The 71,134-nt window shown below is 45.9% G+C and overlaps 1 protein-coding gene and 1 non-coding gene across 3 annotated transcripts; one reads left to right on the top strand and one right to left on the bottom strand.

Moving 5' to 3' along the window:
* Positions 1 to 9,737: 9,737 nt before the first annotated feature.
* Positions 9,738 to 9,839, bottom strand: LOC118528302 (U6 spliceosomal RNA). Its single transcript, XR_004913557.1, has one exon. It is a non-coding gene; the product is annotated as a U6 spliceosomal RNA (small nuclear RNA).
* A 2,926-nt stretch (positions 9,840 to 12,765) lies between these two features.
* SH3TC2 (SH3 domain and tetratricopeptide repeats 2) lies at positions 12,766 to 63,240 on the top strand. 2 transcript variants are annotated; one of them, XM_036080598.2, is made up of 17 exons: positions 12,766 to 12,849; positions 22,293 to 22,391; positions 25,810 to 25,937; positions 29,069 to 29,174; positions 30,831 to 30,974; positions 32,041 to 32,242; positions 33,267 to 33,340; positions 35,716 to 35,911; positions 42,919 to 43,052; positions 45,536 to 45,577; positions 45,702 to 47,399; positions 47,506 to 47,686; positions 55,056 to 55,206; positions 57,287 to 57,409; positions 58,579 to 58,729; positions 60,525 to 60,721; positions 62,346 to 63,240. In XM_036080598.2, the coding sequence occupies exons 1-17, from the start codon at positions 12,798 to 12,800 to the stop codon at positions 62,535 to 62,537; spliced, it is 3,870 nt and encodes a 1,289-aa protein (XP_035936491.1). In that variant the 5' UTR covers positions 12,766 to 12,797; the 3' UTR covers positions 62,538 to 63,240. The 2 variants fall into 2 exon arrangements, with proteins under 2 accessions (XP_035936491.1, XP_035936495.1); XM_036080602.2 differs by lacking the exons at positions 32,041 to 32,242; positions 33,267 to 33,340.
* The last annotated feature ends 7,894 nt before the right edge of the window (positions 63,241 to 71,134 follow it).

The following is a 71,134-nucleotide window of genomic DNA, read 5'->3' as shown; positions in this document are numbered from 1 at the left end:
AATTCTATTACAATGATCTATCCTTATATTAGTACCTCACTATCTTGATTACCATTGTTTTACCAGTAACTTCTGAAATCAAGAAGTGTAAAATTGAGACCTTTACCCTTTGTTTTCAAGACTCTTTTGGCTATTCTGGGTTCCTAAGTCTCCATATGAATTTTAGTGTCAGCTTGTCAATTTCTAGAAAAGAAGCTGCTGGGATTTTGATAGAGATTACGTTGAATCTGTAGATTAATTTTGGGAGTCTTGCCATCTTAACAAAATTAAGTCTTCCAAATTCGTGAACATGAGATGTTTTTCTTTCATTGAGATCTTTAACTTCTTTAAATGATGTTTTGTAGTTCCCAGAGTATAAGTTTCCCACTTCTTTTTTTTTTTTAAAGATTTTATTTATTTTTTGACAGAGAGAGAGACAGTGAGAGCGGGAACACAAGCAGGGGGAGTGGGAGAGGGAGAAGCAGGCTTCCTGCTGAGCAGGGAGCCCGGCATGGGGCTCGATCCCAGGACCCTAGGATCATGACCTGAGCCGAAGGCAGACACTTAACGACTGAGCCACCCAGGAACCCCAAGTTTTGCACTTCTTTTGTTAAATAGATTTCTAAGTACTTTATTATTTTTGATGCTATTGTGAATTGAATTGTTTTCTTAATTTCATTTTTGGATTGTTCATTGCTAATGCAGAGAAAAAAATTGATTTTTTTTTTTTTTTAGTAGGCTCCATGCCCAGTAGGGGATCAAACTCATGACTGTACTCACCATCATACTCACAATGGTGAGATCAAGACCTGAGCCAAGATCAAGAGTCAGACACTTAGCTGACTGAACCACCCAGGCGCCCCCCCAAATTTATTTATTTTTGTATATTGTTCTCATATCTTGCAATCTTGCTAAACTCCTCTATTAGTTCTAATGGTTTTAAAAAATTGGATTCCTTATGATTTTCTACATATAAGATCATATCACCTGAGAGTAGAGAGAGTTTTAATTCTTCCTTTCCAACCTGAATGCTTTTCGTTTCATTTTTTTCCCCCCCCAGTTGCCTTTAAATCTTCTGATCTTCCAACCTCATTCATCACCTGGGAGGTGAAAAGGCAGTCCCGTGCCAGTTCCGTATCCTCAGGTGCTCTCTCTCCCTCTGCCGTCCCCTCGCCTTCTGGGCTGTAAACACTGGCCTTGAAGCTGAGTGGACTAATAGGCACAGGTGAAAGCAGGAAGGAGAAGGAGGTAGTGGGGAGGAAGGCGGGACATGGGCGCCCCAAACGCCGGGTAGAAGCAGGGCTGGTAGGGCCTGCTTGCGGGTGCACTCTCCTGACTGCCCACGGCTCGGCTCGGGAACCCAAAGACGATTGCCACAAAGAGGCAAGGTGCCGGGCTCCGCAGGGTAGTGTGTCCTGGCTAGGTCAGTCTCAGGGAGCACTGCCACGTCCCAGGATCCACGTTTTGGCCAGCATTAGGAGCCAAAAACCCCAGCCAGAGCCCTTGCGACGGGTTCATGAATCCTGGTCCTGGTCCACAGTCTTGAATTCCAAGAAGAGCAAAACGAAATAGGAGAATCTGATATCGGTGATGCGGGATCCCAGGGTGGTTAGGTGGGCTGGGGGAGCCTGGGGGCGTGGCCGCTCGCTGCTGCCACCTGCTGGACCCGCCCGGTGCGTGTCTAGGCTCCGCTGTGCCTGGACTTCTTCCTGGTTCTTGGGCTGTGATGCAGAGATGGAAGATCCTTTGTGTCTTGGGGCCAACAAGGGGGTGCTTGAGCGCTTGTTGCCCTTACCTCAGTGCTGAGGTCAATGGGCTAGATAATAATAGGAAAATAAATCCATCATTGGGAGGGGCTTGGTGTGGTCTAGTCTTGAGCAGCGTCTCTGTCTTCCTCAAATGTAAAAGGTGGTGGCTGGACAAGTGGATGGAGACATTAGGAGATTCCCAAGCCTATTATCTTATGTCCTGGCATTTTCTGTCGCTTTACCTATCCCCCTTCCACTTCCATTGCTAATTAATTTGTTGCTTATTTGTTATCTTTCTCCTCTAATGGAATGTTAGCTCCATGAAAGAATATACTGTGTCTGTTGACTCTACCACTGTGCTACTCTCCCCATCCTGACCTAGATCCCAACCTAGTGCCTGCCCATAGCTGGTGCTTAAGATGTTTTGAATGAAATCCTCAGGTCATCTCCAGGATTTCTTCCACTCTCCATACTCCAGGACTATATAAATGTAGATTGCATTATTCTTTGCCAAATGCAAAAATTAGGCAGACTCAGTGGTGCCCCACTCAAGAGCCCAGCTCCGGATTCAGTCTGCTGGGTTCTGAATCCCGACTCTACCACTTGCTAGCTATGCGACCTTTGGAAATTTACTCAGCTTCCCAGACCCCCAAATTCTTCATCTTTAGATGGAGATAATGACATGACCTGCCTCTCCGGGTGGTTGTGTGTGTTAAATGAGTAAATCCATTAAAATACTAGTGTGGTGCATCCATATGAAGCTGTCCGTGTAGTTAACTAGCATTATCATTATTCACTTACACCTACCCATGTGACAAGCCCATCATCTCTCTTCTCATGCAGGCCTGCCGGACCTTCCCACAGTTTGTTCCTGTCAGCCTTTCCCTGCCTGGGAATGTGCAGGGAGCTCTGTTGCCATGGGGATTGCAGGGTGTGGTCCTTCCTCTGGGCCAATTACAATGATGCTAAATGAAGCTGGTCTGTGTCTCCGGTTTCCATCTCCTTGCAGAGAAGTACTGAGGTAGGGACCTGGCGGAGGAGAGCCAGCCTCCTTCTCAGTCCCCATCCCTTCTCTTGCAAATGCAATAAGCATTTCACCCTGCCCCTTCCTTTCACAGGCTTGTGAGGATCTGAATGAAAGGGCTTTCAAAGCAGCATAACTTCATAGAGGAAGGCGACCTGGTCTTGAATTCTTTCCCTTTATTCCAGGCTGTGATGAATTTGCCTCTCTTTGACCAAATATTTCCCCCAGTTGTGTGCACTCAGTTTAAAGAAACATACGCAGTGCTTCCCAGCGCTTCGAATTAACAAAATGCTTTCAGGGATCTTTCTACTTTTCTCTTCGCAGCCACTTTGTAAAGACCTTAAGTCAGGAGTTCCCTTCCCATCTGATGGCTGATGAACCCTACCCTGGAACCTGCCACTCAACCTCTCAGCCTCACGCTGAGGCAGATGCAGCATCTGGCTTGAATGTGGGGCCCCTCACCTCGGTCTAGACTCTTTTTCACCTTGCTCAGCTGGATACTGGTGGATTAGGCTTTTAGGAGAGACCATCAAACGCTGGACCGTCTAAAAGACCTGAATAATTTCTATTGGGAAAACAGTCTCTCTGCATCATTATGAGGATGTGAAGAAAGGGGTTAATAGAAATAAAAACTACCCCCACGAGGATGATCACAACAATTGGCCACCAGGAAGGTACAGGAGGAAGGCACGGGGCTCTGCTGGGAAAGTGGTCAGAGGAGCAGTATCTTGGCTCACTCCTCTCAGGGAATGGAATCAAGATCTGGGGAAGCAGAGGATCCCTTTGTTTAGAAGTTTGTTTTGAACTTTGTTTAGATTCCAGGAAGCGAGACTAACAAGTTTCACCCAGAAACAGGAAAATGTTAGCCATCCAGTGGCTAACCCATCAGGACTCACTTGTTCTGACTTCGTCCCGGGGAAAGAGGAGCCCTTTCTGGGCCAGCTTTACCCATGGCTGTTGCCGGGGCTGCCCTCATGAAGCCGCTCTTTCCCACAAGAGTTCCCGTCTTTTTAACTTGAGGCTCCAGCCACGAGTCAAGTGAAACAGGCCAAGTCAGAATCATCATTCTCACAATGTGGGCTAAGTCCAGGGCCAAGAGTGAGGCAGGGAGGCAATTAAAATATATGATAATATATATAATATGATCCTCTAGAGGAATAAATATATTATATATATAAACCATGTATATAGAATCTATGTATATATAATCTTCCTTGCCGAAATGGGATCACATAGGCGTGTGTCTAGGATGCAGAGCCCGAGTTCAGAAGGATACTGCAGCTTGCCTGTGGTTGCCTTCAGGGAGGGGAGTGGGCTTTGGTTAGGAGCCAGGTGGTTTAAAAGTGGACACACCTTTTTATTCAACATGCAGCCTGAACTTTTGCTTACATATGTGACCGTCGCTGTGATGACACCGTTTTAAACAGAGTACCTGGCCTTCCTGCAGGACAGTACTCCCTGCCATGCTCTGCACGGGCTCCTCTTCACCCTCCACCACTACAGACGTGGTCTCTGAAATTCCCCTCGGCAGCCCCCAACTTTCAGCTCACCCACTCCCTGAAATCTCCCCAAGCTGCTGGACAGTCTCCTTAGGATCTTGTGACATGGTTTGTCTGATCGCCTATATGTCCATCCCCCCTGGGCCTCCTCATCGAGCCTGACTCCGAGGTGGCCCCTTTCAGTCACAATCTCACCAGCCCCCCAGATTCTCGCACCCTAGTGCCCTCTGACACCACTGCTTTGCCAACTCTGAACTGCTGTATGCTGTCCCTGCTCCATTTCGAGGCTCCTGGAGGAGAGACATAAACCCCCACGGCTGGGCCCCTGCAAACTTTTAACAGCCAGCACCCCCTGTCCTTCACTGGGACCAGCGACCCGTCCATTCCTTTCGGATCAGCTTCTTATTATGCTACCCCCATGGACGCCCTTGTTCTCCTCCTCCCTGGTTACATTGTGGCCTTCAGCCATGAGCTGCTCCAAACGCACACCTCATTCCTCCATACTCTCAACGCCTTCACACGGCCCATCTCAGAGGATCCCTGTCTCCAAGACAGGCTCTGTGCCCACCCTCCAGGCCATCCCAGTTCTCCTCCTTCTGGACTCTTCTACACCAGTGTGCTTCTTGCTGTGTCTTTAGTCTATTCCTCTCTAGTTCATATTGGTATGACACAAAGCTCTATTCTGGGCTTCGCTTGATTTAATAGTTTCTTTTCCCCCAGTGCCTGAGGAAACAGAGGGCATGCGTGGTGAACGTTGTGGAGTCTGCCTGGAACCCCAGCTATCACGACTGGCCCACTCCTTCCCCCAGCTGCTGGAAGCTTTCAAGGTCGACAGCTCTCAGCTGATCCCTCTCTGGGGCTTGCCTGGAACAGAAGAGTGCCCTCTCCAGTCCGTGCTCCCTTCCCGGGCAGCTGCCCTCAATGACTGGCCATTGCAAGGTTGTAGCCTGTCCAGTGACTGGTGGTTATCAGGTGCCCCTGGCCCAGGATGACTCTGCAGGGCCCGCCGAGCCCTGGGCTCCCTTTGGGAACGAGCTGAGGACTCTCTTGAGTCTGTGTTGCAGCCCATTCCGTCCCGTCTTCCCCGCCCCCACCCCTAGGGATCCTGTGAGCACAAGCCCATAGGCTTCCTGCCTGCCAGTGTTCCTCTCAGAGTCTGCTTCTTGGGAACTGACCTGCTGCAGCAGCCTTTTCAGACTGGGGGAGGAATCTTGAACAGGGATGGAAACGATCAGTGTTCAGATTGATCTCATCTGTGTGGAACATAGAGGCCAGTCTGAGAAAATTAAGCTTCTTGGGTCAGTATAAACTTTTGGTTTAGGTAGCTTAAAACAAATTCAGTTGTACAAATACAAGTTGTGAGAGATTTGGTCAGGCATGTATTTGAAAAAAGAACTAAGAGCTTCCTTAATTTTTTAGTTCCTTCCTTCCTTCCTTCCTTCCTTCCTTCCTTCCTTCCTTCCTTCCTTCCTTCCTTCCCATAAGAGTGCCTATTCTATGTCAGGCACTGTGTTGCATGGTGGGAACAGGGCAGCAGAAACGTGAGGGGGGAGATGATAAATAAACACCCAGACTTAGGACTATAATCACTCAAGTAAATAAGCAGGGAGCAGAAATAAGAATAAAAGGAGGTACCTCTCAGAGTGGGTGATACTGAAAACAAGGCTGACCCGAGGTCCGCACCGTGTGCAGTGGGACAGACGCTGGGGCAGTCAGAGGTGAGGGACTGAGGGGTCTGCAGGGCGTGCTCACTGAAGCCTCCAGACACTGAGGGAGCAGCAGCGGGGGAGTTCTGATGGCCTCGGCTCTGTGTGGTCCAAGCCCCAGTGCATGGGCACCACCTGCAAGCTCCCACTAGGACTTCTCACCCCTGAGGAGACCCGGGATTAGGATCTGCATTTCACCCGTTCCCGGGTCTCTCCATTTCCTATGGCTGCTGCAACAAATGCACACTTAGTGGCTTCAAACAACACAGCTTTATCATCTCGGAGTTCCAGGTGTCAGAAGTCCCAGGTGGTTTGCACTGGGCTAAAATCAAGGTGTTGGCGGGGCCGTGTTCCTCTTGGAAGTTCTAGAGGAGAATCTGCTCTGCGCCTTTTCCAGCTTTTAGAGGCTTCCCCCCATTCCTTGCCTTGGGGCCCCATCTTCCATCTAAAACCAGCATTGAGACAGCATCTTCAGATCACTTTCTCTGATTCTGACCGCTGGCTTCTAGTCTCCTTGTCGTGTCTTCTTCTGACTCTGACCTTCCCACCTCCCTTGTGGTTACATGTAGATGATCCAAATAATGTCCCTTTCTCAAATTCCTTCACTTAATCCTATCAACAAAATCCCTTTAGCCAGGTAAGGTAACATATTCACAGGCTCTGGGGATATGGACATCTCTGGGGGGCGTTATTGTGCCTATCATGCCAGATAATTAATATCCATATTAAAGTTTGAGAAGCATTGGCCCATTGTATTTAGATGGTTTTCCTTTCCTACTTTCCCAGGATGTTCACATATTGTTGAAACCTTTTAAATTAAGTGCATGGATGATAAATTTGTTTTACTCGTTTGCTTGACCTCTATACATATGTGGTTCTGTGGAGGTTAAGATAATTCTGATTTTTATTACTAGACAGGTGTTGCTTGAGGGAGGGTTTGGGGTTGGGATCCTGTGTATTGTGTCTGGCTTATATCCTCCTGGCTCTCTTAAGTGGTGAAGCCTACTGTATGTGCTGGTGCTGGCTGGAATGTTTGAGAAAGCTATTTCTGTCAATTACTAGCCGTAAGACCTTGGAGAAGTCACGTGATCACTCTCACACAACACTTTCATTGCTTACAAAATGGCAGGTCCAACTCCTATGTTACTAATATAGGTGTGAGGATATAGTAAGATGGAGGATTTCATCAACAGGGAACTCTTAAATAATTATGTCATTTTTTTGTTATCTGTGGATGCTAAACCTTGAGGATGAGAGGGACCCTCTCACATTCTTTTCTTTTTTCTGTTTTTTAAAGATCTACTTATTTATCTGAGAGAGCGAGAGAGAACACAGTGGGGAGGGGCAGAGGGAGAGTTAGAGAGAGAATCTCAAGCAGACTCCATGCTGAGCATGGAGCCCAACTTGGGGCTTGATCCCATGACCCTGAGATCACGACTTGAGCTGAAACCAAGAGTCCATGACCCAACCGACTGGGCCACCCAGTTGCCCCCTCACATTCTTTTCATTGAGAGAGGCAGAGTCCCTGCATGTGGTCCCCCCTTGTGGTTAAGGTTTTTAATTGACTTTGGCATAGATCAGGGATGCCTGGGTGGCTCAGCTGGTTAAGCCTCTGCCTCTGGCTCAGGTCATGATCCTAGGGTCCTGGGATCTAGTCCCACATTGGGCTCCTTGCTCAGTGAGCAGCCTGCATCTCCCTCTGCCTGCCACTCCCCCTGCTTGTGCATTCTCTCTCTCTCTCACAAATAAATAAATAAATAAATAAAATCTTAAAAAAAAAAACAAAAAAACTTTGGCATAGATCAGAAGAAAAGGAGAACTAGATGGACATCTAGACCCCTGAAATCTACACCTGGGCCTGTCCCTCATCCCTGCAAAAGAAACCCCTGGGGCATTATTTGCTGAAATCTGGATGCACATCAGAATTACATGGGATGGGTCTAATCAGAGATTCTGTTTCACTGGGGCTGGGTAAGATCTAGGCATCTGAATCTTGATAAATCTCTCCAATGGATAGAATGTGAGCTATCTCCTGACTCCTGTAGGCTGATGTAAGCTTGGGATCCATTAGCAGAAGAACAATATGTGAAACGAAGGAGGGGACAGTGCCTCAGAGCTGTGTACAGAACACACAGCTCTGTTGGGCAGTTGGATGGAGATCTGGGGACCCCACTTCCAGAGGAACTTGAGCAAGGTCATCACGTGAACAAGACCTGAATGGATGGGGACACAAAGTGACTTTTCATAAGGAAAGCACCAAAGAGGAAATGGTTGACTTTCTGAAGGCCACCCAATGAAATTTATCAATGAAAACACCTAGAAAAGAGACATACATTTCCTTTTGCTTGAAACCGATTTACAAAATCACAAAAGCCAAATACCATAGCGATGAAAATAGTTGAGCATGAAGTTTCATTTTTCTTTCTTAAGTAAACTGTTTGCAAAACTCATGTCTATCAAAAACATTGACCAGTCGAGAATTAAGGAGAGAAATGCAGCTAGGGTGGCTGGGCTGGATGCCTTTGTCTGAGGTAGTGAAAGGTATCTTCCTGATTATCTGAGGACAGGCAGACCCGATTTTACTTGGATGCATTTCCTTGTAAGCTTTCTGATTGGAACTGAGATTTTTGTCTCTGTGGCTGATAGGCACATTCTACTCACCAAGGATGTCTCTTCTTCCTCAGAGTCCGGATGCATGGACAATATGCCAAAAACTAGCATAACAGTGATCACACATGCGCGTGTGCATGGGCGCACGTGTGCAAGAATTGCACAAGTAAAAAACCAACCCCTATAAACTCCTTTTAAATCCTGACAATCATTTTGTGAGGTAGAACTTTTTTTGTGATCTCGATGTGACTATTACCATCATTGTTATTTGCAAAGGAGAGACTATACCAAATAGCATCCAACTTGGAAATGGCAGAGCCAGGAATTGAACTTTGGTCTTCTGACCACAAATCTAATGCCCAAACAGAACTCCAAGAGGTAAAAACACAGCATTGTGGAGTTTCTTGGGGCTGTCCTAATAAACTGCCCAAACTGGGGGGCTTCAAACAACAGAAATACATTGTCTCATAGTTCTGGGGGCTGGAAGTCCCAAATCAAGGTGTCTGCATGGCTCTGCTCCCTCTGAAAAACCTGCAGGGAGAAGCATCCCTTGCCTCTTCCTGACTTCTGGTGGTTTGCTGGCAATCCCAGGCACTCCTTGGCTTGTGGATTCGTAACTCTACTCCCCTCATTGTTGCTGGGGTTTTTGCTTGTGTGTCTGTCCTCACAGGGTGTTCTTTTTATAAGGACACCAGTCATATTGGATTGGGGCCCTCCCTACTCCACTAGGAACCTAACTTAAATAATTATATCTGCAACAATCCTATTTTCAAATAGAGTCACATTCTGAGGTACTGGGGGTTAAGTCTTCAATATATCATTTTTGGAGGGGACAGAATTCCACCCATGACATAGTCTTGCATTTTTCCCCTTGAATTATAGTTCCCCAGTGCATATCTTATTATCCCAACTAGATTGTGAATTTCCCAAGAAAAAAAAATTCCGTTTTACATCTGAAGGGTCCAACTGGCTGCTTTTGGGCTGGATTTGGCCTAGAGGCATTTTTGTCTGCTCTGAAGCATTAGCCTACACAGTGCTTTGGGAGATTTTCTGAATTAGTCTGTGAGTATTCATTTTTTTGATTATTTTTCTTATTGAAGTATAATTATCATAAAGTGATATATTAGTTTCCAGTGAATGATATACTGATTCAACAGTTCTATACAATGCTCAAAACGGTGGATGCTTCACGAATTTGCATGTCATCCTTGCACAGAGACCATGCTAATCTCTGTACCATTCCAGTTTTAGTATATGTGCTGCTGAAACGAGCCTAGTTTGTGACCATTAAAAAGTTTGGGAACTTCAAGTTAAAATCTTGATGTCTGATTTCTATGACAAACCAGAATGTCTGGTTATTTACCAGAGGAACATGGCAGCATAGTTCTCATTGCCTGAAGCCTAGCAGGGGGTTCTTAGGTGGGGCAGTGCCCTCCTTGTACCACAGATATATTTATACCTATTGATTCTGCTTCTCTGGAGAACCTCGATTAATATACTCTTCATTCAGAAATATGTCTAACACCTAAGCCCCTCTTGAGACCTCCATTGCTGTCACTCTGGCGCAGGCCATCATTATCTCTCTTCTGGATGTTATAATTGTGGCATTCCTGGAGTCCCAGCTATAGCCTATTTTTCTTTTTTTTTTAATAAGATTTATTTATTTTAGAGAAAGAGAGAGCATGTGCGAGTGAACAGGGGGAAGGGGCAGAAGGAGAGGTAGAGAGAGAATCTCCAGCAGACTCCCCACTGGCGTGAAGCCCAATGCAGGGCTCGATCCCAGGACCCTGAGATCATGACCTGAGCTGAAATCAAGAGTCAGCCACTCAACCAACTGAGCCACCCAGGCGCCTCCAGCCTATTTTTCAAGGAGCAAGCAGGGTGACTCTTTAAAGCCATAAGTCCATCATGAGACTCTTCTATTTAGTACCCTCCATTGTCTTCCATCCCACTCACAGTAGAAGCTGAAGTCCTTAGAGGCCTTCAAGGTCCTATGCAATCTGGCCTCCAACTGCTTTCTCCAACCTCATCTCTATACCCTGCCCTGCCTCATGGACTCCAACCACACATGCTTTTCCTTCCACTTGCCACCCATGGTCCAGCCTCAGGGCCTTTGCACCTGCTGCTCTCTCTGCCTGAAGCCCTTTGTTCAGGCTAATTCATCTGAGTTACCCATATGCAAGATAGCACTAGTTTCTTGCATCTCAAGAGAAGCAATGACTTTATCCAGAATGGACTTGTCAAAATGTGTGTCTCAGCCAACTGCCTCAGGGTGTCATCTGGGACAGATGGGTTTCCTTTGGTTGGTCTTGGTCATTTGCAATTTTGGATCTCTGTTGCTGCACCTGTGTAAGAATGGTGTGCAGGCTAGTCAAGGAGAAATGATAAGTCTGAGCATTTGTCATCATGTGCACGTTAAACCATGGTTTCTCTTCATTGTCTGATTCTCATGTACCTCCCAAAATTCTGAGTGACTACTTTCTAAAGAAACTCTTACTCTTTTATCTTAAGTCCATGAAAACATCCTAAAACACTGCTTTGGTGAGGGAAAAGGCATGGGACATTATGGGAAGTGGATACTTTAAACAGATGTGCACAGAGGAAACATCCCCCTTGTGATCCCCTATGTGATCCCCCATGTAATTGGAGAGACCCTGTCCCCCTGTCCCCCCTGCCCCTGCCCTAGCCCTCCTCTCCTGGGCTTTCCATAGTGATCAGCAAGCTCTGAGGGTTCACTATCAGATCATCGAACTGTTTTTCACTGTGGTCACGGCAAGAGCTTGTATATTAGAAAAGTGAAGCTCCCGAGCTGCGGAGTCAATTAGACTTGGCTCCAGTCCTGAATCTGACGTTCGTAGATAGTGGGGCTTTGGACAAGTTATACGCCCCTTTTCACAAGTTTCCTCACTTACGGAATAGAGCTGATAGGGCCTCCATTATGGGGCTGTTACGGGATTTAAAGGAAGTCATGTATAGTGAGTGCCTTCCCATGGCCAACATTCAGGGACTGGGAGTCAAGATGAGTCAGCATGGAAACTGAAACCAGACTCTTGTCACCTGAGGCTGAACTGCTGTGTGCAGTGGACACTCGTGACCACTGCAGGGAGACCGACCCGTGGCTATCCTTCATACTGTCACCCCAGTGCTCCTCCCAGACTATAAACATGGCCAGGCCACCTCCTTCCTTAAAACGCATGCGAGACTGACCTCCAGTCCAGCCTGCACGTAGCCTGCACGGCCGCGGTTAGGACTCTGCCTCCTCTCGGCCACCCCGCCTCCCGCTTTGGTCCGCTCACCACTGAACTTTGCTCTAGGTGTTAAGAAAATAATACGTAATTAGTGATCCGTGAGCTTGGTTGTTAGATCAGTCGTGTCTCTGCTCAGTCTTGTGGACATTCAACCATATTTTCTCTGCCTCGTGTGGAAGATATCACGGGAGGTTTTCTGCACTGTGTCCACTGCATTCTCTGGCTCTGCTCCTTGTCCAAAATGGAAAAGAGTGTGGTCTGGGGTGACCAGGTTTTTGTGCACACTCGGAGCCTTACCAGACTTGGTCCTCCATCCTCTCTCATCTGTAAGGTGCTGGGCTCCATCAGGCGATTTCCCACATTCCTTCTGACCGAAGCTTTAGGAGCAGGGGCTGGGGCCCTGCACACTCACCAGTGAGGACTTGGCTCACCGGTGCTGCTGGGACCCAGGCGAGATGCTGCGCCCACAGCTCCAGCTTCACCCAGAGAGCCGCGGGAGGTGCTTGCAGGGAGAGGCTGGGTGGGGATGGCTTTCTCACTGGCAGGCAAGGCAGTGTGGGCCAAGTCAGTCAGGGGAAAACAAGAACAGCAGCTTTGATTCCTGGGATGCTCTCTGCCCTCCTCCCCCACCCTGACCTCCCCCACAGGAACCTGTGTATCTCAGTCCTAGAATGTGAGGAATGCGCCAGAGCCTGATAGGCCTGAAGCAATCTGCAGAGAGGCAGGGAGGAGCGCTGCTCCCCAGTCAGAGGCCTGACAGTGTAAGGACTCTGGGTCCTGAGGGCTGGGCTGCCCCTCCCCTCCTCCTTGGGCCTCCTGCGGCAGCCAGATCTCAAAGGCTGCATTGTGCATTGAGCTGGGTTTTGGTCCCTAGTGTGCCAGGGAGGAGGCGGGAGGAGGGACACCGTTGGGAGGCTGTCCCCTTCCAGTGCTTTTCTGGCTGGTGTTCCCAGGGGCCTTGGCCTGGGGAGAATGATGCACACATGGGTGGCTGCTTCTGCATTCCGGGGGAGCCGAGTCTGTCCTGGGGCCCAGGTGAGTTTCCTGGGGGGGCCTTGGCATGTGGAGTCGCTGAGGTGGTTGGTCCAGTGGAGTTGCTCATGGAGTCCAGTGAAGACTCAGGGATCTGCTGGGTTGGGAAAGTTACTTTTCCAAAGACGGGGAGATGGCTCTGCTTTCTGGCCCCCTCTCCTCTTTCCCTCATCCAGTATTTGTCATTCTGGCTTTGTGAAAAGGGAGTAGACCCTGGGAAACTTCTACTTTTCCCGATGAGAGAGACTTTGAGCTCACTCTGTGAGGAGCCAGTGCTGCTCTTGGCTGCTACTCGCAGGGTGTGACTAACCCCTTCCGTCTTTTCTTCCCAGGATCCCCTAGGTCAGGGAGGAACCTCAGGCAGTGAATGCCTCTGGGGCCTGCGGGTGGTCATAAACTTGGCCTTCGTCACTCAACCCTATTTTCATCAGTGTTGCTGTCACTAGAGAAAAACAGGCAATTTCCTGCCTCCTACCTATTACAGTGTGATTTTTCTTTTCTTTTCTTTTCTTTTTTTATGTCAACTTGAGGCCATGGAGACTTGTTGCCCAAGAAATTGTCAAGTCACCTGAGACTTGACATCAGGTGACCCACCATCCCAGTTTGTCTGGGCCTGAAGACTTTCTCAGGATGCAGTCAGTACTGAAACCAGAAGAGTCCTGGCCAACCGGGGTGGTTAGTCACCCTAATGCAAGCTCCTTGCTTCTTTTCAGAACAGGACCGAGGTGGGGCCCTGACATCTGGAGCAGGGCATTTATCAGGATGTGTGACAGCTTTGAGGGAAGGTGGCAGAGTCAGGGAGGACTTGCTTGGGAGATAGGAGAGCACCATGCCAAGGAATCATTCCCAACCCTTGTTAGGATTCCATGTCTTCCTGGAGTTCCATGTGTTTCCTTGGAAGGGGAACTCAGGAGAACCCCTAACGAAGGCAAACAGATTTGCAAATGATGTCCTTGGCACAACCTTTAGCTATGAAAACATTTTGTGTCTCCAGATTTCTAAGATTCTAAGATTTAGAAACTTTTCAGACCCTTTCCCTAAATCATGTTGCCATTGTACCCCACAGGAGCAGATGCTGAATGGAGGGTGGGGGAACATGAAGGACCACTGGTCTACCAGCCAGGGACCTGCATTCTAGATCCAACTCAGTCTACCCTCACTTGGGCAGGCATCATCATGGTGAATCACCTGGTCTTTGAGGCCAAAGTGTCTGGCTTGTTCTTGGTTCTTTGACTTGACTTGAACAATTTACTTACCCTCTCTGTTTCAGTTCCTCCATCTGTAGATTTGTGATATAATTATGCATTGCTCATGGAGTTGTGGTAGGGATTAAGTTTCACACTTAAAACGACCCGGCACACAGTTAATTAAGCACAAGAAATGTCAGCCATATTAATTACATTTCTATGACCCTAGCTTATCAAGCTCTCTCTTTAGGCCTTTGTTTGCTCATCTATAAGATGAGGGATTGTAAGCTTGGCCAGCAGAGGTGCCCTAGGGAGCTCTGCTCCTGCTTTCTGACCCCCCAGCCATAGCTGGAGCAGCTCTGCTTCTGTCTGACATCCTGTCCTCAGCCCAAGATTTCATGTACAAGAGTTCTGTGGCTCCAAACCAACCAGCCAACCAAGCAACACTGAAGAAAGCATCCTCAGAGTTCTTATGACATTATCATCCAGTGATTTTATTGTTTCACCTGATTTGGGGCATCAATAAGTGGTTGGCATCCTGAATCCACTATTTCTCTGAATCAACTTGCCATTTCCTTTACCAAGGCTTTTCATGCCATTTCCCCAAACTGTTTTCTGTGCTTGTCGGCGCCTTTGCCTAGGGAGGATGATATGGGTGTTGTAGGTTTGAGGACCGTTGATACAAACATCCCTTGTTAGGCAACCCTATTTATCCTAGAGAAATGGAACAAAGTATGAGACATATCATGGAGTGACTCCATAGTTCTGTGACTTTGGGCAAACCTCTTATATTCTTTGAACCTCAGTTTTCCTGTCTGTAAACTGGATCTAATGGTACTCTCTATCCCATGGAGTTTTGGGTGAGGATTACATCAGATAATTCATCTCATGGATTTAGCACAGGGTCTGGCTTCTGATAATCCCTCAGTAATTGTGGGTTGTCTTATTGTTCCCTAGTAAAGACTATTCCCTTCTCCCTAATTCCTGGCCCCACTGTGCTCCTGTTTCTGGCTGCTTCTGCCATTACAACTGTTTAAGGAGGAGTCAACAGGGAGGACCAGCAGTCCTCAGGGGTAAGAGAGGCAGGAAAGGAGAAGGCTCTCGGTAGCACTGAGCCCTGGACGGGTGCCTAGCTGGTTTGCCACAGTGTCACACAATGATGAATGTTGGCTCTGGCCACCCCAGGTGACCTGCATTTTCACACATGGGCCCTGCCTGAGCATCTGTTCCATAATATTTCTCATTTGCTCACATAAGTCTCCCCACTGCGCATGGTGAGAGGTGCTGGTTCTGGTTAATTGCCCTCATGTCTGTCTTCCTGGACGCTTGGAGATTCTTGCCACTGTTTAATAAATTATAGTTGCTCACTGAGGATCGCAGAGTAAGTCATGTCAAAGTTCATTGACCTAAAAACTTCTAGCACTGCCCCGTTATCATCAACACGTTCTTGAAGAAATTTGGCAGACTGACACTCTTAAACAGGGGCTGTGAGAGAGAACATTTGCCTATATTGATCATTGGTGTTTTTAACTTTCAACATTTTTGGTAAATGTGAATCATGAGTATAATAATAGGAAATTGAGGGAGAATGCTGGCAATAGTGAATGAGGCCTCATATTTGAACTTTAGAAAGCTTGCGAGGCATTTTGAACTTACTGATAATAGAGAATTTCAGAACAATAAACCCACCATCTAGCTCTAGCACATTTCTACATTCTACCACATCTGCTTCAGAATATCTTTATTTCATTTTCTTAAAGAAAAACAAAACATTGCAGGTGCAAGGAGGGTCCCCCGTAGTTCTCCTCAGTCTCATTTCCCTCCCTCCCTTCCTCCCCAGCATTAATCACTTTCATGAATTCAGTGATTTTGTGCTTTTATTACGTGTTCCTGTGCTCCTAATCATTGCAAAGAATTTTTTTCTGAAGATTTTGATACTAAAACAAAACAGTAGCGTTATGCAACTTGCTTTTTTCCTCTCCCTCCGCATGATGATCGGGGATACATCCACGTAGGTAGATGGAGCCGTGGCTATGATTTAACATCTGTCCTAACAAGGACAGTGTGGGTTTACATCTTAAAACCTGCTGGTGGTGTGACCGTCAGGTCAAAGAAGGAAAAAAAAATATGTAGGTAGAGAAAAAAAGCACGCAGGGAAACACTTCTTCAAGTTTTCTTCTTAAAGTTGGGGTGGAAGGTAGGAACAAGGAGAGCTCACGTCCAACAAGTTGCTGAGAGTGAGATGTTTCCAGATTAGAGACTGCAGACTTCAGAGATCTGAGGTCAGGTTAACGCCGTGGTGGCAGCACAGTCTGCCCCCAGGGATCTGGATGGCCTCTGACTCTGTCGCGCACGTGCTATGTGACCTTGGTAGAATCACTACTCCTTTGTTTCTTCGCAGTAAAATGAGGAGTAGAACGAAATGATCTCTTAAATCCCTTCTATCTATTCATTTTCTGTAATTATTGCCTCTTCCTTATTTTTATCCCTCATACTCAATATGTCAAGATGCTTTCTCTCTTCTAACTTTAAAATACCACGTCATTCACGATATTCCCTCACTTCTCATTTGCCAAAATCACAGCGCACAGTCTCACACTTATACTTCTGGATTGCCAGACGGCTTTTTGGCTGGCCTCCCTGCCTCTCGTCTTTCTTCTCCCCTGTCCTTCTTGTGCCACCCCAGGTAGAATTTCCATTGTTATTAGGCCATTCCCATGCTCGAGAATGCTTCATGGCTCCCTGTTGCTTGCTGTATCTCTTCTAAATTCCTCTGCTTGCCTTGAAATGCCGTCCCTATCCTGACTCTACCGTATTTATCAACTTTAGCCCCGTGATCACTGACCTCTCTGGTACATACAGCCTGGCTTCTGCTGTCTCTGTGTATGCAAAGTTCATTTCCCCTCATCTTGCCGATCTCTTTGCCAGTAATTTTGCTCCCCTCCCTCCCTCCCCCCATATAAATCTACCAAGAAAGTGAAAAAGAAGCCACAGACTCAGGGATAATACATGAAAACCACATATCTGATGCTTGTATCCAGAACATTAAAAAAACAAAAAAACAAAAAAACACCCTGGGACACCTGGGTGGCTCAGTTAGTGAGGCATCTTCCTTCGGCTCAAGTCATGATCCCAGGGTCCCTGGATGGAGTCCCATATCGGGCTCCTTGCTCAGCGGGGAGTCTGCTTCTCCCTCTGCCTGCTCTGCCTGCCACTCGCTCTCTCTCTGACAAATAAATAAATAAAATCTTAAAAAAAGCTCACCCTTATAACTCAGTAATGAGAAGGTAAATAACCTAATTAAATGGAACAAAAGGTTTATAAAGACACTTTCATTCAGAAAATGTATGTGTGGCAAATAAGCACATGAAAAAAATGCTCAACATCATTAGTTATTAAGGAAATGTCAATTGAAACAGTGAGATAAAACTACACACCTATGGAATGGCTAAAATTAAAAAGCCTGATAATATCAGAGGTTGGTGGGGATTTGGAGCAACTGGAAACCAGAACTCTCCTACATTGCTGATGGGAATGCAAAACGTTATAGCTGCTTTGGAAAGCGGTTTGGCAGTTTTTAAAGAAATCTCAATTTTTTTTTAATTAGTAACTTTTTCTCACCCATAATAATAATAATAACAAAAATGATACTAGCTTATACCAAAAGTAATTTATTGATTCATAAATGAAAAGTCCAGGGGTTGTTTGCTTTAGGTATGGCTGGATCAAGATATTCAAATGATGTTATCAGAAAGTTATCTTTCCTAAACTCCTAAACTTTTATTGAGTTGGCCTCAACCTTAGGCAGGCCCTCACCCTGTGGTAGGTCCCCCCATTGCAGGTTGTCATAGTCACAACTCCTAGTGCAATGGAAAGAAATCTCTTCCTGCAGAGTGCTGATGAGGGTCCTAGGACTAGTTCTCATTGGCTTCACCTTGGTTATGTGACCATGGCATAACATAACATGATTGGCTTATGCTTGAGTCCGGTGCCCACTTTTGGAGCTAGGGATGGAGTCAGCCCCACCTGGACTACATGGACTGGGTTTACGTGGCTCATCTGACTAATGAAGAAGCTCAGGGTTGAGTCTGGGACTGTCTAATTGCAGTCTTTTTTCTTAGCCACTTCTCTACCTGCCTTCAGTGTTAGAAAACAAATGTGTGTCTATTACAGGATATTTGGAAAGTGGACAAAAGTAGACAAAAAGATGATGAAAAGTGATTCAGCAGTAACCACTATGAACCTTCTGGTCTATTTCCTTTCAGTCATTAAAGAAATCATACTTTTTTTTAAACATACTTCATTCCATATGATAGCTTTTTGTTGCCTTGATTTGTCTCTAGTCCTTTCTTTAAGGCCCAGCTAAGTCTTCATTCTTTCATATTGAAATACAATCCATGTGCAAAAGAGTTCTGTAAACTATGAATCCCTGTGCAGCTATTAACTGTTCTTCCTATTATGTGGCTCACCCAAATTTTCCAGATCCCTTATTGTGTCTCAAATGGTTGTATTCTGGCTCATGGGTCCCCAGGCAGCTGGTGAATAGGCTCTTTCTACTCCAGAGATTCTCACACTTTAAAGTACAAGAGAAATCCTCAAGATGTTAATTGAAAATGCACATCTCCAGATTCTACCCCTAGATATTTGGATGTGAAGTAGGTAGAGAATGGCTCAAGGAATATTTCTGAATTTTTCTTCTATCAAAATTTACCATTTATACAGAACGACACACAAAATTACATGTGTACAGCTTAGTGAATTTTCACAAGGTGAATATATCCATCTATACTACTTCCTGGGGTCGTCATTCATTTATTCTTATTGCTTTATTGTACTTAATTGTATATACTACCACTTACTTGTCCATTCTTGTGTAGATGGACATTTGGGTTGGTGCCAGGTTTTGGGTGTTGTATTTTGGTGAACACGTATATGTATTCTTTTGAGTATATGCCTAAGAATGGAATTGCTGAATCTTACTGCAGGCATATATTCAGCTTGAACTGATATGTCAAACAGTTTTTCCAAAGTAAAAGTTTTCAAGGCTTATTCTCACACTTTCAGTATATGGGATGGGAGTTCCAGTTGCTTTGTATCCTTATGAACACTTGGCTTTATCTGTCTTTTTTATTTTAGCCAGTCTGTGTGAAGGTGTTCCACTGTGGTTTTAATTTTCATGTACCTGATGAGTTTGAGAAAATTTTCATAAATTTATTGGCCATTTGGATATTGCCTTTGATAAGTGCTTATTCACGGCTTTTATCCATTTTTTCTAGTGGGTTGCCTACTTGTTTCTGAAAGATACGTAGCATTCTTTATATATTCTGGATTTGAATTCTTTACATTCTATACATTCTTTATATTTTCTTCTACTCCAACGCTTACCTTTCACTCTCTTAATTGCATCTTTTGATTAACAAAAGTTCCTACTTTTATCTATTATTTTTTTGTGTGGGTAGCACTTTCCCATCCAGTTTAGGAAATAACTGGCTACCTCAAGTCATGCAGATATTCTTCTCTATTTTTCTTTCCTTTTTTTTACTTTAGAGATTTCATTTATTTATTTGTGTGTGTGTGAGAGAGAGAACACAAGCAGGGGGAGTGGGAGAGGGAGAAGCAGGCTTCCCGCTGAGCAGGGAGCCCGATGCGGGGCTCGATCCCAGGACCCTGGGATCATGACCTGAGCCGAAGAGAGACGCTTCACCGACTGAGCCACCCAGGTGCCCCTCTTCTCTATTTTTCTACAAGTTGGCTAGGACAGACAACTTTTTAAAAACCAGCACCTAGGTAACTCTGATGCAGTCTACAAATTATGTCCCATGAAACATTGTAATCTTCTGCTCTGAATGTCACACATCTTTTCAGAGCTTTGTGCCCTGCCCTCTCCCTCAAAGCAGGGTGGCCATGAACGTCCTCCTTCAAGGTGGGCTTACCTGGTGGGCATTCACCATCCTTAGGCTGTTGTTTCCATGCAGTGTTGCGATAGGGACGCACTCTCGAAGTTTGCGGGGGCCGGATGTGAATGAGTAAATTTGACGGTGTGCCGACTATGGTGGACAGAGAAGGAATGCCGCAGAGGGGCAGCAAACGCTTGGCCCCAGCCCACTGTGGCCACATGAGAATGAGGGCCCCGAACTACAGATCTTCCCGTTTTCAAAGCAAAGCCAAGCATCTGGGTTATGTAAAATATCCCACTTTCTGAGTGATGTCAAGCAACTCAAATTCGAACTTTAAAAATTCACTGCTGGGGAAAAGAAAAAAAGAATAACAAAAAAGAACAAAAAAAAAAAAGAAAAAGAAAAATGATGTTTGTGGGTTTGTGATGGCCTCTGGCCTCTAGCCTATCAGTTTTCAAACTGTCGTAGAGTAGGGAAGGAGGCAGCCACTCCAGGTGAGATCATGGGACCAGCAGGAGCACCCCCCCCCAACCCCGGAGCACATTAGACATGCAGAACCTTAGGCTTTCAACCTACCAAGGCAGGATCTAAATTTTATCAATATCCTCAGGCCATTCATACACACATGAAAGTTTGAGAAGCACCAGTCTAGATGTATGGTTCCCAACACTGGCTCAAATTAGAATCGTTTGGGGAACTTAAAAGAATTTCTATGGCTGGGCTTCACTATGAACCATGTAAATCAGCGTTTCTGGAGATGGGGCCTAGGCGCTGCTATTTTTAAAAAGCAATCTGATTGATTCAAATAGGCAGTCAGAGTTGAGAACCACTAACTTAGATCTGTCTGTCATTTGTGAGTGGGAAAAGTGAAACTTCAGAAAACAGAAGGATGGAATGCCTTGCCCAAGGTCATTAACTAAAGTTGGGAGAATCTTATGTGTGCTCAACCTCTTATCTCATGATTCCCAAGCCAGTGCCCTTTTGCTACAGTTGCCTTTGGTTCCTGGGGGCAGAAGTACAAAATGATCCAGTTCATCAATAGCTCATTACTGCCAGCTTCAGCTAAGCTGCTTTCAACACTGAACCTCTAACAAGACTGGATGACGAGCTGTGAGCTGACGGGCCCCTCCTTCTGCCTATTCAAACCCAAATCCACTTCATTCTCCCTATGCATCACCCCAAAAAGTGTTAACCACTCCTGCTATGAAGAAATGGAAGGTCCTCCATTTGGGTCTCACAATCTCACTGCGTAGGCATGGAGCAGGGAGGGGAGGCACAGACATCTGGCAGCCATGTGAGGATTTGGGGTCAGCATTCATCAACAGTGAGTGGATGGAGTGTGATGGCTGGTCCCTTATCCCTCTTGGGCTGCCTCAGTAGAAGAACAGGTCCACAATGCAAAATGGGTTGGTCTGTTTAACTCTGATCTAGCCTAATTTTACAATCAAAGAACCTGGGAGAATTAAGTGAGGGACTTGCAAACAGTGATTGAGCCAAGGTTCTTAACCCCTCTTTCCAGGCCCATGCAGTGCTTATAGTATTCTGACCCTGTGGTATAGTTCTTGAACAGTTCCATGGTCAAAGGAACAGAGTAACCAAAAGTAATGTGTTACAGACTTGAGTTCTCTTGTTGTATTTTGGGGATACCACGAGGGAGGCCCACATTTCATAGTGATGCTTGTGAAATTTCCTTCTATTCTTTTATATCTACTGCCTCGTGCTTTACAGCTTCTTCTCTCTTTTCAACTCTCTGCCATCAAAATAGCCTCCTCCCTAAGCCTAGCCCGTGCCATGATCTTCTTTCTTCTCCTTTTCGCTCCAGTTTGACAGTGGCAAAGACAGGAACGTTTTGGAGATCTGAGGAGAAGTCCCATAGAGGACTCTTAGGGGCAAACAGTCTGGTGACCATCAGTATATTTCAAGTCCATTACAAGCATGACCAGCCATCTCCCTAATGACGCCACCCTCCCTTGCTCTACTCCAACACTTCTGTTATCTACCCATTGACCTTAAACCTTGCTGCAGTCAGATCTATAATGACATTTTAGGTTCAATGTATATTGAGCATTTTCAGTGTCCTCAGCCGTGGGACTCAGTCTGCCCTGTGGGTGGGACTCTGTCTTATTTATTTATTTTAAATAAAACAAGGATACTCAGCCTACTGCAGAATTGAGATAGCAGGTATGACAGGTCTTTGATAACAGTTGAGTACAAAATAATTATTAGGCAATTGGTGATAGCAGGGAGAATTCTTCCGTGCCACCTGCCCTGGAAAAAAAATTGTCAATTGACAGCAACTTGCAGTCCATGCTTATATCTTGCTTACACTCATACAAATGATCTTTCATTTGATCTCCTCCAGGTAAAGAAACTCCTTCCAAGGATCCAGCCATATCAAGTGAGTTTATAGTCTCATCTGAAGACAAGGAAAGATGTTTCCTGCCACAGAACATGACTCCAGGTATCTAAACCCCAAAGAGAAGCCCTATTTTTTTTTAAGTATTTTTCATGTATAATACCACAGTATCCTCCCTATCTCTCCCATCTGCAGGCTCCCTTCCTTTTATCCTTTCTAGGCACCACCACCAAATGCATCTTTGTAGGCATGACCTTGACTGTGGTATTCACTTGCTTACAAATCTTCCAATGCTCTCCATTGCCTGCAAGATTAAGTTAAAGCTTCTCAGGTGAACACTCAAAGCCCTTCACAATCTGGCACATATTAGGAGCTCCATATATATTTGCTCTACTGAAGAAAGTATATCATCAATTAAATTTTAAGGTGCTGGAGGGCAGAGGTAATTTTTTGGAAGACATATGTATTTATTCTACATGGTATCCTAAAGAGTTATTTGTACATGGCTGGTTTTTCAGAAAATGTTTGGTAAATAAATACACAAATTGTTGAATAAATATGTGGAGGTCACGTTCGTATTCTATATACAGTACCTTAGACATAGCAGGTTCTCAATAATCACTTGTTAAGTAAATGCATAAGTGAATAAAGGGTTGAATATGTGGGGTGAGATGGGCCGAGCAGAAGAGCACCTGTATGAATCTTTCAGAAGCAGAACAAGATTTTGAAATTAACATGAAAGAAATCCTATTCTCAAGACACAACTTTCACAAGGTTCCCGGTAAGAGACCTCAACGGAGCTGGCGAGACGCTGGCAGCAGAGGGTGGTATACCTGGGCTGAACTTTGTGCCAGAAGCTCTGGGGATTAACCCGAAGAAGACCCAGCATCTGTCCTATAGTAACAGGGACCATTTTGGGGGAAATCGTGTGCCAAGCATGTGCTAAATGCTCACCTCTCATTCTCACGTGTGCACCTCTAGGAGGTGCCACCAAACTCCCCATTTCAAAGGTGGCAGAGTCTCAGAGAGGAAGGCAGCCTCCCCACTGCCACATGGCTAGTCTGTGATGAGTCAGGGGTTCAAAACCCCGTCCTTGTTCATAGCCACGATGCTTCATTGCCCCTCCAAACATGTACTTCTCTCGGGCAGACAAACGATAGATTTGTGAAAAAGATTTACATTAAGAATGGTTCAAAGGACATAGACCAGGTAAATGGATGGTGTTTACATGTCATACCAGGTTCTTTCTTTTCCCATTTTCAGATTCGGTCAAACTGCTGGGCTGGCCATGAGAAAAACCTTGCCCTTTCTTGTTCTTATATCAGTCTGCTTCTTTGTCTGTTAGCTTGGGCTGTCCTAAACAAAAGGTGACTCGCCACCTGTTGTTTCTTGAATGCAGTGCAGTCAGCATTTTGCCTTATCAGTGCATGAAGGCCAATGAACAAAGGAGGGGCTGAACTTGTCTGTCTTTTAGCGTTTTCCACCATGATGAAGTCACTGAGTGAGAAGGGAACATTCCACCCCAGCCTCCAATCTCTCCTTTATGCGGAAGAGTCACCAACAAAATCAATCAGATACATTAGCATGATGAAACGACTGGTTTTCAGAAGGACTTAGAAAAAATGTCAGAGTGTATTTCATACTAACACTGGAGTGAACTTGATTTATTCCCTCGTGTGGTCTGCTGAGGGCACTGTAGGATCCCACAGTGGGCCCAGACAGGAGGCTCTGAGTGGCAGCTCTTAACTGTTGAGTTCTCAAAGGCAGTTTGCTTATTTAAATCCAGGTCTTTTGAGTGACAGATCCATGGATTCATATGCTGGACAAGGAGAGCCACCCCGAAGGGGCTGTCATTCACTGGGAGCTATTGTGAGAGATTCTAGAAGGGAGTTTGGATCAGGCTTTGGAAGGACAGGAGAGATGGGTTTGGTGAAAAGGAGTCATAGAACCAGTCAGAGTCAAGGCTGATTACAGGTGTGACAAGATGAGGGCAGGGGGAGCAGTAGAGTTAACAGCTAATGCTTCATGTGTTAATTGAATATTTATTGTGTGGGAGGCACCGAACAAGAAGCTTTAAATGCATAATCTCATTTGTAAGCCTCTTAAAAGCCCCGTGAATTAGGTACTATTCTCATTTTGCTAATGAGAAAAGTCAAGTGTAGAGAGGTCATTAACTGCTCAGCATGGCACAGTGAGCGAGGGCAGAGCCAAGCCTTGAGCCCAGGTCTGTGTGACTCCGCCTCCCTGGGCTTCACCTCCTCCTAGACGTCAGTGTGCTGGTCGCTGAGGCTACCAGACAGAGGGCTGGGTTGGACAGCTGAAGATGGAGGGCTTGGCCGAGGTTAGAACACAGGCCAGGGAGGAAGAGAGTGGAACAAACATCTGCCCGCAGTTCACACCCATGTCAGGTCGGTGGGGTATGTCCTATTGCAGCTGGCCAGAAGCCACAGCATTTTCAGGACTTCTAGGTTAAAAAGGGGCCTTTTAAATGTGGGAGCCCAGGCTGCCTTGTGTTACCACGGCCCAGCAGGAGAGGGGCTGTCTTTAATGGGCTCAGGGATTGGCAAAGTCCCTGGCAAGTTAGGGCTAGAAGAGAGACCTCCATGATTATCCAGTCCAATGCCTGTTTGGTTCATTGTATTTGATAATTATTAACGTGATAGCTACTTACTGTCTAAAGAAGACGTGGCAAAGTGCAATTGTAAGATGAACCTCCTCAGGGTGACCTTTTCCAACAATACTGTCCAAAGGCATACCCCTGCCCCTTGCACTGCTCCATCACGCTGTCTGTTAACCCAATTACATTGCTTTCTTAGCACTTTTCTCCATCCGAAATTATTATGTTCATAGAATTGATTACTTGCAGAGAATACAAGCTCCATGAGAACAGGGACCACCTCTATTTTGTTTCCTGCTGTATCCCAGCACCTGAAACAGCTTTTGCTCATAGTATTGGTTAAATAAACGTGCATTTTGAAGAAATTAAAGATAAACTTTAATACATTAAGCAACTACCCTGGCAAACGTTAATAAACTCATTATTAGAAACAGTTTAGAGAAAATGTATGGTGTATACATAATGCATAAAGTATAGACTATTACATATCATAAATTTGACATATAAGTAATTTCCATATATATGGATAAATTAGTATTTGTTCAAAACTTTCACAAATCATCCACAGGAAGATATATATGTCTAGTTCTTCTTGTTGGCACTGTCACCTCAGTGCCAGGAAGCCTAGGAACATACCTTGTTCAAAGCAGAAATAACAACAGCAACTCCTGGGATTCCGGAACACACCCAGGTTTCAGCCTTTTCTTTCTTTCTTTTTTTTTCTTTTGGGGGACATTTTAAAGGAGGTACCTAGGAGATCTTTAAGATTACTTATAATCTGTAATTAATGAGGACACCAATTTAAGATTTAGGTGTGGGAAACATTGGGGTTCACCTAATTCTTTTTTCTCTTTTGTTGCATTTCCAGCCTGACCTGATTGCATTTCTCTCTGTGTTCTCTTTAAGATCTGACGCTGTCCTTCAGTGTGAAGAGCCGCTCCCGGAGGTGTGTAAATGGCCTCCTGCAGGAAGCGGCCAGGAGGCGGCTCTGGGCCCTGGAGAATGAGGACCAGGAGGTGCGTGCCCTGTTTCAGGTGAGCTGGGGTGGCCGGGTGCAATTCTGAGCCTGCCTTGCGTCCGGCCGCCGCATGGCTCGCCAGCACCTAGGACAGCTCCAGGAACAAAGTAGGCCCTCACGAAAACAGCTGAAGGAAGTAAAGAATGAATGAAAATGTACACATTTGCTGCTCAGCAAGAACAGGCACAACTCAGAAGGGGGCAAACTCTGGAGTTGCAGAGTCAGAGAAAAAACAGTGTCAAATCTGCCACTCATAGCTGTTTGACCTTCTACAAGTGACTCACCTGTGTAGGATGAGAATTGTTATGATTATTTACCTCATGAAGTAGAGCTTAAAAAAAAATGTGGTAAATTGGAATTTTGTTGTTTTTTTCATTGTGATAAAATAGACGTAACATAAATTTTCAACGTTAGTTATTTTCAGTGTACAATTCAGTGGCATCAATGCACTCACATTGTTATTCACCCATCACCACTATCCATTCCAGAACTTTTCATCATCCCAAACTGAAACTCTGTATCTATTATACAATAAGCCCCTCCCATCCCCTTCCTTCACCACTGGTAACCACTAGTATACTTTTTTTTATGTACCCAAATTGCCAATCAAAAATTAATAACTATAAATTTTAGAATGAGAGGAGAAAAAGGCTATCAAGTAAATAAACCAGTTCCTGCTTTCATAGTGGGTAGCTAGTGTCTTCAGTTGTTAAACCAAGGAAGAAGGGTAAGACCAAATTATTTACAGTTTAGGAGAGATTCTTTTTTTTTTTTTTTTTAAGAACTTATCCATTTATCTGACAGAGAAAGCACAAGCAGGAGGAGCGGCAGGTAGAGGGAGAGGGAGAAACAGGCTCCCTGCTGAGCGGGGAGCCTGATGCAGGGCTCTATCCCAGGACCCTGGGATCACAACCCCAGCTGAAGGCAGATGCATAACCGACTGAGCCACCCAGGTGTCCCCTGGGAGGGACTTCTGAAGAGAACCAAAGTCAGAAATGGTTAAAAGTTGTTGCAACTAGAGGGGAGAAAAAGGATATTACTTCATGTAATAAACTATTATGTTCTAGTTATTTTTACAGTCTCTGAATTCATTTGATACAAATTAAAAAGGGAAATATGTTCTATTAATCTGTCATGTAAAAAAAAAAAAAAAAAAGCCTGGTTTGTCGGGAGGAGCCGGCGAGTCGGTATCTGTAGAGAGCTTGGCACTTTGCTTGGGTGGTGGTATGTGCTTCCTAAATAGCAGATAAATTATAAGTAGTAGCGTTCTTTTATTTTTAGTTTCCAGAATTCAGAAACTTGGAGGCATGAGCTGCTAACTAGCACCATCGTTTTTTAAAATTTGAGGCACTTTTGGCGTGGGCAAGAGCTGGGTTTGATTGAGCCAGGTGGTCTGCTGGGCTGAGGGTGGAGCCGGGCCAGCTTGTGTGCGGGAGCAGAGACCTGGAGTCAGCTGGATCTAGGCTCCAGTCAGGGGGGCCATCGCCTACGCTCAGGTCACCTGGGGCAAATTGCTTAACCTGTCCGTGCCTGGTCCTCCTTGACTATAACACATGGATAATGCCATTTTCTATTAAAGCTGAGATGCCGTTTGATTATAAAATGCAGCAATATTTTATATACCTCAAAGAAAGGGAAATAAATGCTGCCAATTAAGTAGGATGCCATGCTTCCTTATCTTTTATTTCAGAAATAATTAAATGTGGTAAAAGTGCATCTTAGAATGGATTAAGTAGTGTAATTGTACTCTCTGCATAGGGTTATTGTGAGTTAAATGAAGCATTGTTCAGAGATTGGTGAAGTGCCTGTCAATTGATGAATCTCCTGGAAATCAGTTTTTATCTAGAACCCCTTCCCTGATAATAGGCTCTGGGGACTCCTGGAGCCTGGTATGGGAGAACCCCAGAGTTATGGCTTTGCTGACCTAGGGGCTCTTCCTTTCTTCCTTCCTCTCTTTCTATCCTCTTCTTCTTTCCACAGGGTTCCCCCAGAGCAGCATTCCAGGGGTTGATCTTTGATCGCAGGACCTGGCCTGGGGGACGAAGGATGTTCTGACCATCACTCATTGTAGTCAACTCTAGAAGCTTGGACAAGCAACAGAGAAAGATTTTAGGGGAAAACCAAGTCTGTACAGTAGGTCAGGCCTATTTTCTCAGGTATTAAAAAAAAAGGGAGCGGGGGAGCATGCAAATTGGCACCACCCAGCCTTTCCGGAGGGCAGTATGGCTCCTGCATTTTAGGATTGAAAATGTGGATATCTGCATTCCCAACTGCACTTCTCAGAATGACTTGTGTCAAAACAATCAAAGATGTGTACAAAGATTGAGGACGTTTATCACAGTAGTGTTTAGGATGGTAAATGAAAATAACTCAATCGTCTAACCATAGGAAATACTAACTAAGGATTATGTTAAGGTAATGATGACATATATAACCATTGAAAATAACGTAAATTGTTTAATGATGTGGAGATGGTTCCCAAAATATTGTTTAGTTTCAAAAGATTGTAGAACAATTTATGTAATGTGATTCTATTTATATAAAAACGGTTACACTGAAACTCCTGCATAGGAAAAAGGATTCAAAGTTAATACACTAAAGTGTTAACACTGATGAGCTCCAGGAGGAGGGACTATGGATGATTTTTGTTTTTGTGTAATTTGCTTTTTCTGTTTGTCATCTTTATAAAAGTAATCATTGGACATAGATTCACAATCAAACTTACTTCCAACGTGCCTTCTCTTATTTATCCTTCACCTTCTCCCATACACCTTTTTTTTTTTTTAAACACAAAAGGTAGAGTTCTTTGCACACAGTTCTGCATGCTGGTTCCTTTCTGTTGCTGCTATTGTTCCATCTAGCGGTGTATGTTTGAAGGCTGCATTAGTGCACAAAGAACTTCCTCATTCTTTTTATGGCTGCATAATATCATAATATTCTATTGCATGGATGAATCGGAATTCATTTTAACCAGTCTATTGGTGGACATTTAGGTTATTTCCTTTTTTTTTCTTTTTCTATTTTTTTTTGTGGTGTAAAAAAACCCAGCGCTACAATCAAGAAAATCACATGAAGCATTTTGCACTTCTCTGAGATTATTAACAGGATGCGGTCATCCCAGGCTGACTCACTGTTCTCTTTACCCAGGACCTCTCAGCCAGGTTGGTGGGCATCCAGTCCCAGAAGGCTCAGTTCCTTATCACCTTCAAGACCGTGGAGGAAATCTGGAAGTTTTCCACCTACTTGAACTTAGGTATGACATGGAGCAGGTGGGTGGAGGAGAACCTACATCTTGGTTCAGCCAATTTGTAAGGGCTTGACATTAGGGAATTGGTCTGGCTCTGATAATTAAAAGACGTAGAGCCCTGACACGGATGGTTAACTTTTGAAATATCAAACTGCCTGGAACTAAATCTAAAGCAAATATTAACTATTACTCTCAAATGCTATGTGCAACATTACTTTGTTTTCAGGGAGAGACTACTTTCTTCAATAATCAATCCATTGGTAAACTGTTCTTGGTGATCACTAAATTTGAAGGACTGGGAGAGATGCAGAATGATGGTTTAAAAAAAAAAAGGAACCAGTCTTGAGTCAGATCAAAGTAGCTGCTCAAAATAGTACAGTTGTGGATACTTTAGCCCATGTTTTTAGAAAAGAGTCAAAGGAAGAGATGGGGCAGTTATCTGCTAAAGGGGACTCGCTTTGCAGGGTTTTCTAGGCAGTGACCTTGTATAGGGGTGGAGGGTCAAGATAGCTCTTGGTTAGAGGGTAGAACTTCTCTCATGGTTATGTTGATTTTCTGCTCATCACACTGTGCATCTCCTTCCACGATCATTTAGAGACCCGTCTTCAATTCAAAGTGTGCTCCATGGACCAGCAGCATCGGCATCACGTGGATCTTGTTAGAAAAGTAGAAACCCAGGGTGCCTGGGTGGCTCAGTCGTTAAGCGTCTGCCTTCGGCTCGGGTCATGGTCCCAGAGTCCTGGGATCGAGTCCCACATCGGGCTCCCTGCTCAGCGGGAAGCCTGCTTCTCCCTCTCCCACTCCCCCTGCTTGTGTTCCTGCTCTCGCTGTCTCTGTCAAATAAATAAATAAAATCTTAAAAAAAAAAAAAAGTAGAAACCCAGGCCCCATCCCAGATCTACTGAACCAGTATCTGTATTTTAATAAGATCCCCAGGTGATTTGTGTACACCTTAAAGTACAAGAAGCACATGAGGCCTAAGTAGAGAGAACAGAGTCAGAGTGGAAAGAAACAGGTTTTTGCATCTTAAGAAAGAGGAAGTCAAAAGAAGCAAAATGTTAACACGAATAATTCACATTTGTAGGCATGTTTGAAATACTATCCATAATTGCAATTTGCTTAGTGTCTAGTCTGGTTTTAACAAGGGAGAACATGCTGGGCGTGAATGATGGAGAGAATCAGAGAAGGGATGGTAAAGTGAATCCCGACTCCTTTGTGGGTCGTGGACACCACCCCCCGCCCCAGCCACTGCTTCATCAAGGGTAGAGGAATTTGAACCTCAAGTCAGGAAAACTTTAAGGGGGGGGACCAGGACCCCCCAGAGTCCAAATTAGAATCTTGGAAATTCCTCTATGGACGTATTAGAAAAAGGTAATTAGATTTGGTCATCTCATTATGCATTTACGGAGACCCATAATGTGCTGAAAGGAGTAAATGTCATTTAAAAATGACTTGTGTTTCCCAACAGATGCTGAGAAGAATCAGTTCACTCTAGAAATTTTCTAGCTACTTCTCTATGCTCTTCTAATTCCAGTTAAATGGGATCAGGTTGGGGATGAAGGTCTGGGACAGAACTTCAGAAAGGAGATTTCTCACCATTTTCTGTGCTCAGCTAATGGCAGAAATCAGTTGTTAAGGAATCATGTTGGCTTGACCTCTTAGGCTATGTGTCTGCATGTCTGGAACATCTCCTCTTTGACCATAAGTACTGGCTCAACTGCAGATTGGTGGAAGATACAGAGATCCAAGTGTCAGTGGATGAGAAACACCTGGAAACAATATACCTGGGACTCCTGATACAGGAAGGTGAGCATGGAGGAGGGGTGGGATGGGTTTTTATCTGGATATTTATTATCAGAGCCCCTGAAATAATTAGGATACAAAGGGAGGCAAAAAAAAAATTTCAAAGGTGAGAATATTCATAAATGACCCCATCTGTTACAATATTACTCCAAACATCTCTCTCAGTTCCACACTGATATCACATGAACAGCTATGTTTGTCAGTCTCACTGATTGTCTGATGTGAGAACCCCTTGGGGAGTTTTTAGAAGATGCCCATGCCAGGGCTCCATCGGGGCCAATTGAATCTCCAGCGATAGGGGCCAGGCTTTGGTATTTTTTGAAAGTTGCCCAGGCAATTCTAACGTGCATTCAAGAGTAAGAATTGCTTTTTAAAATATATGATATCATTTGATTGTGAAATAAAATTGCAAATCTTGCAAAACCTGCAAGATTTCCTGAGATGGAGGCAAACGGTTTTGGGGAACTTCTTGGAGCATAGGCCAATCTATTTACAAGGAAGGATCCGATCTGGGCTACAACCAACCAGCTAATGACCGATGACATCACCGGCACATTGGAAGAGCCAGATTTGCATAGAATATTTTGCAAAAGGATTCTGTTTATGGTCACGTTGCACAAATCACAATTGAAGGAAAGAATTTCATACTGTGCTACTCTAAAATCTAGTTGGAGAAATTATATTCACCCATATCAACTAAATTTATTCTTTGTTTTGGCCCTAAGATTAAGCAGAAGGTTGCAGTTGTAACTCAAGTTCTGTTAAATACATTTTTGTTAAGTTTTGTTTCATTTTTTTTTTCAAGGTGAAGTCCCAATTAAACCTTATTCTCACAAACTACTCTGAGTTTATGGTGTCTAATTTAAGTGAATTCCCGCCCTGTGGGTTTTTTTCCCCTGGTCTAGTTTTTCTGGGATCACAAAGACTTTCTGTGGTGCCTCTCCCTTGGCCGCGTCCTTTACTCCCAGGAAGAAAAGTAGTTGGGCTTCTGGTTAGAAACGTTACACTGTGTGATAATCCCTTTCCACCTACTGCTACTCCTTGGAGGGGCTTTTCTTATTATCCACAGGCCACTTCTTCTGCAGAGCCATGAGCTCCGTGGCTCAGCCAGCTGAGAAGGAAGGGGAGTATTTGACGCTTTGCAAGAAGGAGTTAATCTCCGTGAAGATAGTTGAAGGCGAATCCGAGTGGGAGGGCGTGTCCTTGGTGACGGGTCAGCGGGGACTGGTGCCCCTGTCAGCTCTGGAACCTCTGCCGCTCCCTTTCCACCAGTGAGTAGCCAACTGGATCTTGGGCGTGGGTCCCAGAGCAGACTGAGGTCTGAACAGAACAGAGTAGATAGGCTTGCAAATATGGACATCTACTGTGCTAGGGAGGGAACAAAATCTGTGTGTGTGTGTGTGTGTGTGTTTTGTCTTTTGTTATTTATTTATTTATTTATTTATTTATAAAGATTTCATCCATTTTTTTGACAGAGAGAGACACAGCGAGAGAGGGAACACAAGCAGGGGGAGTGGGAGAGGGAGAAGCAGGCTTCCTGCAGAGCAGGGAGCCCAGTGTGGGTCTCGATCCCAGGACACTGGGATCATGACCTGAGCCGAAGGCAGATGCTTAATGACTGAGCCACCCAGGCGCCCCTATTTATTTATTTTTTTAACAGTCAAAATTTGCACAATGTGGTGAAATCGGAGACAACTCAAAATTTCAGATGGACATTGTACCTAAGAGGAAACCTACTGCCTGGTCTTCAAATGCAGTGTTTCTCAATATGGGGACTGGGGACCATTTGTATCAGAATCACCTGGGATTTATTGCAAGTTCAGCTCGCCTGGCCATCCTCAGACTCTTTTGGGATTAGATTCAGGAATTTGCATTTTATATAAGCTCCCCTTGAATATAAGGGGATGTATTCCATACTTAAGTTTGAGAATCTGGGCCTGAAGGTTTTGTAAACTCAAACATCCAGAGTGCCAATACACATGGTCCCAAGCTGTGGACCCTGTGGTTGGCTCTGGCAGAGAATCTGACAGTGAGAATTGGAAAGAGAGCCTTTGTTAGTTATTTAACCGGCAAACTAATTCAGAGCCAGAAAACATCCTAGGCCTGCTGAACTCCTCTCCTTTTCACAGCGCCTGATACAAAGTAAGTTCTCAATAAATGTTTGCCATTGTTATAATAGGAGTACTAACCATGATACTTATGATCATTGCCATTGTTGTTATTTTAATGAACTATTCTGCTCGCTGCTGTCATTTTTTGAAATCGTGTTTGCAAACCCCATGTTTCCATTGGCAGATGGTTCCTAAAGAATTATCCAGGGAGCTGTGGCCTTTCCAGGAAGAGGGATTGGACAGGCTCCTATCAGATCGGTATGGCTGAGTTGAAGACAGTCTGCCTCCTAATTTTATCTGCAAGTTTGGAGTCAGTTGGTGTGAATTCCTGCTTAGCCTCTGCTGCTGGCTGGATGTGGAGAAGCCAGTTGCTGTCTATAACATGGGTTTCCTTCCTTTGAGAGGAGAGGTCTCAATCCAGGGCTGTTGGTACAAATGCTCACTGTGGCAGACAGAACACACAGATGCACGAGAGCCTGGGTGGAAGAGGTTAACGAATGGTGGGGACCATGGGGATTTAATGATATATCAGGTGACTAAAAAGCCCAGTGTGGGCCACATGGGGCCTGCAGGTTGCCTGTTTTCAATCTCAGGTCAAAACGTTTTCAATTTCCCTTAAACTTTTGTGAAATTGTTCTTGAATTTAGGAAGAGTAAGAATGCCTGGCACATGATGGAAATACTCAGTAAATATTTGTTGAATAAATAAATGAAATATGTATATAATAGTATGTACTATGTAAACATGCATATATTTTAGGGAATCTCTGTGTGAATGTGTATGTTTGTGTGTACCCGTGCACATACATACATATACACATGTGTCTATAAGTACATATACACGTGTATCTGTAAGTACATATACACGTGTATCTGTAAGTACATATACACATGTATCTACTGGAAATGAACTTTAATGTTTTCTAGTATCTAGAACATATATTCCTTTCATCTTCATCCTTAGAGCCCCTCCCACCACTAACCAGCCTAGCCCAAGTGCAATTTTGTAAGCTGTGAGCCCAAATAACACTTTTTAAAAAAGAAATAGAGGTAGGGGCCCCTGGGTGGCTCAGTCTGTTGAGCGTCCGGCTCTTAGTTTTGGCTCTGGTCATGATCTCAGGGTCCTGAGATTGAGGCCTGTGTTGGGCTCTGTGCTCAGCTGGGAGCCTGCCTGAGATTCTCTCTCTCCCTCTGTCCATCCCCCTGCTCACTCACTCTCTAGCTCTCTAAAATAAATAAATAAATTAAAAAAAAAAAGAAATGGAGGGAATTATGGAATGCAGTCATTAAAGCTAATCAGTTAACTGACCATAAACAAGATTTTTGGCTATCTGAGGCAGTAGAAGCATTCCTTGGAATTATGAACACAGGGCTGTGAAGTTTTCGGGTCAAATACTGGCTCCACACCTTAAAACCAGTGTGCCCTCGGCCAATTCATGAGCTCTCACTATGCTACAAGTTTCTCATGAGTAAAATGTTACCGTAAAACTGACTTCGGATGCCATGAAAAATCAATTAAATGATGTCTGAAAATCACTCAGTACAGTTTTTTCACACTGCAAGTATTTAACACACTAAAGATCCTATTAGCCTACAAAGTGGTGGGAATTTCTGCTCTTGAGGACACAATCAATAGAAACTTGATCGAAAACGTCAGGGGGAAAAAGAAAGCCAGTAGCTGTAGCAGAGAAGCTAAAGCAAACATGGAAACCAAGACACATAAAAGCCGCTATCTCTAGCAAAGCAGCATTAGTGGAAAGAAGGGTTAACCAGCAGTTGGTTAACCGAGCTCCTTGGACAAATCACAGACCTTCTCTGTACTTCCACCTTTTAACCTATAAAAGGGGGAGTCTGTTGGTTGCTCTACCTAACCTTAGGACTCTTGGAAAGATCTGAGAAAACAGGCTTACATGTACTTTGTAAACTGGACAGCACAGAGCTCATAAATATGTCATTACTAGATCTTAGCTGGGCGACTCATCAAGTTGAGCAATGACCATAGTCAGAAGGGGAGTCTTCCAAATCCCTCTGAGGCCTGAGCAGTTTTCTGTTTACCAGTAATGGGAGGCTAACATTTTCTGAAGGTTGATTAGGTACGAGGCACGGTGCACTTAATCTCTTTGACTTTTCCTAATATCTATGAGACAAGTATTCTTACTATTCCCATTTTACAGTTGGGGAGACTGAGGGCCATAGCCAAAGGATCTGGAAGGAAATGGAGAGATCCCACAATGTTTCTCACCCGGGTCTGTGGATTTGTGCTAACCATGATGAAGTATTTACATGATAATGGCAAATCAGACACAGTAAGGCAATATAGTAAGCTTTCCAGTTTTCCATGAGTGAACTTTATTCAGTTTTAGGTATTCTGAGATGATCTTTCCTCCATTTGTTAAAACATCCTTTCTTTTGTAAAGTGATGGTGAAAGTGGATGGTAGTTCCTTTCTTTGAATGTCCTAGTTTGGCAAAATTAAAAGTCAGTTACCCTGTGTCATTCCTGCCAATTTCTTTTTTTTGGGGGGGGATGATGTTATTGGTCCTCGAAATTCTAAATTCTGGGGATCCTTCATTTCGTATTACACCAAGAGCAGTTTCTGCCTTATTTGGTTGACGTGGATGTTATTTCTCCACAGGTCGAGGAAAATGTAAGGCCTGGAAGGAATATGAGAGAGAAGAAAAGGATGAGCTGAATTTTCACCGGGGAGAAAGCATCGAGATCATCGGCTTTGTCATACCTGGGCTTCAGTGGTTCATTGGGAAGTCAACGCGCTCAGGAGAAGTGGGCTTTGTTCCCACCAGGAGCATAGATCCTGAGTCGTATTCCCCAATGTGAGTATGGCAGAAGGGCCCTCTGGGATGTCCTGGAGCGGGCCACCTTCCCCGTCTCTCTGGGGTAGGCATCCTGCATGGAGATAGGAAACAGGACGAAGCCTGGGCCCAGAAAGTACCAGAGGGAACACAGAGTTGGCTGCTAGCACAGAGACACTGGGAAAATGTGGCCCCAGGATTGTCCAAGGCCCTGCACACGCAGACTAGAATGTCTACCCTTGTGCAAAAGAGCCACCGAGGAGAGTGGATCACGGTCAGAAGCTCCCTTTAAGCCCTGCCCTTTGTAGGCGGAGGAGACAGAAGGTCATTTTCCCCACACAGAAATGTGGGAACTCAAGTGACTCTAAAGGAGGAAGAGCGATCGCCGAGCCCCTAGAAGATTATGAAATGAACGGGAGTTTATAAGCAGGAAAATGATGTCAGGAGAACTTTCATGAAATAGGCAATATTTGAGTTTAACTTTGTAGGATGCAAGATATTTCAACAGATGGAAATGGGGAAAAGCGATCACAGGTAGGAAAGTGAGGGGCTGTGTGAGGAATAACTAGTGTTGGTTGAGAGGCAGGTTACCAGGAAGGCATTGGTGCGGCAGAGGTCAGTGGGACCGTGACGTGGCAGAGAATGCCAACTCAGCCACCCAGTATCTCTGAGCAAGAGTGACGAATGATGAGACTGGAACCCGGGCTTTAAGTGAGGCATGCAAGGACAGGGGAGAACCTGGAGGCAGGAGACCAGTGAGAAGACCAAGGCTGACACTTGGGAAGGGGTGGGGGAATGGGGAGGAGAGGACACAGCTGAGGACCAATCAACAGGAATTTAGAGATTCCAGGAGCTTCACAAATATGGATGCCCATGTTCTGCCTCCAGAGGTTCTATCTCATTGGTGTGGGTGGGGCCTGGCGGCCATGGTTACGAAAGCTCCCCAGGTGGGGCTAATGGGCAGCCAAGGTGGGAACCACTGCTCAAAGCACCCCCTCATTTACCGCAGGGGCAAGTGAGGATCCCAGGAGTGAAAGGGCTGAACCCAAGGCCTTGGGTCTGGAACTCCAGAATCCTGACGTTAAATCTAGGGTTCTTTTTCCGCCATACAGTTCTGCAGCTGATGTCTGGTAAGAGGAGGAAAGAATAAAGAGACAGAGATTTGGTGAGGAAGAGCAATTTACAGAGCAGAGGAAGAAAGAATGTAGCAAAGGAGATAAAGGAACGAAGGAGCTGCATGAGAGGAAGGAAAGGAGTTGGGTGGGGGGGACAGTTAACACTGTTGCAGACTGCAGAGAGGTAAAGCAGGGCTGCCTGCTGAAAGGCCTTTGGGCTTGGCCACTGGGAGGTCACTGGTCAGTGAGAGGCCAGTGGCAATTGGAAGGTACCTGGTCATCAGGAGGCAGAGTAGCTTAGTAATCAGACTTCCAGAGTCAGACTGCCTGAAAGGCATTTACGGCCATGGAAGCACATTGTGTGTCTCCCATTAGCTGACCAGCTTGATGACTTTGGGCATGTTAACTGGTCTCTCTATGCCTCAGGTTTCTCATCTGTAAAATGCATACGGTATTAGTATTTGCCCATAGGATTGTCAGGAGTTGACATGAGCTAACACATGTAAAGCGCTCAGAATGGTGTCTGGCACCGTGTGTGTGTGTATGATCAATTTGCATTAACTCTTCCTATGGCTGTTCCTGCCGTGGGTGGTAATCTTTGAGAGGCAGTTTTAATTGGACATCGGGTGTAGGTGTCAGATTTCATAAACTATATTCGGACTTCTGTACCTCATACCGTGCCCCAAATCGCAATAACTTATACCGCTAAATTAATTTGATTATCATATTTTAGCCGGCTTAGTTGTAGGGGATACACTCTCGCCATGAAGAACACCACCCCTTGTATCGAAGTGGGGGCATGAGAACTTCTCCTTATTTCTACAGTGTCTTCTGTGGGACCCCATCACCAGAGACTGCACATTGCATAGGGAAGGGGAGAGTGAGCCAGGAGACAGGGAGAGGTGGAAGAAGGAGGGGAGAGAGGAACTGGCTCATTGCCCCCACCCAGCACTCTCTAGATCACGGACCTCCCCAAATACAGCAATGAGAGAAAAAGCCCACAAGCCACCTGGCCACAAGCACAGCCAGGGTGTGGAGTCCTGGGAATCATCCTGTGTGCTATGCAGGCGGTCTGGCCACTGGGTGTCACTCTTAGTCCGTGTTCACTTGGTATAAGGCTTCTGAAGAAGGTCCTGCATTTGCTGGTCTCCATCCTCTTCCCACAGGCTCCTTCCCTGTGCTAGTTAGTATATTTCTCCTTAAAGTGTATTCATTGATTGATTGATTCATTCATTCACTAATCATTCATTCATTTACTCATCCATCCATCCATCCATCCATCCATCTGTATTTATTTAACCAAATCGGCAGTATATTGAGAGTGAAATTTCTCAGAAGTTGTTTTGTGAGTCAGATTTAGTCTGTGCCTCTGACACATGGGAAAGGGATCCCGTTTTTCCACGGCAGCAAAGTTGTGGGTTTCCTTTTATTTACAGCTCATATTTCAACACCAGCTAAAACTTGGGGCAGGCATTCTGTCTGAATAGACATGGTATTTGTTTTGGCCAGAGTGCCTTTAGAGATTTAAGAGTTGCTGATGGTGACAGAATGCCACACCTTTCCTTTCCTTGGGTTTTATGCTTTTAAAAAGTATTTGATATGTGTGTATTTGTGTGTGTGTTGAGGGGGAAAATGTCTTTAGATATAACTGAAGACCCGCATTACTCCTTCCTTCTTTGATCCTGTGATCCTGATTCTTACCCCAGGGGCAGACTCTAGTTGCAGCTGATATGTATCTTCCCAGTCATCATTCTGATTGATACATTTTAGAAATGGGTATTTGTAAAAAAACACACAAGAGTTTTGTGTATTTAAAAATGTATATACATTTTTTTTTTTCTGTAACTGGCCCCTTTTTTTCAGTTGATATGGTAAATTTAGGATTTATTCACATTGTGTTAGATATGGTTCATTTTAGTAAAGTGTTATTTAAAGGAAATTTATATATTTAAATGTGTAAATTAAAAAATAAGCAAGGTTGAAAAATTAATGCACTCAATACCAGAAAAAAGAACACTGGAGATAAGCCAGCATTTCATAGTATTAGAAATTTGAAAAATTCTATGTTTCCTATATCCCCTTTTTTATTCTTCATGTTGTTTATCTTTGTCCTCTTGATAATTCCATTTCTTGTGGCATCTATTTTTGCTGATAAGAAGTTTGCTGTTAGTCTCATAGACATTTCTTTGCAGGTAGGCGGCTTTTTTTCTCATTTTTTTTTAAGTTTTTCTTACTGATGATATATCTAGATGTGATATATTCTGTTATATATTTATCTCAAGGTGTCCACTGTGTATCTTTTAGTAGTTATTTTAGTGGAGATCTGTGAGTTTTAACTACTCTCAGTCTTTACTCCTCGTTTGTCTTAAATATACTTAAAAGATACTTGTGAATGATAATTTAGCTAAGTGTAGAATAACCTTCAAAGCGGAGGGGAAAATAACTATTAGTATAAAATTTCAAATCTGTTTTGCCAGGATTTTGTCCATTTCATTAATCCTTAGAGAAAAACAATTTTTCTTATGTTGACCATCTTTATTGTTTCATTGTTTTCTATTTCACTAATTTCATATTTATCTTTATTATTTTCTTCTACTTTGTTTTTATTTCATTGAGTTATGCCCTTATCCTTTCTGTTTAACTCTTTTATCCTGTAAATTGAACTGTCAAGTGATAGATTATTGAACCCCAAAAGAAGGATCAGGAGAAATAGAAAACACAAAGAGAAGGATAAGCCTAAAGAAATGGAAGTCATGTTGAAAATGATATTATTTTTATTTATTTTGCTTAGGATGTGGTGTACTTCTTCAGTTTGAAGACTCATGTCTTTCTTCAATTCTGGAAAATTCTCAGTCATTCTCCCTTTGAATATTTGCCTCTCTCTCATTCTTTTTAGTCTCTCTTCCGGAATTCCTAATAGAGGTATGTTGGACTTGCCATTCTAGCTTCAGTCTTGCCTAATCAGTTCTTTTATATTTTTCATCTTTTTGTCCCTCTAGGTGCATTCTGGGTGATTTCCTCCAAACAGTCTGAGTTTCACTAATTCTCTCCTCTGCTGTGACTCAACCTGCTGCTGAACTCACTCATGTAGTTCTAAGTGTCCATGCCTTTATCTTCATTTCTAGAATTTCTATTTTGCTATTTTCCACATATACTTATTTCTGCTCACCAGGTTCCATATTTTCCCTGTGGCTTCTAGTCAGTCTTTCATGTCATCATTTTAACCATGATTATTATAAGTTAATCTTTAGATTGTTGTTATTTCTAGTTCTTGTAGTGTTGATTTACCTATTTGTGCACCTGCTGGTATTCATTGTCAGTGGTTCCCTTTCTTGTGTTTGTAGTTTTGGTTATGTGAATGAATTTTCAACCTTTTACTTTTTCTTATTTAAAATTTTAAAGATGATTTATTTATTGAGAGAGAGAGAGTGTGCGTATGTGCAAGTGTCTGCATGCACGTGTGAGGAGGGGCAGAGGGAGAGAAACTCAAGCAGATTCCCCACTGGGCGTGAGCCCGATTCAGGGCTCAATTCCATGACCCATGAGATCATGACCTACCCGAAATCATGAGTTGGTTGCTTAACCGACTGAGCCACCTGGCTGCCCCGAATTTTCAACAAAGACGCCCTGCCCTGACTTTCAAAGACAGTATTTGCATGAAGCCTCCACTGAAGAAAACATCCCAGTAGAGCAGTTCTGGCCTTTGTTTTCCCTGGAAATTTAGGAACTTAGTGGTCCAGGGCTGGTTTTTTAATGTAAAGTTCTTTGATTGTACTTATACTGTACAGTGTAATTTAGAGCCCACACCTTCTAATGGTGTAAGTCCAGGTGTTTGATTTTTTTTTTTTTCCGGGGACGCAGACAGATGGAAAATGTGTCGTTGGTAGGTGAGTTTTCCCATCTCCTCTTCACAGAAGCTGCAGTTCTTGCTGACGTCAGGCTGTAGGGAGCTCAGTTCAGCTTCCCTGCTTCACATAGACCCAAAGTCCCATGTCCTGTCCCTGGGTGGCATTACAGGGTGAGCCCCAGCTCTGAGGGCCAGGGTCCCAGCTGAGAACTGCAAACCCACCTCCCCCCCCCACGCCCCGGGCCATCTGCTGTTGTTTACCAACTCGGCTTTGGTTTCTCCTTTTGTTTCTGGCTCTCAGGCATTTCCCTTTCTTTCTTTCAAGTCAAAGAATGTATTAAAATATTTATGCTTGTCACATTTTATCTAGGATTTGTCTGTCTTTGTGGCTCCTGTGGAGCACCTCAGCCTGCCATATTTCTAGAAGTCTTACCATTCTAACCCTATTTCCATGCTAGGAACACCCTATTGTAATTTGTCAAGCTTCTTGGATTCTTTCTAAATACCTGGGACTCAGGACAATAGCAGATCAGCTGTGAGGAAATGGGCTACAGAGGTGGAAGATCAGTTTCTGTCTCAGCTTTACCACTTGCTAGCTGTGTCATTCTGAGCATGTCACTAAATGAAATAGTAAATTCATTTGTAAAGTTTAAGCGTTCTGCGGAAATTTGAAATCATATAATGATTTTATATAATCATATGATGACTATAATGATTTCTTCTCTCAGATGAGCTTAGTTGTAGATTTCAACTAGATGCTCTTTTGAGGATGGCTGGTGCTGGGAGAATCTGGAAGTCAGGCCAGAGACATGTGGGCTCAATAACTGTCCTGGAAAGAGTCCTGGACCAGATGTCAGGACATAGCTCTTGTGCCGGTCTGTCACTAATTAGTGGGGTGAACTTGAGTAGTTCATATTAGTTCCTGGTTTCCTCATCACTGGCTTTACCTGAGTTATGAGGACAAAATGTAGGTGGCAGACCATGGCACTCCCATCCCCGCCCCCCCCCCCTTAATTCTGCTTGAACTAGAGAAGCTTTTTTTTTTTAACCACTTCCTAGTTACCAACTTTATTTTTCTGTGCCTCAGTTTCATTCTCTGTAAAAAGGAGTAAGAATAGTACCTGCCTCATTGGGTAATTGTGTAGATTAAGGAGATAAGGGTGTCTGATTCATAACACATTCCTCCACCCCAAGTATTAGCTGTTATAACCTCTTGGGCTTCCAAGTTATTTTTGTTAAAAGATTGGTTTCTGAGGTTACTCTCCACCCCCCAACTTTATTTAGACCTGAAAGAGAGAGATCTTAAAAATTGTTCAGGTAGATTTTGGATTGAATGTTTTCTGAGGCACTTCTAGTTTTCACATTCTTTGATTATATGACAAATTGCTAGTAAGCAAATTAGTTTTAACAATGAGTTTATACAGTACAGTGAGTATAAGGATCTCTATTATTTGCAGTCATTTCTTCCAGCCCCTGACTTCCTTCTGCCCACTTCCCCTCCCCTCTCTGAATGCCACATAATGCTCTCGTTCTGTGCCATGGAATCAGATGTCAACAGTTGTGAAAGTTTCTTCTGACCATAGTCAAACTCTTTTCATTGCTTCTCTAGATTGTGTCACCTGTCCCTCCTGTTTTCTTGAAATAACCTGACAAAGAAACATCTTTTCATGGTCCCTTTTCAAACCTTAACCTTTGGGGCAGCCAATTTGTATTTCTCTATTAAAAATGGGCACCAGGTGGTCTCAAAGAAAGGGTAGGGGTCAAGTTAGGAGGGGCTTTGTTTTTCTCGGGAGATAGAGTTTTAACAGGAGGGGTGTTTTCATCCCCACTGTGACCCGTTCAGCAGCCATGTAGCTCGTTTCTTCATGAACGGGTGCTCAGAACTCTTCTCCCTGGGCAGCAGAGATAAATAGATTGTACAACAGTGGGATGAGGAGTCTGGTTGCAGCTGCGGCAAGCACGTCAGAGGCTTCTCTCTGTCCTTCACTGTGTCCTGGGATGGAGAGAGAACGGTTGTGTCTGGAGCCTTGCACTGATCTGCGTCCATGTCTTTTGTCTCAATGCAGGAACAAGAGCTCCGCCTTTTTCAGTGATGAGGAAAGATGCTCTCTGTGGGTCCTGGGAAGTGACAGGAAAGCTGAGTGTGCCAGCTTCCTCCACACGCTTGCTCATACTGACATAACATCTGTCTACCGGCTTAGTGAGTGTTTGTTCCTCGGACCCCTTTGAAAGCTCAGCTCAGCGATAGCATGAGAGGCCCAGCCCTACTGAGGCTTCCATTCAAATCTTGGAGAAGAAAAACTCCTGAGTTGTGGCTGAGGTCGCTTCTTCTAGGGCTGAAGGAGGTCTAGGTCCCCGATGATAAAGGCAGGACCATAGAATGTTACAGCTTCTAAGAGGTGATTTCTCCTCCCATTTTACAGCTTGGGAAACTGAGGCCCTGGTGAATTAGTGCGTTCCCCATTTTCTAGTCAGGACACTCCCCACTCCACCACACTGCCCCCAACACAAACTGAGGCTGGACTGCCCCGGCGGGGGGGGGGGGGGGGGGGCGCGGTGTTGGCTTTGGGTGGGGGAGGGGCCTCCGTGTCGCCAGATCTCATCAGTGTCTGAATGACTGAGCGAATGAATGCCACGCCTTTCTCTTACTTTGGAAGCACCCACTGCTCTGTGTCAGGAAGTACATTCACCTCGTGGTAGTGGTTTGAGGAAGGATTCGTGTTTCCCCCATCTCTTCAGCGATGGTGGTATTGTGTCCAGCCCTGTGTGGCCAGATTGGATGGGGCACACTTCATGGGCACAGAACAGAGATTCTGCAGAAAGAGCCTTCAGGCCTGCTGCCCGGAGCAGAGGTGGGCATCAGAGTCTCTCACCATGCACAAGAGGCATTTGAGAGGAGCACCTAGCCATGAACTTTCTTGCCACAAACAGACCACACCACCCACCAGGGTGAACCAGGAAGCTGAAGCTATGGGCACCGCCTGGTGGGGGGACCTGAGGTCTGAAAATCCAGGACGACTTCAGGTGTGCCTTGGACGGGGTGGGCCACAGGCTGGGATCTAAGGGCTCCGCTCACTGTGGATCCAGTGGTGGGGAGAGATCTAGGAGCAGGTCCCAGGCCGCCCATTGCCTCCTATGTGAAGCCCAGGAGTGCAGCTCTGCTGGATGCAGGCCAGAGCCTCATGATGTTGCAGGCATCACCTGGCACCACGGCGGCCAGCAGAGGGGCGTCCTATTGGTAAATTCCAGCTTCCCCGAGGCCTCTGACATGGGGAAGCAGTCCCCTCTGTAATTCTTCCTCCCAGAGGGAGCATCATTTTGTAACCCATGCACCATTTGCGTTCTCAGCGGCCCTGGCCGGGAGTGAGGATGGCACGTGCTCCCAATGTCAGCGAGGGCCAGGGCACAAGGGCAGCTCCCTAGCTCTGCCACGTTAGGCGTGGGGCCTTCTACCATTGCAGGTTACAGATCTCATGTAGCTACAGCGACTCTCACAGAGAGTAGTAGGCAGCGGCTTGACTTGGTGTGGGGCCCGCTGTCCTCAATGTCCACCAGAGAGCCCAGGGTGAGGGCACAGGCAGTTGGTGCCTCTCTGCTGGGAGGAGGTAGAATCTTATTTCCAGCAGCCCCTGTCCTGGGGGGCCGTGAATCTGGCCTTCACCTCCACAGTTACACTTTACCTCCACAGTTAGACCCAAGAGGGTTCAGTTCTTTGCTGCCAAACCCAAGGTGTCTTCTTGGTTCTCACCTAGGCTTCTTCCACTTTTGTGACGTTAGGTGGCTGTCCCAGAGGCACCTTGGTCTCCGTGTCTCCTCTTTTCTCTCAGACTGTGCCTTTCCAGTACCCTTTGCTTCCTCCCACCTGCTGGGAAATGCTGACATTTCTTTGGCTCCTTCACAAACTTCCCTTCCCCAGCTGCTTTGCCTTCTTGTCTGAATGCTTCTCCTAGGACTTGGACCCATTCCTTGTGACCCGCTGGGGGTCCTAAATCTGTATTTGCAAGTCTCAACTTTTTTTCTTTGGCTACAGATCTACTTCCTTCTCAGCCTAGAGCTCCTGTGAGTACCTCAGATGCAGAATGTCTGAAGCTCTGCTCCAGACTGTCCCTTTTTCCACCTCATCCCATGAAGTCACTTCAGGGAACAAAACTAAGACCCTCAGATGCCTCTTCACTCTCTTTTCTTCATTAGTCACCTTTGGTCACCTAGTCCTATGGCGCATTGTACAGCTGAGTCAATGACAGTTGAGAGGATAGATGATGTGTGAATGGGGGAAGGAAGAAGGAAGGATGTACACATGGAAATGGGAGGCGATGCCACATGTTTTGTTCATGGCTCTGCTGTCATCTAGCTGGGGGATTTGGTCCTTTAGATTCTGTCATCCTCTCCGTAACCACACCTCCTGGAAAAGGACTTGTGTTTCTAGTTTCTCTGCTTTTCTTTTTGGCTCTGGGTCTTATTTCTACCTCAGTTCCCAACTCTAAAGTGAGTGGCTTAAACAAGATACTCTGCAGGTCCCTGCAGCTCTTAAACTGATGATGAAGGAGAGAATTCTACCCAGGCTCTCAGAGGAGTTTAAACACAAAGTGTCCTCAGGGACCACGGGTCTGGGGTGCACCTGCAGGCATAGGCATGGTGGCCCATTCTGACCTAACACCGGGTCTGTCCTTCGTCTCTATCCAGGTGGGTTTGAATCCATCCAGAATCTTCCAAACGATCTAAGTGGTGAGTAGAGATCATGCTGAACCTGACCTCCAGTCCTTCAGAACAGCATCTTGTCCTCTTGCCAGGAGCTGGCCACCACAGTGGCAGGTGCTCATGGTCGCTCAACTCTGCCTGTCCCTTACAGCGTCCCAGCCTGAAGGCTTCAAGGAGGCCAGGCCTGGCAGAGCCTGGGAGGAGCATCAGGCCGTGGGCTCCAGACAGTCCAGCAGCTCTGAGGACTCCAGCCTGGAGGAGGAGCTCCTCTCAGCCGCCTCGGACAGCTATCACTTGCCAGAGCCCGATGACCTCGACGACCCGGAACTGCTCGTGGACCTGAACGCTAGTCAGGAAGAGGAGGAGGCTGAGAACTTCGCCCCCATATTGGCTTTTCTGGATCACGAGGGTTACGCTGACCACTTTAAGAGCCTCTATGATTTCTCCTTCTCTTTCCTCACGTCTTCCTTTTACAGCTTCTCTGAGGAGGACGAACTTGTAGCCTACCTGGAGGCCTCAAGGAAGTGGGCCAAGTGGAGCCACAGGACCTGGGCCCACGCCCGGCTCTGCTTCCTCCTGGGCCGGCTGAGTGTCAGGAAGGTCAAACTCTCCCAGGCCAGGGTCTACTTTGAGGAGGCTATGTACATCCTTGATGGGACATTTAAAGATCTATCCTTGGTGGCTGCTCTGTATATCAATCTGGCCGCCATCTATCTGAGGCAGAGGCTAAGGCATAAAGGCTCGGCTCTGCTGGAAAAAGCAGGGGCCCTGCTGGCCTGCCTGCCGGACCGTGAGTCTAGTACCAAGAATGAGCTCGACGTGGTGGCCTACATACTACGCCAGGGCATTGTGGCAGGCAGTTGTCCCTTGGAGGCCAGGGCCTGCTTCCTGGCCATCCGACTGCTCCTAAGCCTAGGCCGGCATGAGGAGGTCCTGCCCTTCGCCGAGCGCCTGCAGCTCCTCTCTGGACACCCTCCTGACTTGGAAGTTACAGCGACCATCTTGAGTTTTCTGTATGATAAGAAATATCTCCCACATCTCGCAGTGGCCTCTGTCCAGGAACGTGGTACCCAGAGTGGCCAAGGGATGTCCTTTCCAATTTGGCAGGCCTACCTGGTTCTCCAGAACACCACCAAACTCCTTAGAGTTCCGTCTTCAAGCTGGGGTGAAGTTTCTGCTCTGGCCTGCCCAGCACTCAGCCACGCACTGGCTGCCTGTGAGGAGCAGGCCAGTCGGAGCACCCAGAGGGCCCTGTGTCTCATCCTGTCCAAAGTGTACCTCCAACACAGGTGTCCCGATGGTGCCATTCACTGCCTGAGCCAGGCCTTGGTGCTAGGGCAGCTGCTGAGTGAGCAGGAAGCCTTTGAGTCTTCCCTCTGCCTGGCGTGGGCATATCTCTTAGCCAGCCAGGCCAAGAAGGCTTTGGACATCCTCGAGCCACTCCTATACTCCCAGAAGGAGACAGAGAGTATCACCCGAAAGGGGGTGGTCCATAACCTCCTGGGACTTGCACTTCAAGGTGAAGGCCGGGTGAACAGGGCAGCCAAGAGCTATCTCCGGGCCTTGAACAGAGCTCAGGAAATGGGGAATGTGCGTAACCAGGCGGTGACTTTGGCCAATCTTGGCCACCTGACCCTTATGTCCTGGGCTCAGCAGCCAGCCAAGGACTATCTCCTGCAGGCCATCCGACTCTATTCTGAACTCCACACCAGCATGGAGACAGACATGGAATTAGTACAGGTCCTTCTCTGGTTGGCCCAAGTCCTGGTGCATGGGCGCCAGCCAGCCAGTGGCCGCCTTTGTTATGAAATGGCATTGCTGTTTGGCTTAAGGCATCGACACCTAAAGAGTGAGTATGTCCTGTGCTACTGGAAGCTTTAGAGAAAAGTGTGAGAGCACGTTTTGCCCTCGTCCTATCTCAAGCGATCTCATTCATGTCCCCGCTTTATGTTTAGGTCAGCTTCAGGTCACCAAATCCCTCTGCCATTTCTACAGCTCTGTATCCCCAGACCCCAAGGCATGCATCACCTACCACGAGCACTGGCTGACCCTGGCTCAGCAACTCAGGGACCGAGAGATGGAGGGGAGGCTGCTGGAGTCCCTCGGGCAGCTCTATCGGAACCTGAACACGGCCAGGTGAGTCGGGGCTTGGGGACGGGTCTAGAAACAGCTTATCTTCCTTCAAGAGAAACAGCATTCTTTTCCTCCGGAAGTAAAGTTCCCAGGCTCATGGTGTGTTTATGGCATCATGGAAAAGAGCGTGGGACCTGCAGCCACCACAGTGTCCTCTCTCACTTACTAGCTGTGTGACTTTGAGCAAGCTACTTAATTTCACCCTACCTCAGCTTCCTCATCGAAGACAATAATGGTGGTGTCTACACTATAGTAGTCATGTGGGGAATAAATGAGTCGACACCCATGGAACTCTTGGAACAGTGCCCGATCCGTGGAGGGGGCTCAGTGATGTTGGCTGGGTTGTAGTTACTCCCTTATGTCCGTAATAAGCATCACGTGATCCTGGCTGAGGGTAGCTAATTCAGAGAGGTGGCAGTTATACCCAGGCTGGCCCCCTCAGGAGGCCTTGGTTACCTGAGGACAGGGCGGGGGTCGGGGGGGTGGGGGGGGATTAGAGAAATGGCACAAAGTGAATCGATCCACTGGCAGGCGGGTAAAATTTCATCGTAAAGAAGTTTGATTTGGAACCTTCCCTTTAAAATGAAACTGGAAATGACAGAACTGAGTTTATTTCCACCGTTTAGTGAAGAGACTTGGGTGAGAATTGCAGCCGTGCGATAAGTCATAGGATCAACCGCTAAAGAAGTGTTGACTTTTAGCTTAATTGTGTCGACAGAATTGCATAAGAGCACCATGAAATATCCTTTGTGTTGTGATCGACTTTTCAGCCCTCTCTTCTAAAGGCTCCTTTTTGCAAAAATACACCAAAATGCAACTGTTTTACCCCAAAGCTTCTTTTAACCTCTTGATCTTTAAATTATTCCCGCGTGAAGTATCCCCCCATGTCCTGCTGCCTTTCTCTTCTCTCATCTCCTTGCTGGGTGGAATCTGCTTACCCCTCATTCAGTTCTGCTTCTCCACGGGCCTTTAACTGATTCCATTACATTCTGCATGGTTTGCAAGATGTCCGATTTCATTTTGCAACAGATTAGCATCATGGCATTGTATTCATAATTATGAATGACATCTAAAATAGAGCCGGGATCATTGCTATAGTTGAGCAGAGAGTGGTGGTTGAGGAGAAGCTAATTGAATGACAAGTGTTGCTTTTCTTTTTTTTTTTTTTTAAAGATTTTTTATTTATTTTTTGACAGAGAGAGACACAGCGAGAGAGGGAACACAAGCAGGGGGAGTGGGAGAGGGAGAAGCAGGCTTCCCGCTGAGCAGGGAGCCCGATGCGGGGCTCGATGCAGGGCTCGATGCGGGGCTTGATCCCAGGACTCCGGGATCATGACCTGAGCCAAAGGCAGATGCTTAACGACTGAGCCACCCAGGCACCCCCAAGTGTTGCTTTTCTAGGCAACCTGGCAACCTTGGGCCCCCTGACAACCAGATCACTAATAATCAGATAACAAATTCTCTCTCTCTCTCTCTCTGTCCCCCTTACTCTGTCTCCCTCTCCCTCACCCTTTCCCTCTCTTGGAAGAATCAGGGGTCCTCCAAACCTCCCACTATCTCTGCCTTCCATTCTAGGAAGGGAGTTTCAGATCCTTGCAGCGTGGGAGGGGACAGGACTTGTGGCCCCAGAGCGACACTGCTTTCATTCTAGGACACCCTTCGAATGTCCTTTTATGGGGTAGTGGGTTTTTGGCGGTCCTTATTCCATCGTTCTGGAAGTTGATCCAGATGGGGATCTTTTAACCCTAATCTTCTATAAGTCTAATCTCTGAGATTCTGTCTTGTATAACTGGGGGAGGACTTAAACCTCCCCTGCTCCTGCTTTACCACCAATGTGAGTGATACGAGGAAGTCGATGGAGAAGTGCCTCAGGTGTCAGAGGAAACCGTGCAAACATAAGGGCATTGTCCCTTTACAGAATGCTTGGTTCAACAAGGAGAATGTGCTATAATGCTACATTTATTTAGCATGTATAAATCACCTCCTCCTACAGAGTGCCCGACAGACACGGGTAAACAGGTATTTGCACGCACCTGGAGGTGGTTACTGTAATTTCGCTCTAAGCTTCCTGGTAGCTGAGGTAAAAAGGGGAAAGCCACAAGAGGTTCTCACTGTGTGATAAAAAAACAAAACAAAACACAACATAAACAAATGTACCTGTGGGAGCAAATGCTTTTCTGGCACTGATTTCTAGGAGGTATTTATTAAGTGGGTCTTAATGTACAGACAGATTTCTTCAACTAAACTCTCCCCACGAAATTTCCATCCTCATGAAGCTCAAAAGCAGCAAACACTCCTGGGCAAGATGGCAGGCAGCTGCAGGGGCGAGTGTGGAGGGAAAGAAGAGGACACTTTCGGCTGAGGGTTGGGGATCTGTCACAGAAGGCTTCATGAAGGCAGTAGCATTTGAGGAGGGCTGTGAGGGATGGGTAAGATTTTGGAAAGTGGAGGAGGATAAGAGAACAAGCATTTTGGGCCGAGGGACTGGAAGTAGCTGTGGGAAGGTGAGGACACATTTGGAAGGCATTCTGTAGGTTTGAGGAAGGTGGGTGTTCAAGTGGATGTGGGTAGTAGAGGAGAGAGAGGCCTCCAGCCCGTGCCCTAGGAGGGGGTGTGGGGGTGGGCCGGGGTGGGGAGCAGTGGGCCTCTGGACTGGCACAGCGAGCAGCCATAGTGAAAATGGTGGTCGTAATGGTGACTGACGGCGTTCAGTGAGCACGTGGCGTTTCCCAAGCAATGTGTAATCTCAGGATAACTGCGTGGGGGCACAAAGAGCTGTAGAAACAGAACGAAAGAAGCCAAGTAATTTGCGTGAAGCTGCACAGTGGGGATCGATAGCCAGGCTAAGTCTAGCACAGGAGTCAGCCAACGTTTTGGTAAAAGGTCAGAGAGTCAATGTTTTAGGCTCTGGGGCCATGTGGTCTCTGTCTCAAGTACACCGCAGGTGCAGCGTGCAGCCAGCCGTCGATGACATAGATGAATGAGTGTGGCTGTGTGCGGCTGAGACTTTGTTTACAGAAGCAGGAGGAAGGCTGCATGGTTCATGGGCCATAGTTCACCATAGTTCGCCAACCCCTGGTCTAGAGTCCATATTCTTAACTACTCTGTAGGTCACCTGCCTGTTCAGCCAGTACTTTTCACCCTCAATAAACCACAAGTGTGGATGGTGATAGTGTGAAGCCTCTGGGAGGTGTATGGATGAGAAGGGCCTCATTTTGCATCTGGTCTGACCCCTGCCTGCTCCAGAGCATCCAGACTGCTGACCCACTTGGTCACACTGGGAGCATCCCAGATCCCTGCCTCCTCCATTTAAGATGGCTTCACTTCTCCGTGCCACCTTGCTACTCATGTTAATTCCTCCTCCTTGAAAGATTTTCTCTAGGGTTTAGAGGTGGAGGATGGTAGGGGAGGGCAAGAAGATGACGAGAGCTGTGGCCCAGCCTTTGGGGTTTTGCCTTGGAACACTTTGCTGTCCCTTTGTCCAGGACCTTTAAAGTCTTGCTCTCTCTGCCTCCAGGGTGACAACTATAGGATCTGGTGTTTTCAATCTCTCAATGCACAGTCCTTGGGGATCTTGTTTTCTGTCTTCAGATGACACAATACAGACTGTACCTTGTTCTAGAGCTGAACCAGGGGGGATCCATGGGAATTTTGAGGCTCTGTTGAACCCACGCAACAAATATTTACTGGGCATTTACTATAGCCCAAACACCTGACAGAGACATATGGTCCCTGAGCTCACAATGCTTATAGACTAGTTCAAGAAATTGACAATATTTATATACGTATTCGCCAAAGGTATCCTATAAACTGTGGTAGGTGCCACGAAGGGTGTGCATATTATCTTTAGAAAGAAGAAATGCCTTGCATGCAATAGGTCCTCACAAAATAACAGTTCTTTGCATATGAAGATAATAGTAGCCTAGAAGTCATTACTCCTGGCTTTTATTCTTATTTTTATGCTTCTTATTCCTGTGGAACAAAAAAAGAAATGCCTCAACATTTGGTTTTCAATGTAACGAATATGACAAATAACTAACATTTCTGTAATCCCGAGCAAGGAAAGAACTGTTTTCAACTGACATGTCGTCATTTGATCGCTAGGCTAGATGTACTTCACCACCCCACTTTTGCAGGTGAGGAAACTTTGTTCAAGGTTGAAAAGTAGTTTATGTTCTTCAAAACTTCTAGGCTGTTAGAGGGGTAAAAGCAGCAGAAACCTTCCCATATGCTGGTTTCTGAGCCCGAGATTGAGCACTGCTTGAGGGAGTGTGTGGGGTTCTGGAGTCAGATTCTCAGGGTTACACTCTGGTTTAACCAGCGTTTATTACCTGGTCCCTGTCACTTACCCTTTCTGAGCCTTATTTTTCCCATTCGTAGAATGGATGTAATAATGTTACTGCTCGTTTGGTGCTGTTATGATGATTACATGGGATAATGCATGCCAAATGCTCAATAAATATCAGGGAACCATTACTGTCACGTATCACAAGACAAAACCGCAGAGGGCTCAACATAAAGTTTTAGAAATGAACAGTGCAAACTTCGACAAGATAAAAAGGTCCCCATTGGGTTTCCTTATTTGCATAATGGGCTAAGATCCCTCACGGCTTAGTGTTTCTGAGGTTTAAATGGGAGAACGTATAATGAAAATTCATATCCCAACACCTGGCATGGGGTCAGCCCTTGGTGAGTAGCAATTCTTATTATGGCAATGGGGCAGGTCCAGTGAGTGAGAGGTCAGATGCTCATTCGGGCAGGGCAGGGATCTGGAAAGCCCTGGTAAGGGAGGGAAAGAGGAAGTCTGGGAATGCAGGTGCATCAGAGTCCCTTGGCCACAAGTTCATGGCTGAGGGCCAGGTGGGAAGGAAGAAATAAGGACTCAGCTGTAAAGACCAAACCTTTGGGGCAGGAAAAATGGGAAACAGAGGACTCAGGGTTGAAGAAGAGGAGAGATACCCTGACAGGGCCTGGGCATACATGGCCCAGGAGTGCATGACACTTGGGATGAAGGCTGTCCCCCCCAGCAGGCTCCTTACTTCTTTTGATTTGGGAGCTAAACCACACCTAGAGCCTGCTGCAGGTGAGGCTGAAGGAACTGGGATGTTGAGCCATTCCAGGCCAAGCCGGTGGCTCATCCGGTGGGTGATAAAGCACTGCCATTGTCATATGTGAACGAATGGGGTGGTGATTGCTGACATGACAAGACCAAGGAGGCTGGAAACCACCTCCCAAGTTCAGACCTTAATGCATGTGTTTTTACTGGATATCATGGCTCAGGTGTGCATGCTGGTGGGAGGCAGTGGTCTCTGGAAAACCTTGCATGCACAAGGAGTCTTGATGGTGCTGTGTGAGTAGCTAGGCTTCTGTAAGTCCTGCCTCCTGCAATGGGGTGTTTCTTGGAAATACTGATCTCTCATCCGCAGTCACAGTGAGCTCGGAGAGAAAAGGTCTAAGAAGCAAAGTTCCTCTCCTCCTCTGTAATTGGCTTCTTTGTAATAACCCAAATCTTGCTCCCTGGGGGTCTGGACAAAACAACCATAGCCTAAGGGTCTCCCAGGACAGCAAATGGTGATAAAGAAAACAGAGCAGGAAATAGGAGGATGAGATGTATGAGTCCTGTCTTCATCAACTGTTCCAGTGGGAGTGGGGAGAGCAGTGCTTGGAAACTGTGCTGGAGGTCTGGGAGGGGGGCGGTATGAAGCAGGAGAGAGAAGGACAGGGCTTCTGTGATAAAAGAGTTTTTATCCTAGCTCAACCAGGGAGACTGGTGACCAGCTCGGCATCCTGTGCAGCTTCTCAGCTCACGGCATGGTCTCAGCAGCAAGTCTGACATTCTAATACTTGAGAGAGGGTGGCCTGTGACCATCCTGGATGTCATGTCAGGAGCTGGGCAGTGGGGAAAACCTAAGTTCTTTCTTCTCAAAACTCCAAAGGGCCAAACGCCTGGCACTTTCTCTAGAAGGCCAATAGCTGCCTCATCGCCAAGATAAGTCAGGGCCTCATTAGTCGAAGGTGATGCTTGTTTCCATCACTGTGCACAAGGGTTTGGGGCTGAGTTGCCCATAATGAGGTTTGATGAGGACCTCCTAACTGTTCATACACTCGGTTGATGATGATCAGTGTTTCTAGAAGGATCTGTATGGTTTGGAGTAGTGGTTCTCAGACTTTGGTGTGTGTGAAAAATAACCTTGGTGCATTAGAAATCCAGATTCAGGGCTTGCATCTGTAATTATTTGGACTTAGGGAGTCTGAGATAACTCTAGGAGTCTGTGTTCTTAATAAACTCCCAGATAATGCTGTTGCAGGAGCACCATGAGTCTCAGAGGAAGGTAGGCACTGTGGGATGCGTTCCGGGCTGGGACTCAGGAGAAGGGAGCTGTGGCCCCGGATCTTGCCCTGATGTGTTGTGCAACCTTGTGCAAATTACTTCCCACCCTTGGACCTGTTTCCTCTATAACATAAGGGGCTGGGTTGGATCTGCAAGTCTCAACCCACGTTCGCAGTCAAGTTGCTACTGAGCTTTGACAAAATGCTCCCAGAGTCTCCCAGTCTACCATGGTGTGTCCACGCATTGGGGTCACTCTGCCTGTGCATGTATGTTTAAAAAAGCTTCTGGGTGATTCTAATTGCTGCTGGAACGGAGAACTACTGGATGATACCCGGTGTTCCTTCTGGTTCTAGAATTCCGAACCTGTGCACACTACATTACCTATGCCTCATTTCTTCATTAATCCCCGTCGGGGGGGAAGAATTTTCTACGTAAGACAATTTTCCAGATAATTAGAGTCCTCCATTAAGCACCAACCTCTTAAAACTTTCGCCCTTCTTTGATTTTTCTTCTTAAACAAAACATCAACATCTTTTTGATGATTTAAAGTCACCACCACGGTCATTCATTCATGCGTTTATTCAGTAAATATGCATTTGGCATCCCCTGTGTGTTATAGGTGCTTATGGGAAAAAATGTCATAGTGCAGTCGAAAGATGGATGGGCCATGGGCCATACTAATGAAAGTGACAACTAACATGAGCATTCATCACTGTTACTTACTCTGTGGGGGGTACTGTTCTGGGCACTGCAGTTTCTCCATCTCATTTAATTCTTCCAACAATCCTCTGAGGCAGGTACAATGATACCCCCACTCTACAGATGGGGAAACTAAGGCACAGAAAGGTTTTATACGTTCTCAAGGTCGCACAGATGTTTGAAGCAGAGCCAAGATTCAACTCAGGCCCCAACCTCTCTGTATGATCAGGGTCAATCTCACTCCCTCCCAGAGCCTCAGTTTCCTCTGGTGCTGAGTGACTCCAAGGCCCCTTGGAGGGGTCCCTTGACTCACACCTAATGGGTCTGTGTCTGTCTGCCCAGGTCTCTCAGGAAGTCTCTCACCTGCATCAAAGAGAGCCTGCGGATCTTCATCGACCTGGGGGAGAAAGACAAGGCTGCTGAGGCCTGGCTCGGGGCTGGGCGACTCCACTACCTCATGCGGGAAGATGAGCTGGTGGAGCTGTACCTGCAGGTGGGTCTCCCGCAGAGCTCATCTGTCCACTTGGGCCATTAGAGGAGACAGCTGTACCCTCCAAAGTGACCAGCTGTAGCTAGAGAGTGGTGATATCCATGCTGAGCCCTTGGAGGGAGGGTCGACCCTGGGACGCTCCCTGGGCACAAGATGGAACCAAGGGAGGTCTGGTGACCAACAATCCCTGAGTCCCAGATACATGTATGAGCTCTCAAAGAACGTGCTAGGAGGCTCACTCATCTGTCACGTCAAGTAGATCTATTTTTGCTAAGCTCAACACACACCTTTACTTTGGGGTTTCACTGCAATGGGAGGCAAGGTTGATGTGTGCAGGGCGTTAACATTATTGTCCTCTTCCAGTCTTTTTTCTTGTGTCCCTTTAATACCTGAGCTATGGTAGAGTGCAGCGATTAAAAGCCTTGGAGAGAGACAGGGCTGGAATCCAATCACAGGGCCATCGATTACGGACTGTGTGACCTTGGGCTTGCTACATCAGCTACTTCTGCTATATCATGGGGCCTCAGTGTCCTCATGGGTAAACCCAATCTCTTAGGGTAAGGGTTAGGTGTGTCACTTGCATAGTAAATACATATGCAAAGCAAGCATTTACTAAATGCTTGGGACTTAGTAAATCCTTAGTGAATGGTATTTTATTATTATTATTAAAAATCCCTTGGATTTTTTCTTTTTAATCATCATTTCTGTTATCTGCACGAGGCTGACATTATGATGGCATATATTATTTGTTCCATTGAAAATATGCCAGTTATCTTTTCTTCCTTCCCATTTCTTATTTTCTCCCTATTATTCCCCTTATTACTTAAACGCACACAAACCCACTTCCACCGAGGCTTAATTATGGCTGTGTAGCATTGAGCGCGCACTCACTATGCACAGGAGATTTTGCAAGCACGTCACATACCTGCTGTAGTTGAACCCTCATTCCAAATGCAGCAGGAGTTTCTACTCAAGCTCCCATTTTGCGGATGTGGCTCAATGAGTCCGAGTAACCTACTCAAGGTGATCCGGCTGGTAAGTGGTGAAAACTGCACACGGACAGTGTGACATAACGCCTTCACTCTCAGCCTCTACGCTATTCTGCTGTGGGATGTTAGAGCTGGGAGGGCTTTCGGAGAGCAGACAATTAGGTCTTGCCTTTGGCTCTCCCGGAGGCGAGGCCCAGAGGGAGCTGAGCCGTGGGGTTGTGCATTGCTTGGTGGCAGAGCCTCCGGATGGCACGATCCCATCTCCCTGCCTGTTCCTCTGTACGGCGGGGTCTTGCCCCAGAGACTCCACGGCCAGGCCTGCTCCCAGGCCCGCACAACCCCAGACTGGTTCCCGCTGTTCTGCAGGGCCATTCTCAACCTCAGGCTCTCTGAGGCCCCCTAGTGGTGCTGCAGATGCTGTGGGGTCCATCTGCCACTTCGGCTTCCTCTCCGCCTTCTGTTTAGATGCAGTATGGAAGCGAGAGATAAAGAGGTCCTGGGTGCCAGGAGAAGGGCACGGGGCTGGAAGGCACTAGCATTTCTTTGCCACTAACTACTATGTAAACACAGAGTTCCCGTCTCCTTTCTGAGCCTCAGTTTCTCCATCTGCGAAGTGCAGGTGTTGGATGAGATCACTGTTTTCCAAACTGCAGCCATTTATGGGTGAAGTTCATGGTTTTGCCATGTTCATGTATTTTCTGTCCCATTACTATTTTCTTTGACTCAACTTCAAATCAACTTAGTTTTTTACACTAAATAACACTATCTGAAATCACAGGTGTGGATGTATTATTAATCTTTTCTCTAAAACACATTAAAATAAATACTGAACTATTAAAACATAAGATGTTTGTCTATGTACTGCTCAAAATCGTCTCTCGGGCTACCACAGCAGTCTCTCATACCGTGGTGGGGAAATGCCAGACTAGGGAGTCGCAAAGGCTTCCTACCGGCCCTATGAGTGCGGAGGACAGTTCAGCGTTCGGAGGATGTGAGCAGAGGGTTAACCCAGGTGGTCAGGATCTCATTCCTGTCGCTCCTGTGGATATTTGGAAGGCCTCTCTGCCTTTGACACCTGTCTCTGTCCCATCCAGGCAGCCATCCAGAAAGCCCTGAAGTCTGAGGAGCCCTCTCTGGCTCTCAAACTCTATGAAGAAGCAGGTGACGTGTTCTTCAATGGGACCCGCCACAGGCACCGTGCGGTGGAGTATTACCGAGTAAGCCCCGGGCTGCGTCGTGCACCAAGCTGGGCCCTGGCACAAATGTGGGCAGGGCTAGGTGGCCTGGGGTCCCCTTCCCCTCTCCTGCTGGGATTCCTTTTTCTTTCCTTCCTCATCCAGTGCCCACCTGCTCTCCCTTTTTTCAATCAACGGGCTCTCAAAGAAGGGGTTGATAAACTCTGTCATTCCTGGGCTTGATAAATTATCCTTTCTGGGAGAACACACCAAAATAATTACACCTCTTGGGTGCATGGTACTTTACCATTTCTAGCGTACTTCTGTGTTTACCAGAAGGTTGCTGTGTACCACTGGTGGCATGGTAGGAGATGATGGGTCCCCGGATGAACACTTTCGTTTTACTATGTTTTTATCAAGTGTGCACATTCAAATATATTTTAAAAATTAAAAATGTGTAACACCAGCACATCAAACCCATGACTTCACAGATATTATTGCAAAGGATGAGGCAAAGTAATAAAAGAGCATTGATTTAAAAATAATAGTAAGTAAATAATTGTGCAGATGTTAAGCAGATATGTCAAAATCATAATTGTTCATCACTGACTGAAGGTCGGAAACCTCATTATCTTATTTGACCCTAAAATTTCATTTATTCATTCATTTGCTCATTGAGCTCTTTATTCAGTCATCAAACATTTATCAATGTGCCAGGCACTGAGCTAGGGGTGGGGAGAACAAGAAGCATGTCCCTGACTGTTGAGCTACTCATTGTCCTATGCACTTTATAGATGAGAAAATTAAGTCTAGAGGGATGAAGTGACCTGCCTACAATTCTATCATAATAAAAGTAATAGATATGACTATTTGTTGGGCACTCTCAGACACCGTGTGCATACTCCACGGATGGTGCTGTGGTTGCTAATGGATCATGTGGCTGGGAGGTGAATACGTTCCCATGTGGCCTCAAGAAATGTCATCTTCCTTTTCCCCATCTCCATTTTTCTGGTCTTAGGAGGTCTGATGACCTTTAGTTCTCCTACCTCTAAAATCTGGGCAGAGCAACCAAGAGCAAGGGCCAGGAGAGCGAGCTGTGAAAAGCCATGGCCATCCCTCCAACCCCTACCAGCAAAATGGAAGCCTCCTAGAGTATGGTCCGTACCAAGGATTCTTAGCTGGACTATGTTTCCGTGTGCTTCTGTTCTCAGGCCGGGGCCGTTCCTTTAGCGAGGAGGATGAAGGCCCTGAGAACAGAGCTCCGGGTTTTCAACAAGCTGACGGAGCTGCAGATCAGCCTGGAAGGCTATGAGAAGGCTTTGGAGTTTGCCACCTTGGCGGCCAGACTCAGCACGGTCATAGGTAGGTGGTCCTGATGGTCGGCCATATTGAATGGGAGGGCTACCCGCTTATCCAATGGGGGGATCACAGAGTGTAACAGCAGAGGCTCTGGAGTCGGACTGTGTGGGTTCAAATCCCAGGTCCCAACTGAGATCTTAGTTGTAAGCAAGCTGCTTAATGTCTATACGCCACAAGTGTGTCATTGGCAAATGGGGATTAAAAACAGCCCCCACCTCATGCAGTTGTTATGAAGACCAGCGATTATCCGTGTAAAACCCGCAGCACAGAGCTTGATCCCTAAGTCCTTGCGGAGTGATTACCATTCCACCGTTGGCATTGTTCCCCAGTGCAGGGTAGGTGGTATTTTATCCTGTGCACAGGTAATGCCCCTGTTACCAGAGGCCTCTGCTCTAGATTTTTAATGGGTTGATTGTTAGTCAAAAGCACATTTTCCACACGGAATTGAAAAGTAAATGAAGATCAAATTCCCATGAACTTAACTCACTGTGTAGCTGAAAACGCTTGCAATGACCCCAGAAGCTAGTGGGAAACAGGAAAAAGGCAGAAAAAAAAAAAAAAAGATGAAAAAAAAAACCCTCCTCTTGAATGTTGGTCTTGAGGAAAAGCAGGTTTGATTAGAGAAGGCTTGATTTGATGGAGGGGCAAATGGAGTCTTCTGGGAGGATTCTAGAAGGGACTTCTGGGCATTCTCAAGGGCCTGAGATGTGGATGGCACTGGACTTTATTGTGTCTAATTGCACTTCAGAGCTCTCTCTCTCCTTTTCCTACCTTTTTCTTTACTGCAGAAAATCTTATCTGAGGGACAGTGTGCTATCTCAGGAAAGGCGGTGGGAGCCCCAGGCAGCTCCCACTCTGAGCACTCCTTTATCCTTCCCTGGACAGAAGCTGAAAGGAGGCTATATCACCCTTTTATGCACTTCCCTGTGACCGGATTTTTCCATATCAGAGAATTTTCTCTCCCTTGGATTTTTTTCTTTTATTTTTGGCTTTTGTCTCTTTGAAGCTTAAAAGTGATGTTTTTCAGATTGCATCAAACAGCCACCTTGCAAATATTCCAAAACCACAATGGGAAGCCTTTGTTCTCTTTAAAAGGCCACTTTGTATTAAAGGAGTTGGTTATTAAAACAACAGACCCACCAAAACCCAGAACAACAAATCATAGACCCATTAGAAACCAAGGTTCTAAAGCATGAGTTAGAAGTGGGTGGCGGGGGCTGTTCTCTGTAGTCATCTGCAACTTCGAGCTGGTGAAGGAGCCAGAGGGTGACTGCTCCTGGGGGCAGCCCCAGGGAGCTCTCTGAAGGGGGAGGCTTTCATGTGGAGAAGACGTTTGTACTACAGAGTTATTCGTTACAAAGAATCCTTAGCTACCCCATCAAGCTAGTTTTGTCACCATGTTTCATTACAGGGACTTGGGAATAATCATTTCCCAGAATCCTGAGTTACAGAAACATCTGTTAAAAAGAGAAAATTTTTTTCAGGAAATCGTCCTAGAAAATCTTGACGAGCACACGTGCTCTAAGCAGTCACCCCCAGAGCCTGGTGTTTTCTTTTGCATCACTTACCACAGGTGTAATTTTGCCTTCGTGTGTGAGATTATTCAAGGAACATCTGTGTCCTAGGAGACAATGAACCTCACACGAGGACAGGGACCTCTTCTGCTTTATTCCGTGTATCCCAAGCACAGTCCCCGATCCCTAGAAGACCTTCAAAAAATAGCACAGAATGGGGTGAGTGATCGGATGCCCGTGAAGTGTTGGCTGCGAGATCTCTCCCTTAGTCTTCCAATTCCTAGGAGATCAGAAGCAGGAGCTGGTGGCCTTTCACCGTCTGGCTACAGTCTACTATTCCCTGCGCATGTATGAGATGGCTGAGGACTGCTACCTGAAGACTCTGTCCCTCTGTCCACCCTGGCTGCAGAGTCCCAAGGAGGCCCTATACTACGCGAAGGTGTATTATCGCCTGGGCCGACTCACCTTCTACCAGCTGAAGGTAAGAGCCAGGCTTACGAGGCTGTGTGAGAGCTGCAGTCCCACCCTATTCTTCCCTGACCCTCCGCCTTCAGGGTACAGCCGAGTGGCCCAAGATGGGGAGTCACATCTCATAGGGTGGGGAGTGACTCCTCTGGGGACATGATGGTTCTTTTCAGCCCCAATGGAGACCTCAAAGATGCTCCTGTCTGCTGAGGAGAGGGATCCTAGCTCCTCTTTCTCCTTACCCTGCTATGACTTCCGTAGCCACTTTATCTGTCAGGTACTATGGGGACATTGCCCGGTCCCTGTGGGTTCCTCGAGGGCCTATAGAAATATGTGAGATGCAAAACAAAAGAACTATAAGCTCCAACATTGAAATAAAAATTAATACTTAATTGTGCGTCTTCAAAATATTATAGGTTAACTAGTCAGTTGTGACATATTTCTTATAAAGTTATATAAGACTCTAGGAGAAACCTGGGTACATGCTAACATGTTTGAGATAGTGAGGTGGGGTCTAGGAAGGCAGACCTGTCTCTGTCCTAATGAGGCCTTAGCCCTGACTCTCCTGTTTGCTCAGTAGGAGTTGAATTCAGAGCTTCTTATTTTTCCAGCCACTTCTAGAACTGTGTTGGTGGTCTGAAAGTCTCTGTTACAATTCTGGCCCTCGAACTTTGTCCCCGGTATTGGCTTCCCCTGACCAGAGGTCCCTGTCTGCGCCACCACAGCCCTTAATCTCTTCATATCCTTCTGAGTCACGCCTGCGTTGGGCCCCCAGGGGAACCTCAGGGCAACTCTGCTGTCCTTTTCTTATTTACCAGACATTGTTTCTGGCCTGAATTAATTATTGACTTATGAGGGTTAATGGGAACCAGACAACCCTTTCTGAATCTCACCCAAAGAAGCATCTGTTCCTCATTCCTACCATGTGGGGAGGGACGATGGGGTAGTGAAGGACTCCCCAGCCCTCTTACCTCTATCCCATAGCTCCCCAGAAGTGGTTCAAGGACAAAGAGTGTATGACCGGATTGACTCAACCAGGGGATCTAGGGGCCAGGCAGAGGAATTCAATTCAAGTTAGCTTAAACAAAAAAGGCAATTTATTGGCTCAAGTAACTGGGAAGTTCAAGTATAAATTTAGGAGTTTTAGGTAGTTCTGGATGCTGGTACTCAAATGTCATCACAGATTTCCTCACCTTTTCCTGTTTCTCTTCCCTCTGTATGTTTCTACTTCTGTTTCTTGGTGTCCTTTGTGTCCAGCTATGGGCAGGCTCAAGCCCATGGCTAAGAGGGTGAGGGACCATTTGCTCTGTGAGGTCACACTGAGAGGTCCCAGGGAATGACTGGGCTAGGTCGGCCTGAGTCATTTAGGAATCCCTGAGGCCCTGGGCCCAGGACGATGTCGCTTCATGATTAGCTGAGCCTGGGTGAGGTGCCACCCCTGTGCCTGAGGATGGAGGGCCACTGAGGGAGCAATGTCACCTGTCTCGTCCACGTAGAGTGGGGCAGGAGGTCCCCTAGGAACTAGGAGGACGGGGTGGGAAAGTGTGTGGGGCAGACAAAAGCTCGAGTTCTGAGTCCCCGGCACTGCTGAAATGTTTGCTTACTGCTGTCTCTTCTCTGCCCCCTTGCCGTGCGGTTAGGATGCCCATGATGCCACCGAGTACTTCCGGCTGGCCCTGGCAGCAGCGGTCCTGCTGGGTGACGAGGAGCTGCAGGGCACCATCAGAAGCAGGCTGGATGACATCTGCCAGAGCCCCCTGTGGTACAGCAGCCCCTCCGGGCGCTCCTCAGAGAGGGCACGGTGGCTGAGCGGCGGGGGGCTGGCCCTCTGAGGACAGCTGTCCCAGATCTGACCGGTGGCCATGGCCAGAGCTGCCTCCCCACCCAGGGCTCCTCCACCCCGACCTGGAGGGTCTGTGTCATCACCTGGCCCAGTCCCTCATCTTCCCAGGGGACGAGCACAGCCCAGAGGGAGAGGGCCTCATTCCAGGTGGGCCGCACAAGGAGTGGATGATAGAGCAGGGATTGGAAGTCCTGGTTTTGTGTCCAGAGCATTTCCAGTGGACTCAAGTCCATGCGTACAGCCTCTGTCAATATGCAGCTCTCCTAGAGAAAATGGGAAAGCTTGCCCCTAGGGGGAGCCTCTCTCCTGCCCACAGTGAGGAAAGGAGGCACACTGACTTCTCTCAGGGAAAGCCCCCCTCCCCTTGCCAGCAGAGAAACTGGTAGTTTCTTGCTTCTCTTTCTTCAGCCAAAGGAGGTGCTCCTCCTCCTGCTCATGGGGACTGGTGGGTGGGAATTCACCATGCTCTTAGCTCAAAAGACGGCCTCAGAATGGCCAGCTTGGCACACAGGGCCTGGGGTCTCATGCGGATTCCCTTCTCCATCCTGCCTGAGGCTCTGCTCCTCCATAACCTTCCAGAAACTCCGGGAGGCTCCTCAAGGGCCAAGGCTGAAACATTGAACACTAAGAAAATTATGACATAAATTGCATGTAAATAGTGTATATTATTAAATATTGCTCTTCTACTTTTATGCACATTTGTCTCCTTTATAATGGGGAGAGATGAGATGGGGGAGGCTTGAAGGTTGGTTTAAACACCGAGGTGCCATATGGATTTCAGGGCGGCTCCTCAACAAAGCATCTCTATCAGTATCTGTCACTGCATAGCACATGGGGTGGCTTGGAACACCCTTCATCTCACGATTTCTGTAGGAAGGCAGGAACGCAAGCATGGCTTAGCTGGTCATCTGGCTCAGGGCAGCTCACAAGGCTACGGTCAAGGCTTGTCAGCTTTGGTCTCCTCAAGCTTAGCTAGGGGAAGGCTCTGCTTCTAAATTCACACTCATGGCTGTTGGCAGGAGTCAGTTCCTTGCTTGCTGTTGGCCAGAGGCTGCCCCCAGATCCCCGCCATGTGGGCCTCTCCACAGGGCAGCTCACAACATGGCAGCCGGCTTCGTCAGAGAGCAAGTGAGAGATAGCCGAGAGAACAGTCTCAGCTTAACCTCATCTCAGAAGTGACATCCAATTAGTTTTGCCTATTCTATTCATTATAAGGGAGTCGCTAGGTCCAGCCCACAGGAAGAGGGAGAGGTAAATACCAGAAGGCAGGGAATCACTGGGGGCCTTTTCAGAAGCTGCCTACCTCAGTATCTGAGTGCTTTGATAATGGAATCAGGAATTCCCTAAGGCAGTGAATCCCAAGTATGGTCCTCTGACTGGACCAGCAGCATCAGCCTCACTTGTGAGATTGTTTGAAATGCAAATTCTGGGGCCTACTTAAGACCTCTGAATCAGAATCTCTGGAGCCCTCGCTTTTGCCTTGCTCTCCAGATGATTGACTAAAGCATTAGAAACACTGCTTTGGAGCCATGGTTCTCAGATAATGTGCAAAAGAATCGCCTGCCGAACTTGCTGAAAATGAACTTTCTGATTCCTACTCCAGTAATTCTGATTCAGTAGGTCTGGGAGATGCCCCAGGTACATGCATTTTTAAATGAGCGACTCAGGTGATCCTGATGCTGGGGGTTCACCTTTGTTCTGAAATGTGGGAACATACAAGATGATCTAGCCATAGGGCTGCCACCGATGCCCAGCAGCTTAGATTTTATCGGACCCTCTGCCCTTAATTTCTAGCTTCTTGGGCCCACCAGATGGTTGGTAGTGCGGTGAGTTGGGATTGGGGTGTTAAGTTGAGTCAACATGGCATCTTCTAGTCATCAAGATTGTCTACACATCAGTACATCTTATTTTCTTTTAGGAGCTTGGTTGGTTGCCAAAACGGTCTCTGTTCTAGAATATTCTTCTCCAGGAAGGAAACGAAGTGACCTAATCCACAACCATGTAAAATAGATGTGATTTTGTTCCCACCACAAACTGTAAAATCCCTGAGCAGGGAGGGATGTTGTGGATGGGTCTAACCTCCCCGGCAGCGTCCTTTCAGCAACATTCCTGGGAGACAGACAAGGGCATATGCATTCCAGAACAGTTATGCATCTTATTTTGAAGAGAGCTTGTTTGGCCCTGGAACCCATGCCATGAACCATTCCGCATTTGTCTCAGGTTACAGCCCCTTTCCCTTTTCCCACTGACCTATTATTCTCCTCTGGCCAGATGCTAGTTTCAGCTCTGAAAGTGTGCTTCCCATAATGCACCAGGCTTTGGGACTGGCTTGTGGGGAGAGTACAGAGAGCGGTTACTGTACTTAATGTAATTTAGTGTTGTAGTTTACCATTGCATTAAGATTTTTCTTCTCTCCAGCAGTCACATCTTACCTCTGGCTCACATTCAGCTTATGATCAATTGAAACCTCCTCCCACGTGAGCTTCTGTTTCTCTAGATCTTTCTTAACTGCTACAAATCTATATATGAAAAAAAAAAAAATATATATATATATATATACACACACACATATATATATATCCTATATGTATTTATTTATTTTTAAGTGAAGGGTATTATATCTACCCATTTTATATTTCATTGGGAATTTTAGCTAAAATTTTCTGATTCTATACACTTTGGTTCATCTGTTAACCTGGTACCTTTGCCTCTACCCAGATCATTTATAAAAATGTTCAGCATGTTTCCAAAGACGAGGGTAGGATTCATTTTTAAATGAGAAAAACATTGCACTGTATCATTGCAATTACTACATCCTATATGAAATCGCTCTGCTAAAATAGTCTTTAAAAGTGTTTCAGAGGGACTCCTGGGTGGTTCAGTTGGTTAAGCATCTGCCTTCGGCTCAGGTCATGATCTCAGAGGATTGAACCCCGTATCAGGTTCCCTGCTCAGCGGGAAGTCTGCTTGTCCTTCTTCCTTTGCTCCTCCCTCTGCTCGTGCTCTCTCTCTCAAATAAATAAATAAAATCTTAGGGAAAAAAAATGAAAGTGTTTAAGAATCCCATTTAAAAAATATGGTTAACTGGGGCGCCTGGGTGGCTCGGTTGGTTAGGTGACTGCCTTTGGCTCAAGTCATGATCCCGGAGTCATGGGACTGAGTCCCACATCGGGCTCCTGGCTTGGCAGGGAGTCTACTTCTCCCTCTGACCCTCTCTCCTCTCATGCTGTTTCTCTTTCTCTCTCTCTCTCTCAAAAAATAAATGAAAAGAGTCTTTAAAAAAATATGGTTAACTATTCCCCTTGAAATCATGTTGATGTTCCCCTCCCCCCCAATCTACAGAGCGTGGAGCGGTGATTGGATCTGGTCTGTATTTAAGCAGGTTCTGTTGTATATATATCGTAGCCAAAGGTGAATGAATTAGTTACCCTTTTTATCCTTGTCCTCCCCTAAAGGTTGTGAGAGCCACCCAGCTCCCGGCCGCTGTACCTCACCTGAATAAAGAACAAGGAGGGGATTACACATTGTGGAAACCCCCGTCACGTGTTTTCTCAACTTTCAGGTGCATCTCTATCCTACCCAACAGTGCTACCACTCTGAAATCCAGTACTGCTGTGATCCTTTGCTTATTTGCTTCTTGGTTATTTTAAGATGTCTTCAAATTGTGTCTCTGTGTGCATGTGTGCATATGTGTGTGTGTGTGTGTTTGCTTGTGCTTTGTAAGTAACACCGGGGGAAGGGAGTATGTAGGGGTGGAAAGTGTGAGAATTAGGGGGAGAAACAGATCACCAGGTTAGGTGAGACCTGTATTTTGGTCTTGAATTTGACATTAAATTGCACTGTGACCTTGGGCAAGTCATTGAGTCTCTATACCTGTCAGATCTCTGATCTGTGATATAAAAAGGATAATCACCTCTGGGTTCCTTCTCAGCAATGTTGTTCCATACCATATGAGAGCAGGAAAAGAGATTTTTACCTGGGAGATATATATTTTTATGACCCCATTTTATTCTCTTCTTTTATAGGTGAATAAACTGAGAAATAGAAAAGTAATTTTTTCCCTCTTAGAGGATGTTAGTGGCAAAGACAGCAGTACTCAGGATCTCACTACCCAAGGACTTCACAGTACTAATGACAGTGCTTCTCTCGCTCAGGGCGACCTTCCTGCGGGGATGCATGTGTGTATATGCACGTGAGTGCGTGCATGTGTGTGCATGTGTGCGTGCATGTGTGTATGCATGTGTGTGCATGTGTGTATGCACGTGCGTGCACGTGTGTATGCACATGTGTGTGTGCATGTGCGTACGCACGTGTGTGCACGTGTGTATGCACGTGTGCGTGTGTGTGCGTGTGTGTGCATGTGTCTGTGTGCATGTGTGTGTGTGTGCATGTGTGTCGGCACTTAGGCAGTTTTCACTGTATGTGCCATCCGAGCAACCATTTCTCAAACGTTTTCTAAATTGAGTTGTTTTCTTTACTCATATAAATTAATTTATAAAGGATGACTGGTCTGTGTAGAAGGAAAACACAAGTTTTGCTTTCCAGAAATAGAATTTCATAAATGAAAACAAATACAGTGAAAACAAAACAATGCACCACATTCAAACTAGGTCCTGTTGCCCATGGCAGATGCCTGGCCTCGGCTTGATCTGGCATTATTTGACGATAAAAAAATGAACAAGTGGCAGGGAGCGTTGCAGACAGACTAACACGGTTCTCTTGGAGCAATCAAAGAAATGGAGAAAGCAGCGCAAAGGACTGAAATCCTCACAATGACAGTCAGTGCTATTCAGTGCCATGCCTGACCCGGACTTCCCACTTCAGGGAAGGGGGGGGCTCAGTGTCGTAAGATGGAAGGGGAAAATATGAATGTAATCCAGGATGGGAAGCTCTGTGGTAGGAGCTAATTACAGGGTGTTCTGGGAACTCCGGGGAGGGCACTTACCCCAGCATGGGACCCAGGGCATCAGGGAGGACTCCCTGGAAGAAGTGACATCTAACCTGTGTCAGGGAGAGAGAGAGAGAGAGAGGGAGAGATCTACTTAATTCTGATTGCAAGCTGGGTATGGAATTGACAGAGCATGTGTCAAGCAAAATTCCAGAAGGTGGAGGGGACTTGGTGTTTTCTGAAAACAGCAGTGAGTTTAGTAAAGCTGGAGCAGAGTCAGGGAGGTAGGGAAGGGGAAGTGGGAGAAGCTGCTAGAGAGGGAGCTGAGGGTGAGGGGGAGCCATGGAAAGGTTATAGGCAGGAGAGAGAGACATGGTCAGATTTGTGCATTAGAAAGATGATTCTGGAAGCCGTATGGAATGGCTGACAGGGCCTTGGGAAGGCAGCTGGGAAGCTCACTAGGACCTAGCTATGACAGCACCACACTCCAGCTTTTACTTGGATTTCATCCGTTTCCCCACTAAAGTCCTTTTTTTGTGATCCAGAATCCCAGGGTATCAAGCTACATTTTGCTGTCATGTTCCCCTAGTCATCTCTGGTCTTCGATAGTTTCTGTCTTTTCGTGTTTTTCATGACCTTGGCTGGCCATTGTGACCTCCTTCCTTTTTGATAACTGCTCCCATTGAGATGGGAGAGGGGAGGAGAGGAAGGAGAAATCCCAGGGAGGGGACTGGCCCTCACCCAGGCAGGACCCAAGGGGGCGAGGGAAGCAGGCAGACTGAGTCAGAAGATGGCTCTCACTAGCTCTGCCACCTTTAGCACGTTAATTAAGGTCTCCGAGCCCAGCGACGCCAGAATGAGATGAGATGGCACACAAAGTCCCGAGCACACAGTGCCCAGCGCATGGTATAAGTGCTGGATGACCTGACAGATTTGTTGACCTTCTCTATCTCATAGACAAGGAAATGGCTGAAGCACATCTGTCTTTGGGGGCAGGCCTTTACCCAAGGAAGAAAGAAGTTTGATGCAAGACTCAAAGCAAACGAGGCTATTTTTAAAGGGGGTTAATACAAATGGTTTACGTTATAAAAAATGCCTGACCCCATTCATCAGTTTTATTTTAAAGCCAAGATTTAAACTTTCTTTCCTAATATGTCTTATTTGCCACTTTGCAATTCAATCCTGTGTTTCTTGATGTAAGCCTAGAAGTCTCCCCCTGGGAAGCAGAGACAGGTGGCCGCTCAGGGGCTGGGGAGGCTCCGCGCAGCCCTGAGACGTGATGGGGTAGGGGCGGGGCCAAGGAGAACTTGGGCGGCTGGGCTGAGACTCAGTCATGGGGCTGCTCAGCTTCGCTTTCCAAGAGAGACGGGGGAAAGTGGGTGGGAGGGAAGGACACTGCTTTCCAAACTATTTTAGAGGTGAGAACTCCAGCTCCCACTTCTGGGGCTGCCTTTGACTCATTGCTCAGGGCATCGGGATAGATCCAGGGAAGAGTTCCCTCTGGGTGAGCTTCCAGACAGGGTACAGGGAGGATGACCGAGGTCACATGGCCAAAGAGAAGCAAGGCTTTTGCTAATCTGTGGTTGTCCCTCTTTGTGAGAAATCAAGAGTTCCAGTAGGGGGCAGTAATGTCTTCTTAAATAGTATAGCGTTACCAAAGAATGTATATAATGGCTCTGGATTAGCCTCCAGCAGTGGCTTTCAGACCTTTTTTTTTTTTTTTTTTTTTTTTACTGCGACACACAGTGAGAAATGCATTTTACTTTGGATCTCAGTATGCATATGCACAAACATGCGTATAATACACGTTTGATACACTATTTAGTCCTTACAACATGAGATGCACTGACCTATTCTAAGCACTTTAAAACTCTTCTATTCTAATTTAAAAATATCCAGCTTATGACCTGCTAAACTGGTTTCTCACAGACTCACTAACTTGCAGTTTGAAAAGCACTGACCTAGGGGGAAATCACAAAGAGCGCAAGAGAGGGCTGACCTTTGTTTTTCTTATATATCATTTGATGGACAATTTTATTGAGACCAGAGAATGTGCACTTATCAAAATAAAAATAGAGGCTGATATTTTTGAGTGAGTATTATGCACTAGGGTCTATCTAAAACTTTTCTCACGTAATCCAACAACACCTGGAGGAAGATAACAATTGCTTTTATTCTCCAATGAGATTGAAAGAGTGGAAGTGGCTTAAGTCTATAGTTAGTAAGTGGTGGAGGTGAGATTTGAACTCATGTCTCCCTGATACTGAAACAAGAGCATTAACTTCTTACATTATATTACGGGTCCATGTCAGGTGACACATCTCTGGGACAGACACCATCACTAATGCGATCACCAATAGGAACAAGATTAAGACTTGTTTCATCAGCCTGGAATATTGGGCTGAAATCAACACGGTGAGTCTGGTGGGTCAAAAAATGACTTGCTCCAGAACAGGATTGGAGAGAACTGATTTTCTAGGAGGTCTTAAGAAAAATATGAAGGTTATCATTGACCAGTCAAGTAGCAGCCTAGAAGAGAGGATAAACCACCTTTCCCAAAAGGAAAATGAAAGGAGGAACAGTACAATGGCATAGTGGTGATAGGTCAAAACAAATTACAAATTAGATTTTGAAGATTCCAGGTGAGGAGTGGGGTGAGTGAAGGGAATTTGCAGGATAGCTCAGAGCCAACAGTGGAAATGTATGGACACCTGAGCAAGGGAGGACCCAGGTGGAGCCTTGAGGGTCTCGCTCATCATGCTGCCAGTGGCTTGAATGGCAGAAATGAGATCATAGACTGTAGTTAAAAAAAAATTTTTTTTATTTCAATTCAATTTAGTTAACATATGGTGTATTACTAGTTTCAGGGGTAGAATTTAGTGATTCATCAGTTGCATATGACACCCAGTGCTCATTCCATCAAGTGCCCTCCTTAATACCCATCACCCAATTACCCCATTTCCCCACCGATCTCCCCTCCAGCAACCCTCAATTTGTATCCTATAGTTAAGAGTCTCTTACGGCTTGTTTCCCTCTCTGTTTTTATATTATTTTATTTTTCCTTCCTTTCTCCTATGTTCATCTGTTCTGTTTCCTAAATTCCACAGATGAGTGAAACCATATGGTATTTCTCTTTCTCTGACTGGCTTATTTAACTTAGCATAATACCCTCTAGTTCCATGGAGAATCACCTACTTTTGATATCATGAAAGAGCTGGTGGGAATCGACCTCCAGACCCATCTCATGAAACAGATACGCTGGGGAAAGCCATGCTCGTGTGGAGATGCTTTAATTCTTATGGATAAAGAGTGCCAGAAACAGTTTTTCATGGACTCACAGTATTTAGAAATGCTTACCTATTCTCTTAACCTTCTATTTTATTTAGGATTACAAAATTTTATCGATTATGAATTATTTATCTATGGAAAGAATTTTTAAAATAGGTGATCTCTTCTGCCTTTGATGCTAACCTTTCAGATCTAGAGTATGATATTAAACATGATGCGTGTGACTCTCAACTACTTTACCATTCCTGCATGGGCCAACTTTTGTGTGTGAAGGTGAACTCTTTGTTTTTGAACTATCTTGTAAATTGAGGGCTTTTGCTGTTCATCTGGAGATAGATCGGACATTTGCTTCATAGAGATGCTCACAGGAATGCCCCTGACTTCTCTGCACAACGTACCAGACAGCAGTG

This window comes from Halichoerus grypus, chromosome 2 (assembly GCF_964656455.1).
Source record: "Halichoerus grypus chromosome 2, mHalGry1.hap1.1, whole genome shotgun sequence".
NCBI lineage: Eukaryota > Metazoa > Chordata > Mammalia > Carnivora > Phocidae > Halichoerus > Halichoerus grypus.
Note: the sequence above shows the minus strand (reverse complement) of the source record. Positions and strands in the feature narration are given on the sequence as shown.

What these genes read in the sequence shown, in the direction of transcription:
- SH3TC2 (XM_036080598.2), top strand. Translation starts at nt 12,798, where the DNA reads ATGGGTGGCTGCTTCTGCATTCCGGGGGAGCCGAGTCTGTCCTGGGGC. An exon ending in CTGCCGCTCCCTTTCCACCA is followed by an intron (nt 32,243 to 33,266) that starts GTGAGTAGCCAA and finishes TTCCATTGGCAG; the next exon opens with ATGGTTCCTAAAGAATTATC. An exon ending in TCTTCCAAACGATCTAAGTG is followed by an intron (nt 45,578 to 45,701) that starts GTGAGTAGAGAT and finishes TGTCCCTTACAG; the next exon opens with CGTCCCAGCCTGAAGGCTTC.